Here is a 72,089-nt window from a genome sequence, read left to right as displayed (position 1 = left end):
GGTAATGATGATCCCCATGGAAACTTGTGTTTCTCGACCATCGATGGCGGCTGTCCGTGCCGGTAAACGATAGGTGGATGTACGAATCAAGGTCTTCGTACCGTGAATGGAACGGGTGATGGTTCCCGAGAGCAGATGGGTATGAACCGCATAGGAACTTTTGTTCCTAACCATCGATGGTGGTTGTATGTGCCGGTAAACGATAGGTGGATGTACGAACCAAGGTTTTCGTACCGTGAACTCATGGTTTCTCCGTGACTGTATTAATACGTGAATGAATGTGTTGAATCATTGATGAATTACTTGTTGACAATTACTTTGGTATTGTATACTCATGGTTTGTTGGTGACAATATTAATTTGTGAATCAAGTGTTAAAATGTAATTGGATAAATTATTGGAAATGTTGTTGGTATTACGAACTCAAGTGTTGAAATTTAATTGGATGAATTGTTGATATATTATTGGTGCTATGAAATCATGTGAAATCTAATTGGATGAATTGTTGAGAACATTATTGATGTTATGAACTCATGTGTTAAAACTTAAATGGATGAATTGTAGAAACATTATTGTTGTTGTGAATTGATGCGTTGAATCCTAAATGGATGATTTGTTGACAATAATATTAATATTTTGAATTCATGATTGAACAAATAAAATTAGATGATTTATTGAAAATAATACTTATGTAGTAATCTTGTTGATTACTTGAAATTGTGTTGCATGCTTATATTGTATGTCACTTAACTCATTGATATTGTTATGCTTGTTTTGAGATTGGGAATGCATTCTACTGAGCCGTCATATCACCCCAATTAACATCCTTGCATATTTCTTGGAAGTTGGAAGTGGAAACTAAGAAGATAGTTTAATTATTGTATCGTTTGAAATGTAATTTAAATTAATATATTTGTCAAATATATTGTTAAAGATGATTAGTGAATTCATATGTTTCATTTCATATTATATAAAAGTTAGATTCAATTATGTTTGGTATAAAACTAAAATTAGAAGAAAAAAAATATATACATAAGTCTCTTTCTGACCCGTAATGCTTCGAGTTCGGATCTCCATATGGGTTTGACCCTAGTCCGGAACTCAGAGTGTTACAAAAGTTGAGTTCTAAATCGGACTGTTCACCAACCCAGTTCACGAACGATGGTGATCTTAAGTGGTGAAATAACCAACGGTTCACAAACCGTAGACATTTGAGTTCAGGAACGGTAGGACAGTTCACAAAACCTAGTACCCTGAGTTCACGAGCTGGCTAGCGGTTCACCAATCGTTTCACCAACCATCCCAGTGAATATTAGCAGATATTGAAAGACAATTTTTATAAATTTGTTTCGCATTGCTATGACTCTCACAAACGCCTCTAAGGAATCATTATTCACTAAAACACGTTGTGTAGATGCATCATGATTAAAGTCTTAAGTACTTAATGAACACAATATCGCTTACTAGTTCGAAAGGCATATTTCCAAAAAACTATCATTATACACGATTCATGTACACAGACAATATCATATATTCTTTTATGTAATTTCAAGACAAACTTCTCAGATGCTTACTTAAAATCCTAAATATAGTTTCATCCAAGCAAAGAAAGTGTTTGCTTGAATGTCAAGTTATCTTATCTTGAATTCTAAGGAACCCTCTGTAATGACCCAAACTTCTACCGATATTGTCCCCACTAAACAGTAACGTGGGGTTTTCAACTGGTATCTCTTCGGTAATCCAGCAGCAACTTCCCGGGAGGCCATCCATCCCTAGATTACTTCCGCCCTAGCACGCATAACTACAGTGTTTTCTGTCAACTCTGGAGCCAATTGTGTTGAAAAGGAATCATTTTTAGGAAGGAAAAACAATTACTTATATTCCATTCAACCAACCACTGTCGAATATCGGGGTATTACAATACCACCACCTTAAATTGGAGCAGTCCTCGGCTCCGGAATATACACAATTCCAGATATCCGACGTTCCCTTCACCTCATGAGTCTAGTACCTGATTTATCCCATCCAACATACTCTTTCACCCTCGGTAGGTGAACAGTCGTCGACTCTGATACCATTTGTAATGACCATACCCTTCACAGATACAGTCCCCACTTAGTCTCTGTTGTTAGTGTAGGGTTTTCAAAGGGCATCGCGGCGGTAATCCAACAGAAACTTCCCGGGATATCACCCATTCCTGGATTACTCCTGCTCGAGCACGCTTAACTGTACAATTTTTTACCAACTCTGGAGCAAATTGTGCTGAAAAGGCCTCGGTGTTACTTATATTCCATTCGGCCAACCACTGAAGAATATCGGGGTATTACACCCTCAGTGTTGAACATCTATAAATAAAGACACCCATTCAACTGGTAAATTCAATCACTAACACTTCTATGTTCTAGTTGATTGCTAGAGTCGTCCTCTATTGACCTAGTTTTCCCCCTGAGATATATAAATAGGTCGCTGAAAGACTTCACTTAGGAATTCGTGAAGCCAGGTCTGACAATCTTTACCTTGGTAATTGGTGTATCTTGATTTTTCTGTTATTGAGGTTTTAGTATTCTCTTTTGGGAGCGACATAGATAGAAATCAAAAAGTTCTCTTCGTCTTAGATTTCGTGATTCCTGAAGATAAATATCAGAAAATTATTCTTAATTGATTAGTTCACGATTGTTCTTGAGCGGTGGTTAAGAATCCAAACTTCTCATCTAACTGATTATAAGTGTTACGGATTTTTGAAGGTTGTTACCTTTGTCTGTTACAAACATATTTCCAAGATTTGATCTTTGATTTAAAGGAAAATCAAATAGGCTTATCTGTTATAGGGAGATTCATATCAAAAGTCTTCACTTCGGCTGAAGCAACTCTTAGGCTGTAAAGGATGTCAATTAAGGAAATCAATTGCGTAAATCCTTACAAGATTCAAGAGACATAAGGATAACGACTGCAACCGAACTGGTTGGAGGGTGAATTCGGTCTCAACCACATTCCAGTGTGAAGTTTGATAGTAGGTTAGTGTCTGTAGCGGCTTAATACATTTCGGTGTTCAAATATGGACGAGGTATCGAGGTTTTTATATAATTGTGGTTTCTTCGTTAACAAGACTTCTGGTGTCTTGTGTTTTCCCTTTTCCGCATTATATTTTTTAACTTATTATCATACTTCTATGTCGCTACAGACACTAGCCTACTATTATACACAATCCCAGATCTCCGACGTTTCCTTACCCTCATGAGTCCAGTACCTGATTTATCCCTTCCAACATATTCTCTTTCCCTCGGCAGGTGAACCGTCGTCGGCTCTGATACCATTTGGGAAATTCAATCCCTGACACTTCTATGCCGCTACATACACTAGCTTACTACCATACTTCGCACTGGAAAGTAGTTGAGACCGAATTCAGCCTCCAAGAAATTAAGTTAAAGTCGCTCTCCTTTCGTTTGTTGAACCTCATAAAGCTCTAGCAATTCATTCCCTTAGTTGACGTCCTTTACAGCCTACAAGTTGCTTAAACCTAAATGAAGACTTTTGATATGAATCTTTCTCTAACAAATAAGTCTATTTGATTTCCGTATAGATTGTATAGGTTAAATCTTCGAAATCCGTTTGCAATAGACAAAGCTAGCAAACCTCACGAATCCGGAACACTCACACTCAGTTAGCTGAGAAATCTGGATAACTAACCACCTCTTAAGAACAACCTTAACGAATAAAAGATGAAGAGTTTCACATATCTATTTTGAGGATCAATAAGCAGAAGCACTGTAATTAAAGCAATAAAGTCAACATGGGCAAATGGAGTCGAATACCTAACCCTGATGGGTAATCGGAAAATGGTAAATGCAATCAATGAAAAGCTTTGTACAGTCAAGTAGACAACATACAATACAATCAAATACTATCTTAGTTTATTAAAAAGATTTAAACATTGGAAATGTTATTTGTACCTAGAGAGGCAAATAATGCGGCAGTCTCTATTCCTAAATATGTTTTATTCATATTGTTATTCATTCATGGCATTATTAGTGGATGAAAACTGATCCGAAAATGCTAAATAGGGGACATTCAAAGGAAAAAACCATGGACAAATACGGGACCGAGAGAAAGGGAGAGAGGAAATTAGCGGTATCCTTCCAAGCTTCACACTAAAAGCATCCATGTTAACCCACGACGGGGAAGGAAGGCAATAATGCTATGTATACCAGGAGTAAATCCCGAGGAAGATACCGAGTGAGATACATGGGGACCCACTTCTACCTTTTCATATCCAAATGGTAAGCACGCTTCCTTTCTCGGCCATTGGATCATCCTGCGGGATTTTACACGGTAATATTGGGTGTTAACGTAGCACTGCTCGATGGAAGGCACTTCCTTTTGCGTATCTGTAGTGTCCGGGTGCTTTTTGTCCCATGCCTAGTCGGATCTGCCTGATTCCCCTTGTTTGTAAGCTGAATTGGGCTGAGCACTCAGAAAAGCAGTAAAATTGGTGGGTCCCAAAATTGAAGTTGTTAACAAAGCCCAGTTATAAACCGGCAGAAGGACCGCCACCACTTCTATCCTCGTCTTCTTCTTCTTTTCTTCAAAAAAACCCAAATTTCTCTGGCAGATTGAAACCAAATTTATTACAATCCCCATGATCTGATTTAATCATCATCCAGAGAGAGGAGGTTCGAATATTTTTTTCTCATATATAACCCTAGAAAAATTTCTTCGAATACTCTGAATTTCAATTCGGTAAGTTCTCCGAATTGATTCAAAGTTGTCTAATTTCTTCCAACTCTTTTATTTTTTTTTGTCATGAACACTATCAGGAAACGATATTATGGCGGATTCTAATGTACCTGAACAATCATCCACTGAACCATCTAATGAACCAGTGTGTGGTTTCTTTCGAAGAGGACGAGAAAGAAGAAGATTCTAAAGGTTCTTCAGTGATCATTCAAAAACCCAAATTGGCTTCCAAACCTGATAATAAGTTACATTTTTCGACTGGGACATCGACAAAACAATTGGCTGGAAAAAATCAAGAATCTGCCGCTGAGTCTAGGAGATTTTATTTTGAGTCGTCGAAAGGAATTCAGGTGCAACACGATACAGCGACGTTAGAAACTGAAACTACAGTTTCTGGTAAGAAAGCTGGTGGAGCACATGGACCACTTGGGGGTTTTGCTCATATTAGGGCGTCTACAAGGTGGGATTATCAACCAGATATATGTAAGGATTATAAACAGACTGGGCATTGTGGGTTTGGGGATTCTTGTAAGTTTGTAAGCAGATGATCGAGGAGACTATAAGTCTGGATGGCAGATGGAGAGAAAGAATGGGAGGAAGCTGAGAAGATTCGAAAGACGAATTTAGCTTTATAAGCAGATGACGATGAGGAGATGGAGAAGGATTAGAGCGAAAGAGCAGATGTGAGTGACGAGGATGAAGATGATTGCCTTTTGCGTGTTCCGACAGTCTTTTGTGGATGCCTTCTTAACCAAATCCAAGTATTATTTCCGAAAGCACGTTAGCATCGTTGGAAAATTCGCATGCAACACTCCAACTCTTTGACTTTGTACTGGTATGAGTTTCCAATAACTCTTTTTTGTTAGTGTAGCATTGAAGGAAGAAAATCTGAAAATGTGCATCCTTTTGGCCCTTTTCAAAATCCTGACACCCTTGATACAGAAGCAAAGATTCTCAATGCATGTTGAAAAACTCAATATTTATTTTAGACATCTAAATTCTTAGTTTTGATTTTCGAGTATTGCTAATGCAATGAAATAATGGTTGCTACAAAGCTGCAACCAGCTAAGTTAAACATGCTACTCTTGCTTGTATTACAGTGAATTGTTATGGCACTTTTCCTAGGTTCATACTACCTAAACACTGATGTTTCTAGTTATTTTCCGTTCTATTAGATAGATTTCATTGAATACACCGATAACTTTATTACGGTTGATTGCCAAAAGATCCTTTACCAGCCTTCAAAAGTGTAGCATACAACAACTCGTTCCATGTATCAGGTACACCTGGTAAGCACCAATGACTGCAGTCCTGAGGAGCTTTAATTCTTTCCTGTACATTGTAATTCTTTCCATACACGGAAGGGTGTGCATCAGCTCGATAATACGTAAGCTTACTGACATTCAGATACAGTACATCAATCTTCATTTTTCCAAGAGTGTCTTCTAGTATTTTCAACTGTGTAGGGGATGCCTTTACATATGTTTACTCGGAATTGGCTCCGTCTCCAGGTTGCATCCTCCACCTGTGTTCCATTTCCCTCCTCTGCAGATCGAAACCAAGCGGGTTAAGATGAAATGATTAACTACCCTGGTAACTTGATGGTACGGAAAGAAACTACTTACGCAAAATGGTTAAGTGAAAATCCTCTGAAAACAACTTGGGTTTTGTTAGAATCGATGTTCTTGTCAATCCAATTACTCCAAGTAGTAAGGGCCTTCGTGTATGCTATATTTATATCCAGTTTTGGATACAAGTAATCGCCTTGTTGAAAAAAGTTAATTCTGCGATTCAAAACTAGTATTTTCTGAGGCAAATAGCTATAATTATAAAGTTATGCCATAAGGAAATGAGGTGAAATTTTTGATTCTCCATGGTACATACCCGTCATGAGTTTTCTGATAATTCCACCAATGCCATGCGTCAAAAACTATAATATCAGCGTCACGATATCCAGATGCTGATGGCTCATCAATCAAATCCAATCTCAGGGTCTCCTTTTCTGGTGTAAATACCCCGAGATGGTTTACCAGAAATGCAGTCCACGCAAATGCTATGGTACAATTGTAGTCCTGGATGAAAAGAACAAGCTTTTATAAACATGGGTACGCGTAAAAGGATTGTTCTACTACTACAAACAGGGAGAAGGACTTCCATTCCAAGTTCAATGCAAGCATATATAGATAATTAAGAAATTACACTAACTAAGAATAGTTGCCTTGTATGTAATAGTGAAATCTCCTCCGCTGCTTATAATTCTGCTCTTATCTGAAATTGCCTTGTACATGTTCCTATTCAAGGAATCCCCTGCAAAAACAAATTTCTTTCCTCTCAATCTCTCTAGGAAATCAGTTGCATTGAGGAAGCTGCAAAAGAAAGATAAATAACCCCAATTAAAATTACCACAAAGGTCAAAATGCACATCAGATGCCTTGTTCTTGCCCAAAATCAGCTTTTTTAGTAGCGCTTGCGCTTTTCTTACACCAAGTACTTATTCATATGTAAGATGTATAAATTACCTCGGTATATTCTTTCTGCACCCTGCATTTGTCGGGTGAGATTGCCACTGCCATTGCCATTTTAAGTACTCAACATCAGGTCTTCCATTACTATAACAATTGGTAGCTTGAGTTTGGATGTAAGGACAAGACCCCGGAAGATAATACGGTTTTCGATCATTGACCATTGAAAATATCACAATCATCACCACCACCACCACCAGGAGAATTTTCACTACTGTTTCCTAGTTTCTTCTGATCATATGGTTTAGTACTATTACTATCACTAGAAAAATTGTTACTTGATGAGGTTGGAGCTGAAGTGTTTTCTGTGACTACTAATGCTCCAGGAGTAACAACAATACTTGACGAGGTAGAATTTAAACTGATTTCCGTATGTTCATCAATTAGAGTATTATTACTAGTAGAAGTAATGTTACTAATACTTGTTCCGGCCGGAGAGTTCTGCCAACGGGGAAATGAAAACTTGATATAGTATATATCGAGATGGTTTTGAGGAAAAAAAGATGGACACATGAAGCTAATAATTGTAAGAACAAGTATCGAACCTCCCAGAACGAAACAAAAACCAAGAAACACTGATGCTAGTAATCCATTTCTCTTTGAACCATAATGAGACGACGGCGAGGATGTGCTGTTCCTAATAAGTGACTTAACGTATCCGAAATCCTAAGCTTCTTCATGACCTGCAGAGATTTTTCTGAATGGTCTATTTTTGCATATCCTTTCCTACACCCGGAACGTGATTAAAAAAAAAAAAAAGACTAGAGTTAATGCAGTAGATACCTTGATAGAAACAATAGTGGTTTAGATGGAAGATTTCCCCCTCCATCTTCTTGTATATGCCCGATGCATTGATTTTGCAATATAATAAGTTGTCCAAATTTTTACGTTATGGTTGCATAGGCAAGTAGATGCAAGGATGAGTCAATGATGCAATTTTTTTACTAGTCTTTGGGAATAAGCCGTTCTCAAGTCTCGCACGAATACCAAAATATCAAGGATGGTGTCTCATTTGCAAGCAGTATCCCTGCTTGCGCTTGGTGCGGGTTACGAATATATCTAAAGGTTCCTTTGACATTATTCTAAGTAGTGAATCTATGATTGGTTATTCCAAGTTTACTTGACATTCAATCATTAAGAGCAAATAAGATCCAATGATTTATTTTTTTTATTCAAAAGAAGAAATTTGTTAGGAAAATTACTGAATTGTCAGTCCTAGATCAACAGTATCAATATCCAGAGGAATGATTTACTTGTGTACAGAATCAGCCGCATAATTTCCAACTCAATTAACATGGTTACATGTCTAAAGGCCTTTCTTTCTTTTTTTTTTGTTTTTTTTTTGAAAGTAAGACTTATACTACTGAGCCACCGTTAATCTGCTAATTCAGACTCTTTTGAGACTAACACCTTGTTTGTTTGCAGCTGACTCATCTGAGTCGTCCAGATCTGAGTCATCTGGATCTGACTGGAATCACCTGACTCATCTGGATCTGACTCACTAAGGTCTGACTCAGAAAATGTGTTTGTTTTGCGAGTCAGACCTGACTCAGCTGACTCAATTTTTTTGGACATAAAATACCCTTGTATAGAAATGGGTTATCTGGTATCATTTTTTTACTCTCCATTCATTTTAACCTTGAACTAAAAAGGGAACATATACATTCATCTGCTTTCGTTCACCAATAATAGTATGTTCAGTAGCAACTGAACTGTAACTTGCACATATATAGATGGAAACTCTTTGCAGAAAAAAAGAAGAAGATCAAATTGTCCCGAGAAGTGAACTGTGAGTAACCAATAAGGCCCTCTTAGTACAACAGAGACATCAATGGGCAATAACGAGCAAGCAATATAACAACACCATGCATTCCTTGACTCCCAAACATCATTCAAGGGAGGATTCCCTGGAGCAGGAGTTTGGGTAACGTATGAACTACTTGGGAATGGTCCTTGAGATGGTGCAAAAGCATTTTGTTTGACGAAAGCTGAGGACCCATCTGTTCCATTAGGGGCCACAGAAGCAAGACCAGCTCGTGCTGGTGGAATTGCGTCCGCAAGAGCAATTAAGGCTCTGACAGTCAGCTTAACGCAGTCCAAAAGAGATGTCGATTCACCACCGTTGATAAAATCTTAAAGAACTGCAGAGAAAAAATATACTCACTTATCAAGTTTAAGGAGGTTGCTAGACAGGTATTTTGCATACTCATCCGAAAGATATCATATAAAAACCCGACAACAAGCATGCAAACTAGACAATTCACCAGCAATGCTATTACCAAAATAAAAGGGATTAAGTAGCATGTTGTAGCATTGATAACACCCAATTTATTAGTCCTAGTAATCAAATATCAAGCATGAAGCATTTAGAGAGAAAACATCATTAATTGTAGCACATACCACGTTGTGAGGCCAAAGTTGTTCGAGAGGTACATGTATCATATATCCATCCTGATTTCCACTCGACAACAAAACGAGCCACTACTCTAGTGCCCAAGTACTACTGGATTAGTGGAGAATAAGTGGGAAAATTCCATTTCTCTTTATCTGCTGCACTCCACCAAGTGCACCTACTGTTGAGAAAGAATTTTAAAAGAAAATGAATCAGTGAGAATCAAAGAAATTGACATCTGTTTAATTCAAATAGAGGAAAACTATTCATGGACACTCAAACCACCAACAGCTTACCAAAGTTATACGTCTACCTAAAAAAATTCCAAAATAATCTAGGGTCTCAAATTAGAAAACAAATAGTGTTCAGCACCAACAATTGTGATGTCTTGTTGATCTCCATATCAATTACGTGTTTATAGGATACATTATAGCTACGAAATTTGTGAATAAGATATACACAAAATAAGACAGAGAAAATAGGCTCAAGTGTCTCTAACAAAAATTCACATAAATACTCGGTCGATAAATCTAATTTTAAAATTTTCAATATGCCAAAAGCAATATTCTTTGGTGACCCATTCCCATCAAACGTAGATGCAAGCATCACCTACATCCCTATTATATAACCATACTGCATATGTTCCATATTCACACATAATCTAACTTTAGCATATACATACCATTAGCCAGGATTAGGTATAGGGCATGCTGGCAGTGTCAGTAAGTTATTTGTTCATGCATTACAAACACCGCACATGTATACAAGAATCACAATTATAAGTTAATAAGCAGTGTTGAACGCGAAGTACATAATCATAAATATTCGTTAGAAATAGTAAAACTATGCAATATTTTTATTTTAATGTGTTGAAAGAGAAGCTGCTTGTAGCTGAAGATGCAAGATGTCATTCAAAAACTTGATTTATTTCTCTCTTAGGCATTTCTACAAACAACTAGATGCTAACAAGCTTAGGGCATCAAATTAACTGACCCATAGAATAGAAACTGACATAATTTAATCTATGAAAACCGATTTCATAAGAAAACAATATATGAAATAAATTTGTACCTTCACACAACTTTTATCCTCTTCCTTCTCCCGGAAAGCCATTTAAGAACTCAATTAGAAGAAAACCCATATTCCGAAATAAGAAAAGCTCATGTTCCCAAATAAGAAAAACTCATGTTCCCAAATCTCATCCACTGAAGTTGATGTTTTTAAAAAAAGAAAATAATAATAATAACTCAGATGGGTTTAAAGAGATGGAAAAGATGAGTAAAATTGTTTAATGAGATGCAGAATATGAATTGAGAAAGATGAAGAAGATCAGCTGATAAAGATTAAGGTGATATAGGGTTTTTTCGTTCTCCCAATTTGTTTTTTTCCATCGAAGAACGAAAAAATGAGAAAGGAAAAGACATTTTAGTTTTAAAAGGCCGAGGATATTTTAGCCTTTTCGGTCGACTCAGATGTTAACTCTCATGACTCAGGGATATTACGATACCTGACTCCCGAGGGGTCGAGTCAGGGGTTGAACTTGACTCAGGCGCCCAGTCAGGGATTACCAAAATTGGAAACCAAACAGTCTGACTGCTGACTCGGCGCGAGTCAGGGGTTGACTCAGACCCAGACGCCGAGTCAGCTGCAAACAAACAAGGTGTAACTCATGTTGAGTTGCTCTTCCAATGACTGAATTTGTTGGATTAACAATGGCAGAACGAGATACAAAGATATTGTCATTAGAGTTACATAATTTATAAGCTTTGACAGTGTCAAAAGCTATTGCTGGAAATAAAAAGCTAGGAGCTTGATCAGACCAAAAAGCTGTATTATTAGATCTTCTCCCTTCCTTTGCTAACAAGTCTTCCACCTTGTTAGCTCTTCTATCTACATACTGGAAACCTTTGAAAGAGACTAGTTTAGCTGCTGCCACTTTAACTTCTTCTAAAACTGCTACGCATTGCCATTTCACTAAATTTGTCTTTCCTTGCAGATACAATATTGTAGCTTGATTATCTCCTTATATTATCAAGTTTTGAATATCGTGTCTATTGGCCCATTGCGTTTCCTTGAGCAGAGCTACTGTTTCTACCTCTTCGACTGAGAAGGTCCTGCACCATCCATGTTCTGCTGCTGTAAAGGTTCCTGTTGAGTTACAATTGACAAAACCAAAACCTGCATTAGTGATTTCAGAAATCCAGGATGCATCGCAGTTCAGTTTCAGAGTATTTGCATGTGGTAATTGCCAATAAATATTTCTGGGGTGCTTAGTGTTGTGCAATCTGTGATTAGTGTGTCTATTGTCTGGGTGTCAATAAACAAAGTGACTAGATATAGCAATTGCTAGTTGCTCAGCAGTTCTCAAAAACTCTCAAACAACGTTCTCCCCATATGAACCAGCACTTAGTTGCTGCTAAGGCCATAGAAATTGAATCTAAGTTTCTTAATTGCCATTCGTTATAGTGTTCCAAAAAAAAATTTAGCATTAGTAAAGTTTAGAGAAACTCCCCGAGAAGCCATTCGTTACAGTGTTCTAAAGGCTTTTGCTAAGTGATAAAAGATGTTTTATCTCAAAGATATATAATTGCTTGATTTCTCAAGAGATGGCTCATTCATGGACTTAGTAACATTTCGATAATCGGTCTCGAAAACAATTTTTAATAGTGCATTCTTCCAGCCAGACACTTTCCGACCAAGCAGTCGACTGTACCAGCAGGCCCACCAAGCCAGCCGCATTTGAGTCATTGGCCTAGCCGAGACGAGCCGTAGCTCCTGCCTTTTTCGGCCCTTTTCCATGGTTGCGTCCCTCGACAGCTTGGTTACTTTATGCCATTTTTTGGCCCTTACTTACCACAGCCTTATTCCGGCAGCTGAATTTTCCGGCCCATGACCGCTTGGTCCATTTCAACCTGTCCAACTCCGTTGATGTTCTCTGGAATGCTCTAAGTACCACTCTTCATCTAAACCGCCATGCATAGCAGAGATCCGCATAATCACTAATTATTTGTCCCCAAAATTTGACTGCACTGCTCCCTTCTATTACTTCCTATTAGACGTGCCAAACGAGCCTTATATTAATTGTTATAGTTGCAAATTTCATTGTGATACAGTGGTAAAGTCGTTGGGTGATGATATCAACGATATGAGTTCGAAACTCATCAGCATTAAGGTGGGGGATTTTTTTAACATCGGGATGGGGGATTTTTATTTTTTTTTTTCTAGCTATTTAGGGGCTTGCAGGTAGCAGTCTAGCAGACCTCTTTGAGGTTTAAACTTTAATACGGAGTATAACTTTTGGACTTTAAACCCAATTTTTAAAACATAAAAAATAATTGTTATAGCTCCGATCAAGAGGGATCTATCTTTGATCATACATTAGAAGACCGGATAGGATTACCAATTATCTCTAAATAAACTGGTAATTTTTAGTAGTTCATTTTATTAGATAAATTGTTAATTTAGCGACTCATTTTTCTAACGGAAAAAGGGTACTTTGTCCAAATATTTTTAAACCATGGTTTTAATGGACGAGTAAAAATTAGTATGGGTGAAATGGACACCAAAAAAATAGCAAGGATGAAACTGGATTCATCCTTAAACTTAAAAAATAGCGAGGATGAAACTGGATGCATCCTGATGTAAATTAAAAATAAGAAAAAGTATTTGAAAATGGGTATGACGAAACTGTTTACATCTTGGTTATTTTTATATTTTTGTCCATTTAAACAGTATCAAAATCTAGATGTCTTTTTCACTCGGGAATTATTGATTTTGGTCTTTTTAACCAATTTTGTGTTTTTCTAAAGGGGTAGGATCCGTTGACATGGTTATATTGACATAATCTTTACATTTTAACGCCATTTTCTCTACTGAGTCCAACCGACAATGAATTTGAAGCTAATTTTTTGGCGACATGTTCCTCATATAAAAACTCTACATTCCTACCAAAAATGAGAGTATTCCGAAATACGAAACTTCGCCATCCACAAATTTTTATTTCAACCGTTAATCTTCAATGGCTGATATTCAAAATCGTAGATGGTGGCTTTATACATCTCGGAATGTTCTCATTTTTGGTTAGAATGTATATACTTATAAGAAGAACATGTCACCAAAAAATTAGCTTCAAATTCATTGCCGGTTGGGCTCAGTAAAAAAAAAATGACGCTAAAATGTGAAGATTATATCAATATAACCATGTCAACGGATCCCAGAATGAGCTATTTTTTATGACAGCTTATATTTATAAGGTGAATTCTCTTTTATGAGGGTTCACTTGTTGGGTGACCTCTTTATTGCAATTCTGCTCTTTTTACGTTTTTGAACTCTTTTCAGTTGCAAGTCATATGTTCAAATGGACTTTTTTTTTTGTGTATGATGCGTTCAATTTCCAGGGTGAACTTTCTTTTATAGTAGATATCTTACTAGGATGAATTCTATCTTATATCTTTTAAAATTAATTAGTGTAAATTTCCCTACTTTTCCAAGACGGGCAGAAATGTACAACGAAAAGGTAACATCTTCCACATTACTATCATTATATTTTTCATTATTGCCACCTTTCATTCTCGAAACAAAAAAAAAGATGAGACGAGAAAAATACTTATAAAATTTTAAAAAAATATCCTAATGAAAAAACAAATTTAAGAAACAAATAGGGAAACAATAGTTATTTAACGAGACTAATTTTTCTAATTTGACGTTTGACCAATTGATTTGAGCCCGCTCATAAATGAGCAACATGAGTATTGTATCCTCTTACCTGTCATGGATGTATAAAAATTCAAATATATAATGCAGTAGAATAGAAATCACGCGTATTTCAATCAGCAATGATTAACCCACCGAAGATTAGCACCGGAATGTGCACTTCGGGGAATCCAATGGTCATGGGAGCATCTTGGAAGGCAGGAGTGGGGGCATGAGTGGGTTCCACTCCCCTCTCACAAATTACATCTCGGTACATCTTGCGGTACAGATTTTCGGTGCGTCAATCATTTTTGTATTTCAATATTTCCAGTAAAAACTCATATATAGTTCTACGTTCTTTGTTATTTTAGAAAAAAAATGAATCAAGTTTAGTATCTGAGAATAGCAGTAAGTTTGTTCTTAATTGAAAAAGTTTTCAATCAAATGTTACGGCCGATTGAAAAATATGAAAGAATATCTAAAAATTTATTCAACTCTTTAAGCCTATTTAAACTCATTGTAACAGTGAATCGAACAAACACAGGCAAACTAAGAAAAAGATCCCTTATTAGCAATTTAATTTCATCTGAGTACGTTTCAATATGCACGAGAAAGCAAGAAAAAATCATGTGCACACTAACATTTTAGCAAAAAAAGAATCCAGGAAAAAGTCTGTTGGATGAGTTGGTTGGCCGCTCTTGAAATTCTGTTGCAACGACAATCGAAAAAGAAAATAGAAACGTAGAAGCAGTTTTGGTACTAGAAGGATCAAATGTAATATTGAACTTCACTGAGGTTTGAATCTTGGTCAATAAAGGTGGAAAAGTTTTCAAGACGCTCATATATAATTAGGTAATTAAGTTCATATTTACATGAAATAAAGTGTGAATTTCTATAAGGGAAAATCTTATGGTAGAATCCAAGTTATTTCAAGATTGGAAAAAGTATGGAATGTAAAGTCTTTCTATGGCGTCATCCATATTTTTCCCAAGGCATGTTCTAAGGTTTTGTTAGAGTATTGTTCGGTCGAACTCGCAAGCGTTGCTATCTCAAGCTTGTTTGTTAAGTTTAGTTTCCAAAACTATAAGTCATGATTTCTAGTCTACTTATAGCTAAGTCTCAGATTAGCATAGTAAGTGTAGTTGAGCTTTAGACTCCACGGCGTTCATCATATGAAGACGAAGAACTACTCAGGGAACTTGTGGAACTTCATCAACAAAAGGTGTGTGGATACTTGAACTTATTTATCATTCAAAAGTCTATCCACTCTATCTCCTATTTGAGACAAAAGTCGTATTGCTATATAGATTTCGATTATACACATTTGCGATTTCGAGCCGAGTTTATATCGCTTGTCTATTTCTCGAAATATGTGTTGGTAAGCTTTCTCTTTGGCCAAGTTCATCTTACTTGTGACGAAAGTCATGTTGATTATTTCAATAACTTGAAAATCGCTTTGATGAAAATAGTTTGTGGATAACAACTATTATAACATCCTCTAAGAAATTTTCAATGATTGAAATGAGAGTTTAGAACAAGTAACCATGTTTGGATATAAACATAGTGTGTTCTCACATTTGTGTAAAAGTCCAAAACCAAGAACCTAAAGTACGCGTATCCGTACGCGTACCGGCGGTTGTTAGAAATCTGGGAAAGTATGCGTACCCGTACGCATACTGGCGGAAGTTTCACGTCCGTGAATTTATGTTGGAGTTTGAAAGTGTGAATTGGTATGCGCACCCGTACGCACACTGGTGTAACCAAACTCGGTCCGGCTACTTAGGTATGCGTACCCGTTTGCATACTTGAGTAGGTTACTTTCTAAAATCGATTTATTCATGAACTAAAACATTTATATAATAAGGAATGCAATCTTTGAAAATCGTGGCTATACTGTTCGTGAATTGATTCGAGTGAATCAAAATCGATTTTTCTTCGATTGTGTCTTGTATACTTCTATGAGATCTAAGTAATTGAACAACTTTCAAACTAGTTCATTTGAGTCATTTGAACTAATTATGGTGAAGATGAATAAGGTTGATATGAAAGTGCTCATATGGCTAACCATTGGTTAACTATTGTTGAACCGACTAAGTGTACACGTTTAGGTACGGTTACTCAAACCTAAATGAAGGTGCATTTCATTTGTGTATAATAAGCTAAGTTCGATCTAACGGTTGAAAGATATTAGCTTGAATCTAATCAGGTTTTCATCTAACGGTGAAAATTAAATGCTTTGTTACCAAGGTAACTTAGATTGCAAACCCTGATTTGAAATCTATATAAAGGAGAACTCTAGCAACTGGGAAACCTAATTCCCACAACTCCTGTGTGATACTAGTTGTATAAGCTGGAGTCGATTCTCCTTTAACCTTAGGTTTTTCAAGAAACCCTGTAGGTTAACGACTTAAAGACTTCATTGGGACTGTGAAGCCAGGCCAAACTATTTTCTTTGTAGTTGAGTGATCTGATCGTGCTGTTTTCTATTGTGTGTGAGTACAATCGTAAGATTGGCTTGAGATTTATATCTCCGATAGGCAAGATAGAAAAGTAGTCACAAACATCTTCGTCCCATCGTTTGTGATTCCACAATATCTTGTTTTGTTAATCGATTAAGATTATTGTAAGGTGATTGATATTTCTAGGCTGTTCTTCGAGAATATAAGTCTGGTATATCAATTGGTTCATGTTCACCTTTATTTATCAAAAAACGGAACAAAACTCGTAGGTATATCTGTGGGAGATAGATTTATCTATTCCTATAGACTTTAATGTGTGATATAGATTTGTTTATCAAGTCTTCGACATTGGGTCGTAGCAACTCTTAGTTGTGGGTGAGATCAGCTAAGGGAATCAAGTGTGTAGTATCCTGCTGGGATCAGAGACGTAAGGAACACGAATGTACCTTGATCAGTGTGAGATTTATTAGGGCTCAACTACATTCCAAACCGAAGTTATTTTGTAGTAGGATAGTGTCTGTAGCGGCTTAGTGTGGTGTTCAAATCTGGACTAGGTCCCAGGGTTTTTCTGCATTTGGGGTTTCCTCGAAACTTCTGGTGTATGTGTTAGTTCTTTTCCACATTATATTTTTTTATATAATTGAAATATCACAGGTTGTGCGTTGTATCGATCAAGTGGTAAATCCAACCTTTGGTTGTTGATTGGAATTGATTGATCCATGAACATTGGTCTTTGGTACCGTTCAAGTTATTTCTCTTATATTCAATCAGGCTCGCAAATTTTTATTTGTTTGATTGCGGATTGAATTGAGAAATTGAGATATAACTCTTTGATATACTTTGTTAAGATTGAGTGTGACTGTCTAGTTGATTCTCTTGAAAGTATATTGGATTTAGTCCATACAGATTGCTAAGCGAAATATTGGGTGAGGTTGTCAGACTCACGCTTTTTCAGGTTTCATGGTGAATACCTTAAATTCAAGAGAAAGTGGCATGTGATTCTGAATTCCGTCCAATCTTGTGCTAGTTTTTATTTCTAAACCGATTATCTTATTTTGGTCATCGATTTTGTAGATCAAGATTGAACGTGATTTGGAATGGCGTTGTTAAATGCGATCTGAAATCACGTTTTCGAATTTATTTTACCTTCCACCATTAAAATTGAACTTTCATGATCTATTCCAAGTTCATAGGTTTCATGGAATTTGAAAGATTTAATTCTTCCACCATAACACTTTCCCCAATAATTACTTTTTTTCTTCATAGGAAAAAAGAAATAGTACATATAGGAATAAAGTTGTCGTGTCAAATAAATAAAGGTTGATCAAATTTACCCGATAGTTTTATAAATCATAATTTCAAGATTATTTAATGAAAGGTACCACCACTATGATTGTGCTACCCTTAGTTAGAAATTCGGGATATGGAGAAAGTTCGGGATGGAAAACATACGAGTGTTATTCTTTTTTGCAGAATATAAATTTGGTCCACTATTTGGTAAATGATTCGTCACTTGGGAATAATTCAGAATGGAATTAGTTCGTGTATAATTCGTCTTAGAGATATGAATGCGTTTGTCAAATTTGAGTAAAACTCTTAAGTGTCTTTGCTTAAGCATCATGTAGTGATTTTATTTCAGCAACTTGATTGTATTGAAAATGAATCTTCACCAAGAATGCCCGAGTCTCAGAAGTGATGAGGGAAACACAAGAATTAGAGCACAATCCCGTTAGATAAGATGTTGAATATCTAATGAAGTGATGATTGGCGAAGCCATAACATGATTCTATAAAGGTATGTATGTTAACTTAATCAAGTTTGATGACTATATTGTTACATACATGCTTGAGATCTTGATCGATCATTACCAAAATCTTTTTACTTTTTTTTGCTTTAATGCTTCGCTAATTGATTTGGTGGGAATCCTAGTATCAACTTGATAATTATTTATACACTTACTTGATATGAAATACCAAATATTTATAAGATAATAATTCACCGTCTCGATTTTGTTGAGCCTTTTTGTTCTTAGGAGAAGTATCCTCTTTCAAATAGATTATGTAAAACATTTAAATCCCAATGTGATTGTCATTATTGAAATGTTCGCACATATTGAAAAAAATTCTAAATCCGACTCAAGGTGTCACCACAACGCTAATTGTGAATCCAAAATGTAAATGATCGGTGTGGATATCAGCACTTCTTATGCTCTTTGAAGAGTCTTCCGACCTATATAACTCCTAAGAAATATAAGAGGACAAGATCCATGGAAATTTTTACATAGCAAGCTCGGAAAATATTATGTGCTTAGATGAATCTATCCAATCATAATATTGATTTTTTAAACATAGCTTATGATTTCTTGGTAAAACTATCAAGACATGATGATCGTATAAATATTTTGGGGAATGTCGTTCACCTTCATTCAGCACGCGCACTTTTCACCTCATTATTTATCTCTAATATGTTTCATGAGATTAATGTAATAACATATCAAAGGTCAAGTGCTTATAATAAAAAATTCTGAGATTCACATGAATATGTACGAGAGTTTGTATCTTGTTCGGAATACTTTATATTCATGATTATTGTGTATTGTTTGGTTACTATGAGATAGTTCCAAATATTTTAGTACTTAAGTAGAATAATGATCTCATGAAAATTTGTAGTGATTGATTGTTAGCTCATATCTCCTTATGAGATTTCTATAATCTGATAAACTCTTTCTTTTTTTTGTAAAAGGTTTCTCATGTTATTATTTAATTATGAGAATGACATATAATAGAGGAGAGTTCAATTTTGAACTTGTGCGTCAATGATATATCTGTCTGTGGAGTTCGGCTTTGGAATTTTAGCAGAGAACGATGCCTATAGAATCTCTCCTAGGCAAAGGTGCTAAGTTGCAAACTTGGTGGAATCATCAAAAAGCTTGTATATATGTTAACTTTAGTCTTGATAATCTCTTATGACATAGTTCATTACGATCCATATTCAAAACCTTTGTCAATTTATGAGAAAAGGGGGAGAATCATTTAGTAGAAATCTACTAAGACATTTGGCTTTATTGAGTTTTTTCTAGGGGACAAATTAATACTAATGGGGAGAACATATCACCGTAGTATTGTTTAAAAATTTTAGTTAAATGGAATTTGAAGGAGGAAAAATACCACATGCTCTGACATAATAACCATTGAGTAGATTGATTATTCATTTTAAAGGATCTAATTTGAGTATTCACATAAGTTGTTACTAAGCTATGTATCTTTAACAACAAGGTGTTGAACGAACACATGCAAAACCATACACTAGTACAAAAATGCCTTTCAGCCACGTTAATTTACCGTGTCTAAATGTTTATGGTCACAGTAGTTCATTTTTTGGGAAAACCGTGGCCAAAGCCTGCGAGGCCAAAGGTCATGACATTTGGACACGGTGTATTTCCGTGGATATTTCGTGAAATCCACCGTGACCAGCCCTTCAATAGTCACGGATTTTTATAGCACACCGTGACGAATTTTCTTATTAGGTCACGAACTGATGTATACACCGTGACCAAACTCGTTTAATGGACACGAATTTCTATATTATACCGTGACCAATTTGCGTATTGGTCTCGAATTTTATTTATCCGTCGTGTCCAAACCATCAAACATACACGTAAGAAGATATTGGGCATAATTTCAAGCCTCGAAACATCTTTAATTTATGCCTTGCAAAAACAGAAAATAAGCAACACAGTAACAAAATATGAATGAAATTACCACTCATTAAGTCTGATAATATCATGCAAAATAGTTTACATCTATCTTGATATACGGATTCTACTAGTTGTGGACATATCAATATAACCAGTAATTATCAAAACAAGTAAACGCGCCCACATAAAAGAGTAGCAAGGGAGGCCTCCAAAGAAGTTTCGGAAGGCAGCGACACTTCCATCTCATACCTACTCCATGTCTTGTTTACTGATCATATGCCTCTGCAGGCTCATACTGCAAGAGCTCCTCCAAACCCTGCCACTAGGATGTAGTTTGACTATAAAAACATAGAAAAATGAACAAAGTGTATCCGTCAAATTACAGTATTTCTGGGGATTTATATATGTTCCTCCATATTTTAAGTTCCCCGACTTTCCCTTTCCAAAATGAAATTGGTAATCTTCTTGTAAACTCAATGACTTGGCGGAAAAATGTTTGACGATGGACATTGAAATAACAAAATATTCTGCCAGAAAATGAAGATCAGATTGCCAGTCAAGTGGAAAGGTCTAGAACACAAAACAAGACTAGATCAGAATTTCCTCATATATATCGACAAAAACAAGGAGAGAACTTGCTTTCGAAAGAAAACTTTTCTCATTATTCTTTTCTTACTAGTCATTAGGAAAAAAGTAGAATAGGTTTTATTTTTCTGGTTAAAATTGTAACTTTTAAGTGCCCTATAACTTACCTTACCTAGTTGCCCCACTTCTAGTTTTCCAGTTACAACTTACAAGTGCCTGCTACATCTTTGTTTATTACTGGATTATTGACAATAAGAAGCCTGATCCAAATCCCGAAACTCCTGAAATCCAAAATGAACTAAGAAAGGATGGGAGATAGACAAACATATAATAGTTACCCTGAGAGAGAGTATCCCTTGTTTTAACTGAAGGGCGTTTGGAGCGGGACACGGAGATATGGTAAGAAGTCTTCTCTCCCCAAGCTGGAATCTGTTAACTGGCATACTAATCACAAAATGCATAACAGCAAGGCTAAACAATGGAATACTAGTCTAAAATCAGAAAATTCAGCAGGGTTAAATAACCAAGGCTTCCCTTAACGTAGTGGGATAAGAAGCTAGGCGAGCGGTGAGATAAATGCATAACAGCAAGGCTAAACAATGGAATACTAGTCTAGAGTATATGTTGATGTAAGTTGATTTATACTTACAACTTCGACATTCATACAGAAAGCTATTGAAAATTGTTATTCGGGGAAGTTAAACTAATCATGAAAGAGAGCAATACTAATTATTGTGTATTATAGAACCACAGTAAGTCATCTATAACTAAAACATGGGGACCTGAGACCAAATTACATATTGCATTTCAGACGGATCTTCAACATGGACTACACTCAAAGGTAAGGAAGCATGTTGTAAATTGCTTTTTTATCTTTGCCAGCAGGCACCTGTGGTTGCGCATGAAATGGTCCCGAAGAAAGTTTAGATGCATAAAGATTTATATAATAAAAAAAAACAGAAAAATGATATTGATTAAATCACATACCCGTATGACTTGTATAGGCATTAACCGGTTTTCCATTTCGTTGAGCAGACAATATCTTATCATGGTATTGAGGATCTTTGGTGCTGAGGTGCCTGGGTCAAAGAGACCAATTCAGAACTAAGACTTACAAGGTATAAATCGAGGAAAAAGAAGGCTTACAAGTTACAAGAAAAATATCAGAATGAAATCAGTTTTCACCTCAATAAAATGCACCCATAAGAATTTTCCTCATCAACAAAGCCATAGTTTATCCCGCATCTATAGAAAATAACAACTTCACATATCAGATATAATACTTTCCACATTTGCTGAAACAAAACCAGCTACATTAAGGACAGAACTGACCGGTCATGTGAAGAAAGATAATATATCAGATTAAAATTGGATCCTCATCCTTGCATGGACTGTTAACTAAAAGCTGAGCAACACCTCCGACAACAGTAAACATCAATTGCCCTTGATTGGGTGTTGTACTTTCATGTCTTCGGATTATTCAGATAATCGAATGTGTGCTGAAAGGATTAAATACATGCAGTAAAGAAGAAATCAGACAACTTAAAAAATCAGCACAACATATCATACTGAAAGTACAAAAATATTGAATATCTTCACTGCGGAAACAAAAAGTTACCCCCAAATCAACCACATAAAACTGAACGATAACAAAATCATGTTTAATATACCCTAACCAGCTTTGATCAAGGTTAAATAGTTTACACCCACAGAGTAATATAACGATAATATAAAGGTACCAAATCATATTTGCAAACTGGATTTTTTTGTCTTTCAAGAAGGGAAATTCTACTTCTTCCTTCACTAACAAAGCACCATACAAGCCATTCTGATGTCACAACTGGATTACTTGTCATTCTGATCTTTGCACCATGGAAGCCAGTAAATCTTAAAAATAGGTATCAGCAAAAAACAAAAAAAAATGCAAGGAAGATACTAGCGTGCCTTTCAGATAATGAGAAAAAATATGGATCTCCGACACTAGCGATGTTTATTTAAGGGTACCTAATTTAAAAATTCAACCATAATAAAAATTGGAAAAATAATTCGTCACATTTTAGATAAGAAATTAAACCCCAAGATACAAATAATTCCCCTATTTCACAATCGCAAATTATTAGATCAATTAACCAAAACCGAGTTCAAGAACTTAATAACGATCTCAGAATCTTACCAGAAAAAAACCAAGTCGCTTGAACTTAATCGACATCAGTTTTGGCCATCAAATTGGTTTTCCTAAAATCCATAAGATAACAACAGAAAACCCCAAACCTTTGAACGAAATACTTGTTGTTTTCTGCATATTCATCTAGGTTTCATACAAAAAAATTGAACAATGTAATATAAAGAGATAATAACGAACTTCTGATTCAAACTCCACAGGAAAATGAAATCAGATTGACCAGGAAATGGAGAAAAATAATGAGTTTGAATGACAGAGAGAAGAAAGAGGGGAATGATTTCCCTAAAACATAAAGATGATGAGGGAAGATGAGTGGAAGTCCGGTGGGATGAGCGTGGGGTTGTAGATCGTGGGCGTATAGAAAGGTGGGTTGAGAAACCAAGGTAGTTTTATCCAGTTTAAAAGACGTGGACTGGTGTTTAGACACGGAACCATATTTTCCCGTGACATACTAAACTTTAGTCTCGTTTATAGGTAACATCGTGACTAGGTCAACCGTGACCAAAGACCATATTTGTACTAGTGATAGAACAACTTGAAAAACAAAGAATTCAAGAGTATTAAAGATTCAACAAATCAACAAGCATTATGAAGACTGATCAGGTGTTTTATCAACAAAATTGACAAATGGAAGATTATTAAAGCATCAGTCAGACAAACTCCTAAGTTTGAGTATGTCAAGTTATTATCAAATTCAGTTGATCAAAAGTATATCTTGATTCATAATCTGCCAAGGTCAGTCTCGGACTAGGTAGAGCATGATAATTGAGTATCAAAATTCACCAATGGGCCTTGAAGATTAAAGAATGAAGAAGAGCGGAGACATCTCGGGGAACTCCATTAACAAAGAAGGTATGTAAAGACTGACTATCATATTTACTGATCATATTATCTACCATTTTATCTACTTAGACAATGTAGTATAACTTTAATATTATGATGAATATTACAAAGAAAAAATCTCGAGTTCAAGCTAGTACTTGGTAAAAACTCGAAAAATAAAATCAAGCAATATAATAAGTTGGGAGCAATTTATTGCACAACATATCATAGTTCAGTAATTAAGTTTATTCGAGTTATCAAGTTAGTTTTATGTTCACGAATTGACTTGCTCAGTACACAAACTTGGAACTTATAAATAATAAGACTTTGTGAATTATTCTCTGATTAACTCGTGTGCACGAACTGATTTGGTCAATTCACGAACTAGTTGATTTTAAGACTTCTCTTGACACTCACTACACCAAATCAAGGATTTGCTCATAGGAAAAAAGTGTTACCAAAAAATAGAAGCTAATTTCCCTAACTAAAATAAAAGGTTACCTGTAGGCAGTTATACAATGTGTGAGAATTTTGGCTAACTCTTTGAATCCATTAGGGAAATTAAGTTGGATAACACTTTGATTTCATTACAATATTTATGCTAACTATATGAAATTTTACACTTCATATTTACTTTGTAATGAACATATTGTGTTATAACCATTGCTAACCCTTTCTATTATTATTAAGATGGCCACTAAACAGATGACATGTGTCTTTTGGTTCCAGAATTTTGCTAACACTATTTCTGTTAGAAAATTTGTTACCTCTGATATGTAACAAATGAAACTTTTCCGGTAGTCGGACCTGACATTTTCGATCACCGGATCTGCCATTTCCCGGCAGTCGGACCTGTCATTTCCGATCACCAGACCTGCCATTCCCGGTGTCACCAGGACTGACAGTTACCGTTCACCGGACCTGAAAGTTTCCGGTATTCAAAAAATTGCTCTTTAATCTACATATCATCCATAAAAAATTGAAATCACAAAAGTAAAAGGATTGAACCCAGGATATATACAATATACATTATGAAATCATATCCATTACATACTAGGAGCACAGACATACTTCATATAAAAGTAACTATGCAAAACATCACAAAAAGTATAAGTCAAGAAGTTTCCCAAAAAGTGTGCTCCTCAAAACAAAAAGGAGGATGTCTTCACTGCACAAAAAGTAGTAACTCAAGAAGTTTTCAATCACAACCAGACTCCATACGCCTCCACTGCACAAAAAGTAGTAACTCAAGAAGTTTTCATTCACAACCAGACTCCACAAACTCCATACGCGACAGATGCCAAACTACCCATTCTTTTACAACAAACTGTTTCAAAAAATAGCGATCATCACCTTGAGGAATGTCAGGTACAGGACAGTTACCATCCTCGATCATCTCAAGACATACCTTCCTCTCATCTGGATACAAGAAGACTCCATGACAGCACTCTCCTTCTGTGCCATACACAACATGACGCGTGGCAACAGTTTCCCTTTTTTTGTTGTAAAGAAGCACCAACTGATTTCCATTGGGATCTTCAATACCAACAGTACTTGTGTTTCTGTTGCGACCGGGAAATTCAATATTGTTGTGGCCAGCAGAATGTTGGTTTTGCTGCTGCTTTGCCATAACTTGTATCACAACCTAACAAACAAAACAATTAGTTGTTTTTGTGTCCATCTCCAACAGATAAGAGATAAGAAATTAATGTAAATAAAGTTGTAAGAGTAACTTTAGATGACTGGTATGAACATAAACAGGTATTGGATAATGAAAAATAGATAACTAAACAAGACTCATCATTATCAGGTACGAACATAAACATGTAATGGATAATGAAAAGCTACAAAAATGCATTGATAACAACTCAAAAAAGAAAAGCTCTTTACAAGGCAGTAAATCCCCTAAATAAGAAATCATCCCCTTTTAAAGTTTAAGTATGTGCAAAAGTATAAAAGACGACTCCAACTTACATATAGATTTTTTATAATGCTTCAAAATAAATCTAATTTTGGTGTCTTGGATCTATTAATCTAGCAGAAAGTCAAGCCCGCTTGGAAATAGAGGCCACAAAAAAAAACAAAAAAAAATTATGCTTGTCATTTGGGAATAATAACTACAGTTTAGTGTAAACATTCACTCTTGCATTTATATCAAAATGATATCCCAAGGAAAGAAAAAAAAAGGGACGTCACAGTGCTATATGTATCTTCAAAGGAATCCACGAGAATATAAATTTTGAAATGTGTAGTGTTTGATATGTACCAAGCAAAAGTTATCATGCGTAAAGATATAGTTCCAACTAACTAATGAACATATCCTAGTTGACTTATATATTATGGGCATTAAGATGTAAAAAATAAAAACATAACTTGTTAATGAAAGATCACATTAGTAATCAGTTCAGTATGCTTTTGCAGTAGGGCCTCTTCTATATGGTCGATCTTTGGTGCATTACTGGTTGGAGTTGTTTTTGCTTCCATGACTGCGGTTGTGATACTTGCGTATAAGGCTTGATTTTTCGATAGAAGAGGAGAATATCCCAGCAAACCAGTTCTTATGTTTTTCCTTAACACCAACTTTGCTTTCATTTTCAACAAAAATCCTCCAAAAATCAACGTCATAATTACTAGGACATGCATATAACTTCTCTTGCATAGTGACTTTTCCTAGGAGAGGACCAGTTCTTAAATCATATTTAAATGTCCTGAACTTTTGTGGAAGAGTCCGAAAAACACATGGTTTGGCCAAATGATTTGGCACATTGAATTCGAATTCTTGCTGAAATAAACAACTTTCAAATTATTAAATCAAGAGGATTCAAGAAGCTATCAATCATAAAAGTAACTCTAAATAACCAGAATAGAAGAAAAATTGTTTAGATTACATACCGTTAACTTAAGCCACACATCATCTTTGTAGTTATCTGGAACCTTCGTCCAACTCACGTATTTCACCGAACAATATGTTCGGACAAGTTTTCCAGCCCGAGTAGCTAATTTGTCTGCATTATCACCGACAAGTAGCCCATACTCATTTATGTTTACCATCAACTTTGGCTTAGCAATAACATTAGCTTGAGTAGTTGAAGAAGTATAAGCAGATTCACTACTTTGAGATGAAGAAACGTTTGTATCTGTAGACGCTTCAACGGTTTCCATCTTCATAGATACAAAATAAAACTATAACAACCACATACTTATTGACTGTAAGGTTGTTTCCTTTTGCAGAAAATATGTCAAATACTTGTATGTAATACTCAGAAACCCAAATAAAAACTGAGGCAAGTATTGTACATACGGACAATAGGGTAAAATTCAATTCTCAAACTCTATGCATCATACAATGGTTATCAGCGTATGAAAAATGAACTAAATCATATATATTCTACCTCTGTCCATTTAAGATGTATACAGTAGACAGAACCTTGATGTCAAAATACAGAACGCTAAAAAACACAAGTAAATGAAACTGAAGCAAATAACTTCAAGTTAACCATAGAAGGATAGACAATCACTCTAACCAAGGTCAGAAAGTATAAAACCCATTTTCAAAAAAAAAACAACAACCCCTAAACACATAATAAACCCATGGATCATTGGAGTTACCAAAAAAAATTTAGTTAGGAAACTCAGTGTTAGAAAAACCTGGATTTGGTGTAGTGCACCGCAGTCTTACCATGTTCATTACCTTCCCCTGTAACCAAATCTCGATTCTTATCTTGATTCCAGGCCTAAAAATCCAAACCCTAATTCTTTGATTCTTCATCTAAAAACATTTCACAACTAAAATTAAACAATACCCTTTTTTTCTTCATCAATTAATACTCGATTTACTTATCGATTTCATTCAATTCAAAAGTCAAATTCAAAACCCTAACTGCTTCTCTCTGTTCATCGCGAATCCATAACTATCCCTAGTAGTTCTCTTACATGGTTCACAACAGCACCATCACTTCAGCATGTACATACCCACATCAATTGATTCTCTCAAACCGAATCTCAATCTCATCTCTCAAACCCTTGAAAGTCATCACATCAGACAGAGAATGGAGTAGAAAAGTGGAGGAAATGGAAGAAATGAATTTCTTCATCTCTTTATGTCTTCCTTCTTTATATCCAATTTCTTAGAATCTGATAGATTTATTGGAGTTCTGAAATCCGATAGATTTAATGGAGTTCTTTTCATATGAGAGATAGGTTTTCTTCTGTTTTAGAGACGGAAGATAAGAGATGAAAGGAAAGCGAGTGAAGGGAAGTGAGAGAAAAAAACTTTCATTTATGTAAAATAATTTGGACGGTGAAAGATCTGATTTAAGAGTGATATACGGATTGTGAAAACATCTTGACGGCTGAAATTGTATTTAATATGCTCATGCGGATTGAGAAGCATGTGTGTTTCTCTTTGTGCTAATACGAACTCATGTATTCGGTTTCATTAGCAACCTTAGAGATGAAATAAATTCCAAAAAAAATATTAATAAATTTAGGACATTGTTATCGACATTCTGATACAAAAAAATCCAAAAAATATATAAGAATGAATCGGGAAAATGAAAAATGAATTCGATAATTGGTGTGTTTCTTTGTGCTTTCTCTTTGTTCTTCCGGTTTGAATTTCGATTAGTCACATAGGTCATGAAGTGATTTCGACCAGTCATACATGTCATGAAGTAGCTTTAGCTAACATGATACATCATCGAAAATGAAAAATATGAAGCTCAGTGTCGACTCCAACTTCAAATGTGGTATAACGGCAAAAAAAAATGAATCATGAAGCTGTGGGTGGGTTTTGACATCAAACTTAGCATGATACATCATCGAAATCGATAAATATGGATCTCAGTATCAATTCGAACTTCAAATGTAGTATAACGACAATCAATCTATGAACCACGAAGTTCTGGGAGGGTTCTGACTTCAAACTTAGCATGATAGATCATCAAAATAGATAAATATGAATCTCAGTGTCGATCCGAACTCCAAAACAACAATCAAACTATTAACCAAGAAGCTTCGGAGGGTTCTCACTTCAAACTTAGCATGATACATCGTCAAACTCGATAAATATGAAGCTCTATGTCGATTCGAACTCCAAATGTGGTATAACGACGTTCAAACTATGAACCAAGAAGCTCCGAGAGGGTTCTGACTTCAAACTTAGCAGGATACATTATCAAAATCGATAAATATGAAGCTCAGTGTCGATTCGAACTTCAAATGTGGTATAGTGGCATATAAACTATGAACCAAGAATCTCCGGGAGGGTTCATACTTCAAACTTAGCATGATACATCATCCAAATATTTTCCGAAATCTTAAACAAACCCTTTTCTGGCGACTTTGAGAAAGAAAGTGGCTTTAATATTGAAACCGCGTCGGGAGTGGACTACTATAAGTCTGAAACTTCGTAAGAATGATGATTCCAACCCTTTACAGGTAAGATTCCATCGGAATATTCTCTGACATTAGATTGAACACTCGTATGAAGATAGTAATTTTGACTTACAACGAATCGAAGATTATATTGATAAATAATAAAGGCTAGATTGTTCAACATTATGAGTTTCGTGAATGAACTGATCGAGATTTCGAGTTTTGAAAATGAACTGATCGAGATTATGACATTGGAGATAGAAGATTCGACAGAGGATATACTTTGACCTCACATCGAACTAATTAATTTACTACAAACGAGACCCGACATTAAATCAAAATTGACGAAGATCATGAGGAAGGTCTTAATTAAGAGTACGGCGTTCCTCATCAGTTTCTGGGACACGAATCTGATTTTCTTATAAGCTTTGGATATTTCGTTGGATAATAATACAATTTTGTTGCTCCAACATGACCTTGTGCCAATCTCCACAAAACTGAATCTGTTTTTTTTCTCTTTCACTAGCTATACAAAATGAAAATAACAAGTCAACCAAACTTTAGATAAAAACCAAGGCTTCCATCGGAGATTCACTAAATAACAAATATGATAAATCAACCAAATGAGACAAGTCAACCAAACTTTAGCTATACAAAATAACATTACACCCATTACCGTCACTTATAATTTGGCAGATTCACTAAAATAAAAACCCAAAACGAATTAATGACAGCATGTTCTTTTATACACCCACGTTTGTAGTTAAGTGAAGGACTCTGTTTTTCTGATGTTTCTAAAAATTCCTGACCTGGCAATAGAATAGAGAGCTCCTCTGTTTTCTCTACAATATACAGGCTGGTTGTTTCCATCCAACCTCTCTTTTCTTCTTCTACTCTAATCTAATTCTTATCTCTCAATCATTAATCCATCTATAACAACAGTCAATGAATTGATATATGAGACCCCTATTTCAATTTCCCATATAAGGTTTCCATAAAAACATAATCTAAAAAAAATGCACAGCAGCCGTACCTTTTCAAATGCTACTGCATTTCCTCAATACTGAGATGACCCCCATTTAAACATCTAGAACATGGGCAAGGACAAAGGGTTTTCCAAAGACCATATGTAGATGCATATTGAATGAAAAATTTCACCCAATCTCTGTATACTTTACCAAATCTTTTATTTTCAAACATCCAAGACTTATCCAATTCTCTCGACATTCTGAAAAATTAAAATTAACCACATTAGCATCTCATCTGGTGTGAAAGAAAGCAGTAAAGTATACGATAGCTAATGACATCTTTAGATCTATAGATTTATATAGGGAATGTTTCTACATATCTAAGCATAAGATGCTAACGAGTATTGAATTTCTAAGGCTGGTTTTAAAAGTTTGAACATATAAATCCAGCCCTTGAAAAGAATCAACAGCTAAGAAAAGTGCAAGTAGTAATAGGCTACACATTATCACGTACAGTTCCATGAACCAGAAAAACATTGTTCATCAGAAAGTCCGCGAGTTCTTCCCCTGTTATTCTAAGAACACAAACATTTGAAGAAAGTATAGTAAGACTGACATGAGATAACAATTTTTCCATGATTTGGATACACCCTTGAAGACAGTATACATCCACAAACTTGGCCTGCGAATTTCTTACGGGTAGTCGACACAAGATCTCAATCACTGAATGCAAATGGCCTGCGAATTTCTTGCTCACATTTAAAAGCTTCTCACACAAACTTGTTTGTGAACGCAAATGAGCCGAAGCCTCAACGGATCGCATCAATTTGATTTTAAATTTTGTTAACTGTGGTTGGGAAAGAAATACCTTCGCAATAGTGGTGGCTTGTGGTTGCAATAATTCTTCTTTCGCAAGAGAAGTATACCCCTGCTCCGTTTCAAGCAAAGCTCGAGTTTTCAAAGATGTCACACCATGAGCTTCTTCCAAAATTTCTGTGAGGATATCGAAGGTAGATAAAAAGAACAGTTAAAGATAGAAAAGTTGAACTGCAATAACAAAAAGAAGTGAAAAAAAGGCGCTCAAAATAGTGCTGAAGTAATAACGTAAACGTTACCAAGCCATTACTTACATGTAAACAACCTGAATTCTTAAGTTCCAAAAATGGGTGAGGGAATGTATGACCACTGTTTAGTAACACAAAACACTCGACTCAATCCTACTGAGAGCCACCACCGCTGACTGCAAAAGCACAAGTATTCTCGTAAATCAAACAACACAATTGAATAAGAAATAGATACTTTCAATAAACACTGTAACAAACAAACAATAAATCTTGCCTTACAACTGTGAAGACAAGACTGTAAAGAGAAAAAAAAATTCTAAAAGATGTCCAAACTCTCTGAGAAAAAGAGTGAACTTGCAATCTGTAAGAACCAAAAAAATATGCGATTTTTGTAAGACAAATTTTACCAATAGATAAATTGATTTATTACAGTTTCTTTCTTTTAATTCATCAAAAGGCCTCATTTATAATGGTGATATGTATGTACCACAGGCTCACAAGAGCATACCCAAAAATGTTTTGCTTCAATCTTTTTACCTAGAGAAACTGATGAGGAAAAAAATAGATGCTCAATAATGTTGTTCCCTAATTTACTGATGAGGTAAATTTGAAACTCAATGCCTCTGAATATATCCCGTAGACCGAATATGTTGTCAGGAAACTTGGGTTGGTAAATTTAAAATACAAGTGAATTGCAGTATTCCTCTGGATGGATAGTCATATGAAGGCATACAAGCACACTTGTAGGAGTAAGCACACCCATCAATAAGTCATACAATGGTGAATGGTTAGGATATAAACTTCAGGTGAGTAACAAAAACACTGAAGTATTCTACACTGAAACTTCAGGTGAGTAACAAAAGCTTCAGTAAGTCATACAATGGTAAACTCAAAAGAAGTCTACACTTGGAAAGCTACATCACAAATAACCAACCACAGGGATAAAACTGCTAAAACTATGAAACAAAATTAATCCTCAAGGGCTACTGCTAAAACTATGAAACAAAATTAACCCTCAATTAATCAATTTAACGGATAAAATCATAAACCCCCAATTTAAACCCAATTTTAAAAATCTCGTTTAAGCCCTAGGTTCATAATTGAAAAAATGTAATAAGATTAATCGAAGTAGAAGAAGAGAATCATACCAGAAACAATGTGAATGATTTGAAGAAGAAGAAGAAGAGAATCATTATAAATTTTGTAGATGAAACTCTATCTTTGAGTTATTTCTCTTCAAGTTCCTCTGAAATCAATGAAATTGAAGAAACAAAGAGAAATCAATCATACGATGACGATGGGTATTTAATCAATCAGAACGACGATGGATTTGGGTTCTTTGAGTTCAGCTTCAATTGAAAAGAGAGAATTTTATTCTCAGGTTTTTGTTAATGGAAGAGAGATAGAAAATGAAGAATTTTCTTTGCCAGCTGGACCTTATGGGAAGAAGTTGGGAATCTGGCTAAGTTAGACTTCGGTTCTTCTATCTTTTGGTTCCAGGTCTAGGTTATTCCAAGGTTCTACAACTTAAAAATTGGTTCCAAACAAAAAATTTATAAAATCTTGAAAATCTATTTTTCATTTTCTAAATTTGAAAATAAATTACTGTATTAGCTATGTCAAAGTGTGTTACAAACAAAAATGATAAAGTGTTATAAACATGGGGTTCATTTTAGTATACACATAATTTTGGGTAGAAATAGTGGTAATAGTGATTTAGTTTAAAGTGTGTTATATATGAATAACACAATTTGAATAGTTATTTAGTTTATATAAATTAATTCCTAATTATGGTAACTATTACCTAATTTGCTGACTCTTTAAATGGGTTACTAGAATCATAATGAATTTCTTGAATTAGCAAAATAAAATTAGTTAGGAAACCTATTGTTAGGAAAACCTAGATATGGTGTAGTGACTTTAAACACTAGTACACAAACTGATTTAGTCAGTACGTGAACTAGTTGATTTTAAAATGTTTCCGTGGCTTTTTATAACATAAGTACGCAAAGTGATTTGGACACAGTTTGAGAACTTATGGATATGAAAATTTTTAAAACTCCAAGACGACAATTTGCTCACGAATTTTTTTGGATGGTTTACAAATAGATTTAGTCATTCAGATTTATTGAACTCCATTACTGCTTGAAGGTTTACGAACAACATATCCATTATTCTTGGGATAACCACTTGTTGCACAACGATATTTTGACAAATGCACGGTTGTACATTCTTCTTTGTAATTCAATGAAAACTTCTCATATGATCGCATGCAATCTCTATGGAGAAGTTAAGTTTCCTTGGTATCAAAGTAATTCGTAAACATGGAAAATGATTCATGAACTTCGTTTTGATTGTAAGCTACCTATCCTTATTCATCATTATAAACAGAGGACACTCTACAAACTAGAATCTCAATCTGAACACTTTCGTGTCATTCTAAGCTAGAGTCGTTCTTTAGAACCTATGTTACCTTGTAAAAATGTATTAGGTTATAATAATTTGATGACCTCATTTAGGAGTTCGTTAAACCCGGTGTGACTATCTTTTACTTCATAATTTTTGCTTTTGGATCTTGTTTTTATTGATTATTGTAGTTCAAGGCCTATAAATCAAGAACATGATCGACGGAAATCACAAAGTTCTCTTCATTTGAGACTTGATGATTCCACGGGATAGAGTAGAATAAAATAACAATTAAACAAAAATATTACATAATAAGAAAAAATAAAGATACTTCCCTCTCGGCTTTGCCTTGCAAAAGAAAAAAGGCTTAGGGTCCGTTTGGCATGGGCGTAATTGAAGGAGGTAGTGCAGTCAACTGTGTGGTCAAGGGCTGCATTCAATATAAAGATGTTTGGAAGTGAATCGAATGCATGACATAGTAGTTACCCGCAATCCATACTACCTCCAAAGGGCGGAGTTGAATACCGACCTCTCAAGGGCTGCATTCAATGTTGCCCTCTATTACACAATCTTACTACCCCTTTGGCAAAATTTGACCATTAAAAATCATTCGTTTTTCCTATCCTTCTTCTTGCTTGCTCTCGCTCTTTTCTTCTGTGAGAGTGGGTGTTCTTCCCTTCATATATTCTTCAGTAACTCAGATCAGCGATGATGAACAATTGTTTTACAGTCTACATAAAATATAATCATTGATAAGAAAAACACAATCAAAGTACCAAATAAAATGAAGATGCAGAATATTGAGAAGATTCAACAAAACCAACACAATATACCGATAGTACGATCACCATTAAGAATCCACTTGATCTTCGTTTTGTTGATCAAAAAAGAAAAAATTCCCCTTGATCTGTTTTCTCTTGTTTTTTCTATCTTTGATTGGATATTTGGATTATTGGTATATCAGATCTATTTTTGTTTAGGGCATCAAACCTGTTTTTTATTTTTTTTAATCACAGATCAAATCTGTTTTTACATGATCTAATATTTGCCTTGACTAATCTTCTTTCCAAAAATAAATGAAATATGATTAATGTTTTTCTGCCGTTAATGGAAAAAATATTCTCTCTTTGTTCATAGTAACACATGGATTCCAGATGTCTACATTGCAACGGATTGAATCAAATTGATTGAAAGAAAGATAATAGTTACAGAGAGTCCCAGAGAGTATATGTACTCGACTCTACAGACACGATGCCTTTCCTACACTTCTCACGTGCCACACACACTCACAATTATATTGATCACACACTTTCACCCACACAGACACATACATGAAACATTTATGTTATTACCTCCCCTCAATCTCAAGGAGGCTTAGCCAACTAGAGATTGCACACTTTCACTCACACATATTGAGACATTCACGAATATAAGTTATTGAAGCAAGGCATAGCAGGATCTGTCGCTGCAGTGAACTTTTGTAGCATTGGAAGGAGGTGATGCATAGTATGATCAATCAACCAAATAACAACTGTTGGAGATGTAGTCAAAGTATTTGATGCTGACTGTAGCTGTACTAGACAATTGGTAAGTTGAAAAACTGTCATTCTGAAGAGATAACCAAGCTGAAAAGCGTCAACTAAGTTGTACAACAATTAAATATAAAAACAAGCAGCACTAGAAATTTAAATCCACTCCAGATGTTGCAGAATTTATTGATGATGCAAGATAGAATCTGAAGTGAAACATGCTGGAAGTTGATGTTGTAGTAGTAGTCGGAGCATGTATAAGTATCAACAGCGGTATTGCCAAAAGTATAATATTGTGAGTAGGATAAGATCCCGCAGCAACCGTTGAGGTAGAACAAACAAGTTCCAACGAAAAACACAATTGAAAACCTAAATCGCTAAGAGCTCAAGTGATTTAAACCAAATTCCAGATCTAAGAATCCTGCTTAATTCTGTTTGAAGACGTAGCAGGTATCAAAACAAAACCCTAATTTCTACCGAAACCTCCAATAACAAACTTCATACCAGGAACTCCATGATTCTTCAGAAATAAAATCAGCAGCAGCAGAAAATGAGATTAATGGTGGTGGTGGTGATGAAATTGCAGGAATCGCCAAGGATCGACGCTGTTAAGCTTCCCCATCGATGATACCACATGTTGCACATTGAACACATATGCAAGCTGAAAACTAGGTTGCATACTGAGTGTATACAAACTCAACAAAAGAACTCTAATCTGTACTTAATGTAACTCACCAACGCAAATCCCATTACATCATCTTCAGTTTCATCATTAAACTTGCAAGCAACTCACTCATAAAAAGAGGATTATACCAAAGCCAGTACCAATAGGATGAACTGATAATAAGCTAATTAAGCACATATAGTGCTGCAAACTTTCATTCCATACACACATCTGTAATTTAAGAGGAGATTTTCCTCACTTTCAAGTGGAACAACTTTAAGCTTCTGTCAAGGTGTAGAGGAGATAGGCATGCTCAGACTTAAAAGCTCCAGGTATCAGCACAAGTACGACTTAATGAAAAAACCAGGTGCCACAAACTAGTTATGATGAAAAAGCTTTTGAAGAAAGAATCTTCTATTGTTGAGCTAGTGATGTAGAAATTGAACATATGAGATCAAATCTAAAGTAATATATAGATGAAATTGGAGATTACCAGCAGAGACTCAAATTTTAGTTGATGAGGTAAGAGATTTCAATCCAAACACCAACCAGGAAATTGAAATAACCAAGAGCTCAAACCCTAAAACTGAGTTTTAGACCTAATTTTGTTCCACCGGTAGTGGAGAGAATTTCTCCTTAAATTCAGTAGGACATTGATGTTGACAACCTCGCTCTGATACCATAGTAACATAGGAATTCCTGATGTTTATATTGCAACGGTTTGAATCAAATTGATTGAAAGAAATATAATAGTTACAGAGAGTCCCGGAGAGTATATGTACTCGACTCTACAGACACGATGCCTCCCCTACACTTTTCACGTGCCACGCACACTCACAATTATATTGCTCACACACTTTCACCCATACAAACACATACATGACACATTTATGTTATTAGTTCATGCTCAAAATAAAGATCCAAAGTACTTCAAATTGAAAATTCCCTAAAATGCCACTTAGAATGAGAGTAATTGTAGGATTAATTTCTGTAACGTGCCAAACACCATCACTTCTAATACGTCTAATTGAATGCAGTGTAATAGGACTACCTGTGATTGAATGCAGATACAAGAAAAAATGTGTGCCAAACGGAATGTTAGTGATTCCACGAGATAGGATATAATAAAATAACAATTAAACAAAAAAATCACCTAATAAAAATCCCTCTGTCCTTGCCTTGAAAAAGAAAATAAAAATAAAAGAGAAACTTTATACTCTCCCACCTGAGTACCGGAGTCTGGAGCTACAAATGAATTATTTTTCCCAACCCCTTATCAACTGTGAATGCGGTAGACATCATTTACTCAAAAGTAGCCGTTTTAATACTCTCAAAAACCTAATTTCTCTCTTTTGGTTCCAGAAATTCAGGGGCCGAACAACTCAGACGCCAGAAAGAAGTGAAGCCCCTAAACCCAGCCTCAATTCTTCACTCTCTCAATCTCTGAAAGCTCCAATCCAGGGTTGATTCTGGTTTCTTGTGCTTCAGTTCCTCGAGGTAAATTCTTTCTCATTGTTATCTCTGTAGTTTCTGATTAACTGAGTGTTTTTCAGAGATAAAATTGATTTTTGAGAAATGGGCTCAGCTTGAATTTGATGAATAAAATCAGCTTTGTGGGTTTTTCTGGAACTTTTTCTTCATATGTGCCATTGGGGTTAGTTTAATATAGATGATTGATCTAGGGATTTTTTTTAGAAAAATCCCGGTTAGTTAATTCCGACTCCTACATCCAATTCCGGTAAGTTTATTTTACAAATAGTTCAATTGATATGAACTGTCAAATTTATCGAATGTTTAGGAAATAAACTAAGCCTAAAAGCTCCATAAACATTTCGTATTTGGTATTAAATAGTTTATCAATTCACTGTCATATATGTCCAATTATCATATGTATTGCTGCAATTTTTAATTCACTGATGGTATATGTTGGTGTGGTCTTGTGCAATTGGAGTAGGTGAGTGGCCATGGCTGCTGCAGGGAAGGCGGTGGGAGAGTTCTTGCAGGTAAGTTGAATAATGTTGTTCCGATTTTGGTTTTGGGGTGTGGCAATTGATGATTTATGATTGTCAGCTGAAGGCAAGGGATTTTCTTTTGCAGGGTTCGCAGAGACAAAGCCTGTTTCTGCAAAGAAATTATCATAAGAAGCAGAGATGCAGGCTACTTTGGGGTTCTCTGCAAAGACAAAGCCTTTCATTAAGAATGGCAAACGGAGGACATGGTCTTACGTCGATATCGAGGACTGTGTATCCTGTGAAACCTAAAGCAGCTGTGGTTTTAGGAGATGTGAGTAGTTGTTCTGGTGAGGATTCTGTACATATTGATAGTGATAATGAGAAAGTTCTACATTTTTTTCGGATTCCGTTGATTCAAGAAAGCGCAAATGCCGAACTCCTTAAGAAAGTTCAGACAAAGGTTTCTAGGGAGATTGTATGTTTGAAGACTGAGCAGTGTTTCAATATCGGGATCAATTCGGAACTCTCGGATGAAAAGCTTGAAGTGCTCAAATGGCTTCTGGGAGAGACATATGAGCCTGACAATTTGGGGACTGAGAGTTTTCTTGAGACTGAGAATCAGAGAGGTGTTTCTTCTGTTATTGAGGTTGGACCACGTCTTTCTTTTACAACAGCATGGAGTGCTAATGCTGTATCTATTTGTAAAGCATGTGGGTTAACAGAGATTACCCGCTTGGAGAGGTCAAGACGGTATATTCTGATTCTTGGTTCAGGAAGTAAGGGGTTAGAGGAATACCAAGTTAATGAGTTTGCTGCAATGGTTCATGATCGCATGACTGAGTGTGTTTATCCTCAGAAGCTGTTGTCATTCAGGACAAGTGCAGTTCCAGAGGAAGTTGAACACATTGATGTCATGGGGAGAGGGAGGAAATCATTGGAGGAGATCAATGAGAAAATGGGTTTAGCATTTGATGAGCAAGATTTACAGTATTACACTAGGCTTTTCAGAGAAGACATCGGACGAAATCCAACAACTGTTGAACTCTTTGATATAGCGCAATCTAATAGTGAGCATAGTAGACATTGGTTTTTCAATGGAAAGCTTGTTATAGATGGGAAACCTATGAGTAGTACACTCTTTCAGATTGTGAAGAGCACTTTGAAAGCAAACCCCAACAACTCTGTAATCGGGTTCAAGGACAACTCCAGCGCAATTAGGGGTTTTTTGGTGAACCAGCTGTGGCCGTCTCAACCTGGTTTGACATCTCCTTTGGCTCCAAGTCCTCGTGACCTTGATATCTTGTTTACTGCGGAGACACACAATTTCCCATGTGCTGTAGCACCTTTTCTGGGGCTGAGACAGGGGCCGGAGGTAGGATAAGGGATACCCATGCAACAGGAAGGGGTTCGTATGTTGTGGCTTCCACTGCTGGTTGCTGTGTCGGTATCCTTCAGATTGATGGTTCATGTTCTCCATGGGAGAATCCAGCATTCACGTACCCAGCAAACTTGGCGTCTCCTCTGCAGATTCTCGTTGAGGCAAGCAATGGTGCATCAGATTACGGCAACAAATTCGGTGAGCCTTTGATTCAAGGATACACGAGAACTTTTGGGATGAGACTTCCAAATGGAGAAAGGAGGGAATGGTTGAAGCCAATCATATTTAGTGCGGGTATTGGACAGATCGATCACAACCACATAACCAAAGGAGAAGCTGACATTGGAATGCTTGTTGTAAAGATTGGAGGGCCAGCTTATCGGATTGGAATGGGTGGTGGTGCAGCTTCTAGCATGGTTAGTGGGCAAAATGATGCAAACCTGGATTTTAATGCTGTACAGCGAGGGGATGCGGAAATGGCACAGAAATTGTATCGTGTTGTTCGGGCCTGCATTGAGATGGGGGAAGGTAACCCAATCATAAGTATACATGACCAGGGTGCTGGGGGAAACTGCAATGTTGTTAAAGAAATTATCTATCCAAAGGGTGCTGAAATTGATATCCGGGCAATTGTAGTTGGTGATCATACAATGTCAGTGTTAGAGATATGGGGTGCTGAGTATCAAGAACAAGATGCAATACTGGTGAAGCCTGAAAGCCGGGATCTGCTACAGTCAGTTTGTGAGAGGGAAAGGGTATCTATGGCTGTTCTTGGAACCATTAGTGGTGAAGGACGAGTAACATTAGTAGACAGCTTGGCTACAGAGAATTGCCGATCACGTGGACTTCCTCCTCCCCCTCCTTCAGTGGATCTCGAGTTAGAGAAGGTTCTTGGGGACATGCCTCAGAAATGCTTCGAGTTCACTAACGTTGTTCCTGCAGCAGAGCCACTTAAGATTCCACCAGGGACGACACTGATGGATTCCCTGGAGAGGGTATTGCGGCTACCTTCCGTATGTTCGAAGCGTTTCTTGACCACAAAGGTTGATAGGTGTGTAACAGGTCTGGTAGCGCAGCAGCAGACAGTGGGGCCTCTGCAGCTCACTCTTGCTGATGTTGCAGTCATCGCTCAGTCCTATACTGAGCATACTGGTGGTGCGTGTGCTATCGGGGAGCAACCAATAAAAGGTTTGCTAGATCCAACTGCTATGGCTAGGTTAGCAGTTGGGGAAGCACTTACAAACCTTGTTTGGGCCAAGATTACTTCTCTTTCTGATGTAAAGGCCAGTGGGAATTGGATGTATGCTGCCAAGCTTGATGGGGAAGGAGCGGCAATGTACGATGCTGCTAATGCTCTGTCAGAAGCAATGATTGAGCTTGGTATAGCAATTGACGGGGGTAAGGACAGTCTGTCCATGACTGCACATGCTTCTGACGAGGTCGTGAAGGCTCCTGGAAACCTTGTCATCAGTGTATATGCCACTTGCCCAGACATAACATTGACAGTGACCCCAGATTTGAAACTTGGAGATGACGGTGTCCTGCTACTCATTGATTTAGGAAAAGGGAAGCGACGGTTAGGTGGGTCCGCTTTTGCGCAGGTATACAATCAGGTTGGAGATGACTGCCCTGATATTGATGATGTCTCTTACCTTAAAAGAGTCTTTGAGACTGTACAGGAGCTGCTTACAGACAGGTTGATATCTTCAGGTCATGATATTAGCGATGGTGGTCTCCTTGTGTGCATTCTTGAGATGGCATTCGCTGGAAATTGTGGGTTGTGTATGGACTTGATCTCACGGGGAAAGAGCCTCTTCGAAACCCTCTTTGCGGAATAGCTTGGTCTTGTCCTTGAGGTTAGCAAGGAAGACTTGGATACAGTTAAGAGCAGGCTTCAAGGAGCGCATATTTCTGCTGAAATCCTTGGGCAAGTAACTTCATTACCCACGATACGTTTATCGGTTGATGGGGTACCTCAACTAGAGCAGGAAACATCTCATCTAAGAGATATGTGGGAGGAAACTAGTTTTCAGCTTGAGGGATTCCAAAGGTTGGCATCATGTGTACAGATGGAAAAAAGTGGATTGAAAAGCAGGCAGGAGCCTTCTTGGTCTTTATCTTTCACTCCAACATTTACAAAAAAAGAATTGTTGGCACCGACTTGTAAACCAAAGGTAGCTGTTATCAGAGAGGAGGGGAGCAATGGGGATAGAGAAATGTCTGCAGCATTGTATGCTTCTGGCTTTGAACCGTGGGATATCACTATGTCGGACCTTCTAAGGGGAGCCATCTCTCTTGATGGGTTCCGAGGAATTGTGTTTGTGGGAGGTTTTAGTTATGCAGATGTGTTGGACTCGGCGAAGGGTTGGTCAGCATCCATACGGTTTAATGAGCCTCTCCTAGCCCAATTCCAAGAGTTCTACAACAGGTTCGACACCTTCAGCCTCGGAGTGTGCAATGGATGCCAACTCATGGCACTGTTGGGATGGATACAAGGAGCCCAAGTTGGCGGAGTCCTTGGTGTTGGTGGGGATCCATCACAGCCTAGGTTCATCCACAATGAGTCAGGACGATTTGAATGTCGTTTCACAAATGTTACAATTGGGGATTCACCTTCAATAATGTTCAAAGGGATGGAGGGTAGTACGTTGGGCGTGTGGGCTGCACATGGTGAGGGAAGAGCTTATTTCCCTGACACTGGAATTCAGGATCACATCCTTAACTCCAATTTGGCGCCGCTAAGATATTGTGATGATAGTGGGGGGATAACTGAGGTGTACCCTTTCAATCCCAATGGGTCTCCACTAGGAGTGGCAGCAATATGTTCTAAAGATGGAAGACATTTGGCCATGATGCCTCATCCTGAGCGTTGTTTCCTGATGTGGCAGTTTCCATGGTATCCAAAGCACTGGAATCTAGACAAGAAAGACCCTAGTCCATGACTGCGGATGTTTCAAAATGCAAGGGAGTGGTGCTCGTAAGGAAGGTTAGTGATTATGTAGAAAAACATAATATTTATTTAACGTTTTACTTAAGATAAACTGTTCTAGTTTTACATTGAAGATAGTAATTCTTATCGAAACATGTCAAAACATATTCACTAATGCTGTTTAGCTAGCAAGTAGAGGAGTTGCATCAATTTGTACATGTTTTAGTGGGAACCAGTTTTCCCAGTTTGTGTTTTACATAACTCAGGTGCAAATCCTTGACCACTAGTGCTATAATCATTTCACTTCCTATCGGACGTATGATTTGGAAGTGATGCACAACTGGACCAGAAGCTGCCAGATCCAGCTTCTATACGTTGCACTTGAGAGTTAAACACAGAAGAATCGGAACTGAATTTATGAGAAACACACTGGCACTGGAATCTGTTTTCGGAACTGAATTTATGTGAAATCTGACGGATGGTTTGGAACTACATACAATTTAAGGATGTACACATTGCTGGTTATATTTATCTGGTTTATTGGCACATTGATTTCCTCAAATCAGTTTAAGCCTTTAGTTTAGGGGACTCATTATGAATTTTGTTGGCAATCTAAAGCACCCGTGTCTATCTAATTTAACTTTCAATTGTGTTGATGCAGGAACATCATGGCCTCATATGTGACCTCATATGTGACCTCTGCACCCGTGTCTGTTTGTGACCTCTGCAACCGCTGCTATGCCCTACATCATGGCCTCATATTATAAACGAGTAGGAAATGTGTGATCTATAAGCAGGATAAGGTCATTTTGCAACAAATTATTATTGGGTTATAGGTCTCTGCTCTTATCTCTGAGGCCAATTTTTGCGAGTGAGAGGTACTATTATTATTAGAGTTATAGCAAACCTTTTTTTTTCATTTTTGCTGAAAAAAAAACTTTTCAGGACAAAACCTATTTATTAAATCTATGTATTCTATCTTGCAGGAATGTAATAACCGAAGTAACTCAGGCGAGAGTGACAGGAAGGGATTGCTTTTGTTCCCGGACCATATAGTTATCTGGCAGAATAGCTTTCAAGCCATGAACCTAAGGGTGCAGGAAGCTTTTTTTTTTCCTTTTTCCTTGATGTTTTTACATTCTATGACCTTGAGTTCATGTGACATTTCAGTGGGGGGCAAAACCATTGTATGTGGCCCACTAGATTATAATGATTATTGTTATATAAATAGCTTAGCACAATGCCTTCTATTTTGGTACCCTTCTTTTACTTTTCGATATATAGTGTCGATGCCGAAGCTCGGACTCAACTGTGTCTAATATATTTGCTTTCGGTACCCTTCTTTTGCTTTTAGAATCATCATGGTAATGTGCAAAGCTCGGACTCAACTGTGTCTGGTGACAGTTACTGCTAAATCTGGTGAAACTGTGCTCAGTTTTGTTCAACTTTTTACTGTTTTTAATGTAGTTTTGAGTCTTTTTTTCTGGTGCAACTAAAAGGATCTTTGCAGTCAAAATATTTGAGGAGGCTGACATTTGTTTGATTGTATTTGCTTTACAGTTTCAAAATCTAGGATTCATATATTAGCTAACAAATTTGTGATGATACTCTGAGCTTTTGCTTATAAGAGAGAAGCTAGCATGAAAAAGTTGAGAAATTTTGGTATCTATTGCAACTCTTGCTTTGCATAGGGTTTCAGTCCCTTATAAGGTACACACGGATGATTGCTCGTTCCAGGCTTCCAGCATATATACATCTTTTTCTCTAAAGTTGTAGGATCACATTTATAGCAAATGTTTCAGCTTTGAATCCCCAGTTTTCACACATGCCTTTGGATCTGAGTTTTTGAAGTTCTCAGAAACCTGGCAGTGATGTAGGAGAGGAGAAAAGATTGAGCACAAATAGGATTTTCATCTAATATATTTACCGAGTTTCATGGTGTTGTGCCTATTACGAGGTTCTGCAGTAAAATACTTTGTAATAAGATGTTAATACCTAAGGCAACTAATGACTTGCTTGGAGGAAATTTTCTATTTGAATTGTAGAACTCAGTGTTCCACAATTGTATCGTAATCATGTATACATTATTCCGTGGGCAAACATGTTCAATACAATAGATGGCGATTAAGAAAGCATCGCACAATCCAAAATTTCTTCAGCTCAGATCCGATAATGAGCAGTTTGGCAGGCTTCCCTAAATGAGCCCTCCCATCTGAGTGAAGTATCACCAACACATTGCCAGGAAGCGTCCCAACAAAAACAAGCTTGCTCATGAAACAGTTCGGCCGTAACAAACAGATGCCAGGTACAAATTCTTCGCCCATTTCTCCTGTAAAAGTCAACAAGAACCAAATTTAGCTAATGGCCACAACTAAAGTTGAAATAACAGTGAGGGATAGTGGAAAACAGAAAGAAATTCACACCTTAACATGTGTGCTAGGGAAAGACGACGTTCTGAGTGTCTCCTGAGTTTCATCTGGAAGCTTCTTTCTTGGCACACTAAGAACAAAAGCAGCCTGATCACAAGTAGCTGCAGTCGATGTGATTCGGTAACCATTATCCCACCTACGATGAATGCCTTCACTTGGATATAGAAAATCAAGTTCAACCACCTGAAATTACGAAATAGATATTGTCATTAGTTATCAAATGTACTGCACCCCTCAAACACGAACAATATGACTTAGCAAGTGCGGTCAAACCTGGTCAGAAAATCCTGCATTACGTGACATAACAACAGCCCATCTACTTCCAGCAGTGGCCATGGATGTAACATAAAATCCCTCCTTCCACTTTTTGTTTATCCACTTGAAAGGAAATGCATCACTAACCTTGTAAGACTGCTGTGTATACTGTGTACCTGGATCCAAACAAGCTCACGAAAGTTAAAAAGGCCCGGGACATAAGAATCTTAAAAATCATATAATTAGCATGCGTTTACCTTTAGACATTACAACTAACGAGCTACCATTACTTGCCCCTGCTATAGCACTGATGTAATAGGTCAGATCCCACTGTTCCATTATCCATTCCTTAAGAAGACCCAGAGAAAGGGTTAGAATGTCGCCTTCGACACTAAAAAGGAGAAATTTACCTAAGCTCTGAAATATGGAATAGAAAGAACTCACTTTGTGAAGAAAATGGGGAGAGAGCTCGTATACTTGGGAACTGAAACCAGTACCAGCGTCCATAATCAATGCCCAAAGGTTTGAAGAAGAAGCTACAGAACTGATATACAGTCCATCTTCATTTCCTTTGTCAATGTGCTGAGAAAGCCTCACATCAGCGACATTATAGTGATACCTAAAAGAAGAAAATACAAGATGATCATTTCATTTCATGTCATGTGAAGAATTGGAATAACAGCGTAGAGTATGTGTGAATCTATCCTGTGTAGTATACCTTTGCTTCATAGGTCGGCGAGCATTGTAGACACTCATCCATTGATTTGCAGGCATCCCCAGCCGTACCTTCTTCTTTGGTTGCTCGTCATCCTCTTCTTCCATAGTGAATCGGCCTCTCTTATGACCAACCTGGAATATCAGCTTTACAGAAAATAATTACACATTAGACAATATCATGATACCCAAATTGGAATCCATAATAGTCGACATAGAAAGCAAGAAAAGAAAAGGAAAACGACTGGAGTGAAAGCAATAGAGCAGTAGTATCAAATGACTACCTTTTGTGCCCCATCCGTGTTAATTGGCCTGATATCTGGATTCGGCCCAACAATCCCATCAAAGAGGGAAATATATTTTGGATAGTTAGGTTCCTCATCGAATTTCAGGTTGACAACATATTCAACAAACTGTCGAAATGGCTGTGGACAGAAGCAACAAAGTGAATCTGGAGATGTAGCCATCTTTTTCTTGCAGACGAGAAATCCTTTATTATCTCCCTGCAACAGACGCTTCTAGATGAGTGAAAAGATACAAACGGGAAATTACATGAGTATAGAAAAATATGGAAATGCCTTGCCTGGTATCCTTGCCAAGGAAGACGACCACGTAGAAGAAAAACAAGTGTATAAGCAAGAGACTCTAAGTCGTCTCTTCTGCTTCCAGTTCTTCCTAAATGAGCATGAGCACTAGCATAACGTACTGTTCCCCTGTATCAACAAAAAAATTAGCATGCCATAACAGGAGAAGTTTTCAGAAGAAATCTGATTGGCCATATCAAAATACGTCACAAATTGAACTTTGAAAAGTTCCAGTTCAAAGTTCCAAGATGCAACATAAGCTCAAAATGAGCATTATCAGGCAAAAGAAACAAATAAGCTTTATATGGCCATGCACCTGAATATATCCGGTCGCTGATCATACTCCACATGCTGACCAGTTGAAGTATCTCGCCACCTAGTAGCTGATAGCAGTAAAATTTGAGAGAGTCAGATACTAAAGGTCCTAGATATTGTTGCAAATTGAGACAGATATAGAGAATCCAATGTACCTAATCCAAGATCAACTAGGAACAGTTTCTTTTCTTCATGCGTCCCTGGGGTTCCAAGCAAAAAGTTCTCTGGCTTTACATCCCCATGCACGTACCTGCATAGTTGTAAAAATCATAATTATTCTGCAGAGGGATACACAACTTCATCGCTGGCTAAACTGAAACTACTACAGATTCCCAAAAATACAAATAAAACTTTAAGGAAATGGCCTGACCCTCTTGAGTGCATCTTCTCCAGTATAGAGATTGCTTCGATGGCAATACATGCAACCATTTCAATGGACATTCTGTGAACAGTGGCACCAACAAAATTGGATATAAGAATCTCATGTCAAACGACTAACTACTAAGCAAACCTCACAAACATATTTACAATTTATTTCTAAGAGAAACTTACGTATGGGAGTTGTTATTCCAGACATCCCACAAACTTGGACCTAACATATCCATAACCTGTAAAAAAAAGGGAGTGTTGTCACATAATCATGTACAAAATGCACGCATGTATATACACTGAAGTGCTGAAACAGCCTCCCTTGTTAGCACAAACCAACCAGAACATACCATGATATAAAAATCCCCTTGCTTTCCCTTGTAATGAACTCTCGGCACCCCATGACTACCACCAAGTGTGCTGCGCAAAACAAACAAAAAAAATTGTAAACACACAATTCTACATGTTCATCCATCAATAAGCTACATTCACAAAATTCAAATCAAGGGAACACGAAACTCACTTGTAGACCTGCCACTCATACGGAGGTCCATAGTTACATCCCTTACTAGTTCTATGCTCAAACTTTAAAGCCACCTGCAACACAAATTCAAGCCAAATGAATTCAGAACAACAAAATCAACACAATATAACACTGATCATCATCAAATCAAAACCAACAATGTCTATACATACCTCTACAGCAGTTGGACCAGAAGTCCCACTTCCACCTGAAACCCTTCTACCAACATATACCTGACCAAATCCTCCTTTACCTAGCTTTTTCTCAATTTTATACATTGGTGAACCTCCCACTGTAACCTACACCAACAAATTAACAAACCAACAAGTAATCAACAACAAATTTTCAATAATTGTCACTGAACAATGTAATCCACAGCTACAAAAACTCCAAAAAATATCCAAAAATTAAAAATCAAAACCCTAACCTTTTCAGGAATGGGAGGTGTACTTCCTTCATCATCAACACCTTTATCAGCACTTTTACTCTTACAAGCATCACCACTATCCATCTTCTCTTCTTCTTCTTGTTTCTCAACCTTCAAATCCTCTTCTTCTTCTACAAATTTCAACTCTTCTTCTGCTGCTGCTGCTGCTGCTGCTGTTTCTTGTTTCTGAACAATCAATCTCTTACTCTTGTTATCATCAACATTATCATTACCATCAATTACAACTTGTTTATTCTTCTTATCAGTCGCTGTAGCTGTAATAACTGCTGTTGCTCTTCTACTTCTTCTTCTAGGCTCAACAATCACTTTTTCTTCTTCTACTTCTTGTTTGATTTTAGGTTTTACTGGTCTACCTCTACGAGCTCCACTCCTTAACTCTGGCATTGTTCTTCTTCATCCATTAAATCTCATCTCTTGTTCAAAAAAAATTACAGAAAAAATATCCAATTTTATTTCCTCCTCTTGCTAAGTCAAATTCTTCACTCAGAAGAATCGAATTTGAGGAAACGAAATCTAGGTTTTTGGATTTCTCGATCGGGAGGAAATGTGAGGAAAAAGAGAAATTAGGGTTTTGAATAGAAGTGAATTTGGGGATCTGTTGGAAAAAAAGGAAATGTGTTTTCTCTTCCACTACGTATCAACGTGGAGCTCCTCTTGTTTCTGATGTATCAACTCACATCGAACTTTTGATAGTCAACTTTATTTTCACCGTTGAGATTAGCATCTTTGTTTACTTGGATCTGACTCGAACTTTTGATGTTTAACAGATCTGACTCAAAAATATGAGGCATTGGTTTGTTCCCATGAGACAGGAGTATTTTATTGGCTGACTTAAGTGGGTCTGAATCAGGGGTTAGGTCTGACTTAGATCACTGAGTTTGATCTGATTCAAAACAAACGGACTGATATCTGACTCGTGCCGAGTCAGATCCAGACACCGAGTCAGCAAAAAAAAAACATGTTGTTAGAGATCGGATTATATTTGTTTTTTCATGTTTCTGGCGTCCGATTCGGCTTATACAACTGACTTAGATGTGTCATTGTAGTCTATTTGGGGTCTTGTTCTTGCTTTGACCGGGACCGAGATACTGAGACAAATTCAACTTGGAAAGATTCTTGGTGAAATTTTGGAATTTTTAGTTTCATATTTTATACCTATAATATACATAAATATCAAGTAGTTTGCATACTTTACATATGCTATCTAAGCTTGTATATAGATATAAAGAAACAATTCCGACTTTTAAAAAGTTAAGGGAAAAAGCAACAAACAAACAAATTTTTCAGTTGGATTTGAATTTTGTTACTAAAGTTTTATATGTTAAGCTTGTCTTTGCTAATCTCAATCGCATCTCAGAGGAATCTCGACCGTTACGGCGAGTTTATCGGACAAATCTCGTCTCCTCGAAATTATGAGACTCGTCTCGGCCATGGATCGAGATCGAGAATCCCGACGAGATTTCGGCCGAGACGGCTGAGATTGACTACATTGGTTTGAATAAGTTACAATCATGTGTCTAAGTAGTTGGGTGCATAACTAGATTCCTATTGTTTAATAATTTTTATGTCAGATGTAATAAGTTAGATTTAGAAGAATTAGTTGAGTTGGAAAAAAATAATGATACTGAATAACCTGTGTGAAAGATCACTCCAAAACACGCCCTCCCCAAAATACCCAAAATTGGATGGTAAACCTTTTTGGGGAGTGCGAGTCCTTCACTGGATGTCATGAAATACACCATTTAGTTGTATGTGAGAGCTGGTTGCGGTATAGTGTATTTGGACGGTTCATTAATACTTTATGTATAAAAACCATACAAATTGTAGGGTTTTTTTTGTTGTTGTTTTTGAAAGAATGTGGGTCTCACTTGTTTGCGTGTTTAGTTGTGTTGTATATTGTTATATGGAAAAAACTAAATTGTAGAAAAAACATGTTGTGTAGTGATGAGAGATGACAAATGAGTTTGTTGGAATATTGTTGTGTAGTAAAGTTGAGATCAAGTGAGAGATGTGAAACATTTTACTCGGGGAAAATACAAATATCTTGGAATTTTTGCGGTAATCAAAAGTTAAATTAAGTGATCTTCAGACTTTTGATTTTTCTATTTATAGGGATTTTGCTGTTTGAAAATTCATTTCTTTCATTTTCAATGTTCACTTTAGATATTATGGTTATAGGATTTCCTCCCGAGCTACACGTGCATACGTGAGCTGGCGTTTTGAACTGTGCAGGGTCTTGTATTCTCTACTTGCGTACAGAGTCAAGAAACTATTAGGTATCCACTAATTTCTACTAGATTTAGATTGAATCACAAATCAATTTGGTGTGCATCCAAACAACCAATCATTCAAGCATAAACATTCACAATAATAAAAACAATCGGTAGTCACGTGGAAAAGTTCAAGGTATAATTGAACTTAAATCATGTCAAGAACTAGGAATTCATCCTCAATCAAAAATAAATTTAGCTACTGATGCTAATGGGGTTCACACAATAATATAAAATAAAAAGAAGTAAAAAAACTTATAGAATTTTGGATTTTATCTCCTTTCTCTGATCATTGTACTCTTAAACCCCTCCTCAAAGTCAGAAGCTACTGATGGACCCATGAGAGGGCTAATATGGACTTAAGTTCGGAAGAACCCCTCGAGTCCACTACCTAGATTATACATTTGGAAAAAAGAAATAACATGACTTGTTGTGTTAGCCCTGGTCTTAAGCTCTGCAGGAATCACCTTTTGTACCGAAACCGTCTGGCTCTGAGATGCGAGATAACAATAGCTACAGGCGTCGGTAATGGTATAAATGCCAAGGTCACCATCTTTGATGGGAAACGTAGCGATTCGCTGTTGCAAAGGACCGAAACCTGCCCCATCACCAGTGAAAAGAAGTCTCAAATACTGAAACAAATGATCATCGAACAATTCAGTGGCTTGTTGTAAAGCTGCAGGGTTGGTGATACGCATAGCAAAATATAATCTAGACACACCAGTGCAGTTGCGAAGTAATAACATCTCCCTCTGAGGGTCTTTGAGTTTTTTGATGGAGGACATTAGCTGGATGGTCTTGTGAACCATACTCAGCACCATGCCACTAATAAAATTCAAATCCAAACTCGCAGGTCCCCAAAAAGTTTAACACCATTAGTTGGTCTGCCAATATCTCGAGGAAAAACATCTTCATCACAACTTCTAGGATCAACAGTAGGCTGAAAGATCTCCGTTTTTTTTATATTAAGATGTAAACCTCTACCCAGGCCATCAAATTCTATGATGCTCAGAGCTTTGGCCACCTCGAAAGTGTCACCAATAATTGTCCCATCATCAAGGTACCAAGCATGTAAATCAAGTTTGCATTGAGAAGCAATGGTTTTCACAAGAGGATGAAGTGTCAAGGAAAACTGTTAGAGCACTGCTCGGTCGAACTCGCAAGCGTTGTTATCTCAAGCTTGTTTGTCAAGTTTAGGTGATCAAGACTATAAGTCTTGATTTCTAGTTTACTTATAGCTACTTCTCGGATTAGGATAGAATGTGTAGTTGAGATTTAGACTTCACGACATTCATCAATTGAAGACGAAGATCTTCCGAGGAGAGCTTGGAGGAACTTCATCAACAAAAGATATGTGGAGACTAAAACTTATATATCACTCAGAAGTCTATTTTATTTTATCTCCTAATGAGACTAAATCGTATAGCTATATAGACTTTTATATTATACACATTTGATATTTCGAGCCGAGTTTATCTCGCTTATCTATCTCTCGAAATATGTGTTGGAAGCTTTTTTCTTTAACTACGTTCATCATTATTCTTGACGAGTTTAATTAGTTGGAAACAATTTATTTGTTGGAAACTAAATAATAAGTCAAAAGATGATCATGTTAAAATTGCCTTGAAACATCTTACATGATTTGTGTCAGACAGTCATTTGGTGTTGACTCGGAATGTTTCGAATTGATCATTCGATCACTTGAAAATTACTGATAATCTAATAGTTTGTCTAAGACAGTTATTGTCGTCTTCTAGGGATGTTTCAATGATTGAAATGAGAGTTTAAAACAATTAACCTTTGTCTGGATATAACACAGTATGCATACCAATATGCAAACTGTTTTAACTGTTAAAGTCCGGGAACCAAGTTTGCATACCAATATGCGAACGGTTCTACCTGAGTTACGGTCCGGGACAACAGTACACATACCCGTTTGCAAACGGCTGGACAAGACCAAAAGTCCGGAACTTAAGTTTGCGTGCCCATTTGCAAACTTAGTCGTTCTAAAATCGGTTAAGTATGATCTCATACTCATGAACAAATACATTTATAAATTAAGGAATGTTGTAGCATACTGGTGAATTTTTCCTTCGAACGGGCTGGATTTCAACCCGTCCGGCAAGGACAAACCCTCGTTACGTGACTTGAAAATCTAAAATGGTATGTAAATGCGAAAATATTTATACAAAATAAAATAATTAAAGAGCCCACAATGGTAGAAAATGTGTACATCCTTACCCATAAAAATGTTGGGAAATCAGTGTAGCAGACGTTAACTACGCGTAATAGTTCACTGCATAAATCCAAACTTAAATTAAATTAAACCAGTTCCAAAATCCAAAATGAAACATATGGTAGTGAGTATACAGTACACTTAAATAATGTTTCGTAACAAGGTTGAACACACAGTAGTAAAATAAAATCAATTACTGTCCATGCCAGCCTTGTAGATATCATTTGAAAACTTATTAGTATTACACAGTACACACAGTAGGAAGCTCTATGTGACACGATTCCTAATGATACAATTAGATTCAGCAACAAAGAGATTTTAGAATGCAATACTGCATACATTTAAAAGTCAAACCATAGTTTAGATATACACAAAGCAAAACATTATTCAGTTCCCACAAGAAGATACCCCAAAACAGCCCATGATATATATATTTCCACCTTAGATATGTCTTCCACTTGTCTACCACTTATACGTTGTTGTAATTATAGATAGGATTCTCAAAAAAGAAAATCTTATCTCTTTTGTTTCTTGCAAACTTTCTCCTATATAAATACCCGTTAAGGGAAAAGGAAAGAGCAAGTTTTTAGTTTTCAAGAGTCGTTGTTTATAAGTTTGAGAGTGAAAGTTTCTGAGTGTTTCCTATTTTGAGAGTGATAGTTTGTGAGTGTTTTCATGTTCTTAGTGTGAATCTGAAGTTGTTTGGTGTGTTATCTAAAAGGAATAAAAGACTACTTTGTAAGTATCTCTACTCGTTATCTATGTTTTAAGTTTATTTTAATTATGAAGATTTCATTTCTTTTTTAAGTTTATTTTAATTATGAAGATATTATGAAGATTTCATTTCTTTAAATTTTGTATTAGTCATTTCTTAAATTATCTTTCTTATATAATATAAAACCTGGGAATGTTTTGGTATCAGAGCCATTTAAAAGGGGAGATAAAGTGCTAAATATTAGTCGCAGTGAGCTCGTAAAATAAAACCTCTTTAAAAAATTAGAGCATTGATTCTTGTTGACCGTTTACAGCTTTATAAACCCTAATTATGGCTAGCTTTGTCAGATCGTTTTCAAAGAAAAATAGTTTGAAAAATAAAATAACCCTTAATTCAGAAGAGGTCATAATGCATGACATTGAAAAACAATTACAAAATTGGAATATTCCTAAAGTTCCAGTTAATGAAGTATATAAGAAAGGATCTTTTCAATTCAGAAGTGATTACGCAATTAAAACTGTAGAAAAGACCATATCTATAATTACAACAACCTATAAGTGGTAGACAAGTGGAAGACATATATAAGGTGGAAATCTTAGATAAGATTTACCTTTTTTCTCTTTTTTGGAAAATATTAAACCTTTTCACTTTTACTATTTTGAAGCAAATACGTGTCATTGATGAATAGTGGAGTCGATCCTGCTTCCTGTTGATGAAAAGTTGACCAACTTTTTGCCGGAAAATAATTAGAATTTTTCTATCTTCTTCGAACCATTTAAACCCTAAATCATTCCAAAGCAATCATCACCATTTGCATTTAGGTCTTCTGTATTTTCCGATTTTATCTCTTCTTCCTCAAAGGTTTTTGACGAGGACGGTTGAGAACCCAAATCTTCGTTATCAAGTGTCTCCAAAATCTGCTTCTTAAATTCTTCCTTTGACAAGTCCCCATGCCTATGCTTTAGTGCGAGTATGTGGGTTGAGAATTCCATCGGCATTGAGGTGGTTGATGCCGATACCATAAACTGAGCTGCAACAAACTGCATGTTAAATGTAGATGGTTGTAGATGTGCTGCATTACATCTTTCCCACCATTTGATATATAATTGCCTTTCTAAATAAGGGATATAATCCCAATCAGGATCATTATCTTGTGGAATCGAATAATTCCATCTTAGAATCCATGGGATTTCATACAGTATAAAGAACCACTGCATTAATCTTCTTATATCATAAGATTGGCTATTAGCCTTGATAAACTTATTTAACATATCTACAATATATGCAGGTAAAATCTCCGGGCATGGCCCCCAGATACTTAGCCATGCTCTGAACCAATTTCGTAGCTCTTTGATTGTATTGAGTTTAAAACCAATATACCAGGAATGAGAGAATCTCTGAGTTTGATAGCAAAAAATATGTGTCCATGCTTTAATATAATCAGTATAAGAATATGATCTCGGTTTGATATGGGGGTGATCATTGAATTTTTTTTAACCCATGAGGGTTCATTCCCCAATCTCGGTATGATAATACCTTAAGAATAACAAGCTTGGAGAACGCAGGAGGACCATTACCATTACTGTTGGCCGTGTTATGTGTTAAAAGGATAGATCATGTCTCTATGAGTATTGTTTCATAAAACTCTCTAGTTTTACCATAATGTGGTAAAATATGCTCTTTTAAGTACATTCTTGCAACTTCTGCAGGATCTCTGTTAGCATGTTCTGTTTCTACCGCTAAAAGCGGTATTGATGTGGACATTATAAATGCCGACTTTTCTTCTGAAGAAGAATATTGTTTTCCCTTATTTGGGTTTCCTTTAATCATAATAGGATTACTTTTGTTCCTTTTATTAGGAGATGGGTAAGAAAATTGAGGAGCCTTTCCCCTAGTTATCTGGCAGTCCATGCTTCCCCTGCTAAAATTCACGAGTCAAGAAATCAGGTAGAGAATTAGTTTCACCTTTTATATATTTAATTTTGAAATCAAACGCTGATAAAATGGCTTGCCATCTTGCAAAAAATTGCCGAGAGGCTAAATTTTTAACATCCTTTACCAATACTTCCTTAGCTGCCTGACAATCCACTCTAATAAGAAATTCCTGGTTTAACAAATCACTTTCAAATTTAGTAACACAGTGAATTATTGCCAATATTTCTTTTTTAATGGTTGAGTAATTTTGTTGTGCCGATTTCCATACACCTGAGGTATATCTTACTAATTGTTTTTTATTATGAATCCTTTGTTTAACGATTCCTCCATATCCGACATTTGAAGCATCAGTCTCAACTATTTTGTAGGCTGTTGGATTCGCTATAGTTAGGCATGGCAATTCTTTAGCTTTAGCTTTGATTTTTATAACAGCAGTTGTATGTTCACTGCTCCAATTAGCAGGGTTTTTCCGTAATCTTGCATGTAGAGGTTTGCTATCCTTAGCTAAATCCTTATAAAAATCTGCTATATAATTTAAGCTTCCTAAGAATCTTTGTAATTGTTTTTTATCCTTGATTTCATCAGGAAATTTATCAGCAAAGGATATAGCCCGTTCTATAGGTATTATAGTACCTTTATTAATATTGTGACCAAGGAATCTAACCTGGGTTTGAAATATTTTCATCTTTTTTGCAGATACCACTAATCCGGCCTGTTTTACTATTTTGAGGAATATTTATAAGTGTTTAAAATGTTGATCAATTGATTCAGAATATATTAATACATCAACAATGTATACAATTGTAAAAGTTGAATAAGAATTAAATATGTTATTTATAATATGTTGAAATTCTGATGGAGCATTTTTTAAACCAACATTCCATTCATAATGTCCAAAGGGAACCGTAAATGCAGTTTTATACTTGTCTTTTTCTGCGATTTGAATTTGCCAATATCCTGACTTTAAGTCAAATTTTGAAAATTTGGTTTTAGATAGATTACATAATGCTGTCATATTTTCAAAATTTGACTTAAAGTCAGGATATTGGCAAATTCAAATCGTAGAAAAAGACAAGTATAAAACTGCATTTACCGTTCCCTTTGGACATTATGAATGGAATGTTATGCCATTTGGTTTAAAAAATGCTCCATCAGAATTTCAACATATTATGAATAACATATTTAATTCTTATTCAACTTTTACAATTGTATACATTGATGATGTATTAATATATTCTGAATCAATTGAGCAACATTTTAAACACTTATCAATATTCCTCAAAATAGTAAAACAGGCCGGATTAGTGGTATCTGCAAAAAAAGATGAAAATATTTCAAACCCAGGTTAGATTCCTTGGTCACAATATTAATAAAGGTACTATAATACCTATAGAACGGGCTATATCCTTTGCTGATAAATTTCCTGATGAAATCAAGGATAAAAAACAATTACAAAGATTCTTAGGAAGCTTAAATTATATAGCAGATTTTTATAAGGATTTAGCTAAGAATAGCAAACCTCTACATGCAAGATTACGGGAAAACCCTGCTAATTGGAGCAGTGAGCATACAACTGCTGTTATAAAAATCAAAGCTAAAGCTAAAGAATTGCCATGCCTAACTATAGCGAATCCAACAGCCTACAAAATAGTTGAGACTGATGCTTCAGATGTCGGATATGGAGGAATCGTTAAACAAAGGATTCATAATAAAAAACAATTAGTAAGATATACCTCAGGTGTATGGAAATCGGCACAACAAAATTACTCAACCATTAAAAAAGAAATATTGGCAATAATTCATTGTGTTACTAAATTTGAAAGTGATTTGTTAAACCAAGAATTTCTTATTAGAGTGGATTGTCAGGCAGCTAAGGAAGTATTGGTAAAGGATGTTAAAAATTTAGCCTCTCGGCAAATTTTTGCAAGATGGCAAGCCATTTTATCAGCGTTTGATTTCAAAATTGAATATATAAAAGGTGAAACTAATTCTCTACCTGATTTCTTGACTCGTGAATTTTTGCAGGGGAAGCATGGACTGCCAGATAACTAGGGGAAAGGCTCCTCAATTTTCTTACCCATCTCCTAATAAAAGGAACAAAAGTAATCCTATTATGATTAAAGGAAACCCAAATAAGGGAAAACAATATTCTTCTTCAGAAGAAAAGTCGGCATTTATAATGTCCACATCAATACCGCTTTTAGCGGTAGAAACAGAACATGCTAACAGAGATCCTGCAGAAGTTGCAAGAATGTACTTAAAAGAGCATATTTTACCACATTATGGTAAAACTAGAGAGTTTTATGAAACAATACTCATAGAGACATGATCTATCCTTTTAACACATAACACGGCCAACAGTAATGGTAATGGTCCTCCTGCGTTCTCCAAGCTTGTTATTCTTAAGGTATTATCATACCGAGATTGGGGAATGAACCCTCATGGGTTAAAAAAAATTCAATGATAACCCCATATCAAACCGAGATCATATTCTTATACTGATTATATTAAAGCATGGACACATATTTTTTGCTATCAAACTCAGAGATTCTCTCATTCCTGGTATATTGGATTTAAACTCAATACAATCAAAGAGGTACCAAATTGGTTTAGAGCATGGCTAAGTATCTGGGGGCCATGCCCGGAGATTTTACCTGCATATATTGTAGATATGTTAAATAAGTTTATCAAGGCTAATAGCCAATCTTATGACATAAGAAGATTAATGCAGTGGTTCTTTATACTGTATGAAATCCCATGGATTCTAAGATGGAATTGTTCGATTCCACAAGATAATGATCCTGATTGGGATTATATCCCTTATTTAGAAAGGCAATTATATATCAAATGGTGGGAAAGATATAATGCAGCACACCTACAACCATCTACATTTAACATGCAGTTTGTTGCAGATGTGCTGCATTATATCGGCATCAACCACCTCAATGCCGATGGAATTCTCAACCCACATACTCGCACTAAAGCATAGGCACGGGAACTTGTCAAAGGAAGAATTTAAGAAGCAGATTTTGGAGGCACTTGATAACGAAGATTTGGGTTCCCAACCGTCCTCGTCAAAAACCTTTGAGGAAGAAGAGATAAAATCGGAAAATACAGACCTAAATGCAAATGGTGATGATTGCTTTGGAATGATTTAGGGTTTAAATGGTTCGAAGAAGATAGGAAAATTATAATTATTTTCCGGCAAAAAAAAAAAAAAAAAAAGTTGGTCAACTTTTCATCAACAGGAAGCAGGATCGACTCCACTATTCATCAAGGAAAATAATAAAAGTGAAAAGGTTTAATATTTTCCAAAAAAGAAAAAAGGTAAATCTTATCTAAGATTTCCACCTTAGATATGTCTTCCACTTGTCTACCACTTATAGGTTGTTGTAATTATAGATAAGATTCTCAAAAAAGAAAATCTTATCTCTTTTGTTTCTTACAAACTTTCCCCTATATAAATACCCGTTAAGGGAAAGGGCAAGTTTTTAGTTCTCAAGAGTCATTGTCTATAAGTTTGAGAGTGAAAGTTTCTGAGTGTTTCCTGCTTTGAGAGTGATAGTTTGTGAGTGTTTTCATGTTCTAAGTGTGAGTTTGAAGTTGTTTGGTGTGCTATCTATTAAGGAATAAAAGACTACTTTGTAAGTATCTCTACCCGTTATCTATGTTTTTAAATTTCTTTTAATTATGAAGATTCCTTTTAATTTTCTATTAATCATTTTCTAAATTATCTTTCAATCACTATTTCTATTTATTAGTTTCGACTAATATATTCTGTTTTGAAGTTTTATAAATATATTCTGTTTCAATATAAAGATTAATGGTAATATATATATATAAGGACAACAATATATATACCACATTACCACATTGTGTCCATAGCTCCACGCCGTAAGCTTTTCTCAGCCTATCACATCGAGCTAGCTCCAAACTCTGTGGAAAAACAAAACAAAACGGGGTGAGCCACAACCCAGTAGGGGTTACAATGGTAATCGAATGCCAAGAGATATACAAATAAAATGCCAACATCTAAAAACATCAAACTAGAATGTAAAATTCGTAATTAAATGTAAAGCATTTGATCGTAAACATTTGTAAGTTTCCATTCAATTAAATTCAGATAGAATTACTCTACTATTTACAAGGCCAGCGCCAACTAGTCCGGTACCAGCCGCCATTATCAAATAAACGGGTCTTTTGGGTTTCCATCCGTAGATGGGGTGCCAATTAAGGCCCGACGATCCTATAGTAGAGTTCTCTAGTTTCCAAATCCAGTTGTCACAATGGAAACATCACAAACCAAGTTCTGAAGAACCTCGTAAATCCATAATTGAAAACTTACTCATATATAAGAGTCGGCAGCATTTTCAAAACCCTTACCAAAACCCATTTTCGAGAGCGTAATATAAGCTTGTAAATCCGAGAAGTGGGAAAATCCTCTTGCAATGTAGCAAACTCAAATTATTGGAAATCAATAGCTCGATTATAATTAGCCATAGGTAGCAAACCCACACTCACCAAGATTCCAGAACCACAAACATGTGATTAAGTTTGAAGTACAGTTCAAAGAACAAGATTGAGAACTATTATTTGTAAATGGTGTAATAAATCTCTAGTCAAAGTGTATGGTGATACAAGCCGAAACCATGCAAGTAAATAGTATTTTCATATCGTGGAAATATTGCAAGACTTTGAAATAGCAAGAGCGCTCAACGTGGATCGTAAAATCCAGAAATTTCAGTTTTGACTACTCGTAATCAAAAATTCGTACAATATTCATTACACAACCGAATTCAGTAAACTTGGTCTCGTTCGAAAGATGAAAACATCCTCTTTAAAGTAAAAATAATAGGGAAAGGTAATAAGGTATATATCTTTATCAAAATGTATCGACAAAACAGGACAGAAGTTACACTTTCAGAAAATGCAGTTTTGATAGTCTATAATCAAAAATTCGCACATAATTCGTTACACAACGGAAATCAGCAAAACAGGTCCCAGTGGAAAGCTGAAAGAGTCTTCTTTAATATAAAAATGATAAGCAGAAGTAAAGAGGTACATATCTGTGCATAAAGTTCTCGACAAAATAGGACAATACCACCATGTTCAGAAAATTTCAGTTTCACAAGTCTCTAATAGGAAATTCGTTTAAAATTCATTTGACGTTGGATTTCGGAAAATTTGGTTTTGTTGGAAAGATGAGTAAATAATCTTTAACATAAAAATGGTATCACAAAGAAATAAGCTTTATATCTATGTCAAAACCGTCTCGACAAACAGGGCAGGAACATGTTTCAGAAAAATTCCAGTTTCGGCAAGCTCCGATCAAAAATTCGTACGAAAATCATTAGGTAATGGAATTTGACAAATTTGGTTTTGTTGGAAAGATAAGAAAACCCATTTCAACACACAAATGATAGGAGAAAGTGTAATGGTTCATATCTGTGTCAACGAGTTCTTAAAAACAGGACAAAACATTTTCAGAAATATTTCAGTTTCGAAAGTCTCTATTAGAAAATTCGTAGAAAAATCATTAGGAGTTGGAATTCAGCAAATTTGGTATCTTTACAAATCTGAGGAGTCCCTCCTTAGCATAAAAATGATAAGCAATGATAAAGAGTTTGATAGATATGTCAAAAGTCAATATCAAACAGGACCTAAATTACGTTTTTCAGAAATTTCAGGTTAATTTCACAAACATGTGATGGGCTATCTTTGAAACTCGATTTGGGAATTGAGTTTTGGCAAAAATCAATACTTAAATAAGTTCAAACCATCTTTAGTCTCCAAGTATGAAGTAAGTATTTGATTGTATTGTAAATCTTACAAACCCATTCAAAAAAAAAAAACTACATCAAATCATGAATTTTAAACCAAGTTAAAGAAAAGTATCAACCATACCACTTTGAATAGTTTCCCTCAAAGAATCAAGTGAAAGGTGAATCAACCGAAACCCATTTCTTACTTTGCAACAAACATGCTTTGTAAAGGAAATTAAGGATTAGAAATCAAGTTGCACAAACTAAATTTTAAATCCATTTGGGTGAGAAAACCCCCTACCTTGACGCAATTAAACCAGAGAGAATCCAAGAACCACGTTTTGGATAGCTAAATGAAGGTTTCTGGACATTGAATCAAACCATGCTAAAATCAGTTACAAGTAATATTGTTTTGTGAAGAAAGAAATGGAAGAAAATCCTACCTCGAACGAGATTCAATAGAAACAACAATCCATTAAGTTAGTATTTCAAATTTGGGGAAAGAACAGCGATTTCTTCTTTGTTTCTCATCAATACAGGGAATGAAGATTTCTTCTTTGTTTCTCATCAATACAGGGAATGAAGAGTGAAGAACAAGAGGGAGACGGATTGGACGAGGAGCATAAAATTTTATCTTTTTGTTTTTAGACAGAATCCAGGATGACGAAAATGCCCATGTCCACTTCTTCTTGTGACACATAAACACCTAGTTGTCAAGCAGTCAACTCTAGTCCCAGCCACTCCATAGAAAAAACTAATTAAACTCTTTCCTTACTAAGGGATGGACAAGTGATTAATAACACCCTACATGGGATTCAAGGCAACCACCTCGTATTCCAAATGTGAGGAACAATAATACTAAGATCCGTGCACCCACATTGCACAATCCGACCACAACACAAGTAGGTTGGGCTCAAGCCCACAACCCAAGTTAAGTTTCTACGAACGTTACAATGCAATCTTTGCAAACCGTGGGTTAATGTTCATGAATTGATTCTTGTACTATCATGAATCAAATCCGATTATTTTTTAATTGTGTCTTGTATACTTCTACGAGACATAACAATTGAACAACTCTATGAGTAACACAATTAGATTCATTTGATTATCTTTCATGTTTGATTGATCATCATATTTGATCTAGAAGTGTTAGATGAATGTGGTTAATACAAAAGTGTTCATATGGCTAACTTCGGTTAACTGTTATTGAGCAAACTCAATATACACGTTTAGGTACGGTTACCCATATCTAATAAAGGTATATTTCACTTGGGTGTAACAAGCTAAGACCATCTAACGGTGGAGAGATATTGCTTTGGTTTTAAGAAAACTTAGCTTGAATCGTAAATATGATTTTCATCTAATGGTGAATATTGATTGCTTTGTTTCAAAGCTATCAAACCCTGATTTGAAAACTATATAAGGGAGAACTCTAGCAACTGGAAAACCTAATCCTGACAATTTCATGTATCCTAGTTTCAACTAGAATCGATTCTCCTTTAAACTAGGTTTTTCCAAAACCATTATAGGTTAACGACTGAATAATTAATTTGGAATTCATGAATCCAGACCCAACTATTTTCTATGAGGTAGTTGCATGTTCTCATCTTACTTGTTCTATCGTATTGAGTATTGTCTTCTCTAAGTTTTGCTCGAGATTTATCTTTGATAGGTAAGATATAAAAAGTAATCACAAAGTTTTTCATCTCATTCTTTGTGATTCCACAATAACTTCTTCTACTACCATATAGTTAAGTTATTGTGAGGTGATTGATATTTCTAGGCTGTTCTTCGGGAATATAAGACCGGATTATCAATTGGTTCTTGTTCACCTTGATTTACCAAAAGACGGAACAAAAACTTCGTAGGTATTCTGTGGGAGACAGATTTATCTATAAGAATATAACTTTTTGTGGGAGACATATTTGTTTATAAAGTCTTCGACTTTGGGTCGTAGCAACTCTTAGTTTTGGGTAAGATCATCTAAGGGAATCAAGTGCGTAGAGTCCTGCCGGGATTCAGAGACGTAAGGAACGCGACTGTACCTTAATCGGTGTGAGACTTGGTTAGGGATAAACTACATTTCAGTCTGAAGTTAACTTGTAGTAGGCTAGTATCTGTAACGGCCTTATACAGTGTGGTGTTCAAAACTTGACTAGGTCCCGGGGTTTTTCTGCATTTGTGGTTTCCTCGTTAACAAAACTTCTGGTGTTTGTGTTATTTATTTTCCGCATTATATTTGTTTATATAATTGAAATATCACAGGTTGTGCGTAGTTCAATCAATTGGTAAATCCAACCTTTGGTTGTTGATACAAATTGATTGACACTTGAACATTGGTCTTTGGTACCGTTCAAGTTATTCTCATACCAATCAGTTCACGGATTCATTCTTGTTGATTTGATTTGAGAAGAGATATAACTCTTGGATATCTTTTCTTGGTTGAGTCTGACTGTTGTCTAATTGATTCTCTTGGAATTATATTGGAGTTAGTACAGACAGATTGCCAAACGAAATATTGGGTGTGGTTGTTAGACCCCCGTTTCTTCAATTGTTATCAGAGCAGGCAAACACGTTAAACCTGATAAGTTTGTGTTTGTTTGATCCTAAAGTTTGTCCTCATGGGAAACCACTTTGGGAAATTTATTCTGTGCATCTGTAACGTACACCAGAAATCCTCAAAGATTGTTCAGAGTTTATTTTCTTCAAGACCTCTATTCTCACGAGGTAATCTCGAGTTATCTAAAGTATTAAAAATCTTAGATGATGGAAAGCAATCTAAAGGAAAAAATAAAGGTTCATTTAATAAGGTTCGTTGCAGGAAACGTGTGAACAAAAGCTCAAGGATATGGAACCTCATAAGACTGCTTCTCAATCTATTTGAGGAATACTACCATGATGAATTAATTGACAAATATCTATTTAAATCTTTTGAAAACGTTTTTAAATCGCTGGAACCACTAATTTAAATTAAGGAAAAGGTTTATACTGATAAAAATTCTGATTCTGTCAATTCATGTATTCATGACGTACAGTTGGGTTTTGTTAACAACTCAGGTAAAATCGATAAAAGGGTTTCTGCTGATTTTGTTGCAAGTTCCAGATGTCGGAAAAATCCATTCCTTTATCGTAAGAAAAAGGAGTCAAAATTTTTAATTAACCCTGAGTATCATCATTACTATGATTATACTTCTGGAACATTTCACAAATATCAACCGGAGAAGGTGTGCGGTATCCTCTGCACTTCTAGCCTCTTTGTAACAAGATTGGATCCACCCTATTTGTATATAACTTGAAATGGGGCAAGTAACAATTTGATTAGTATTGTGTTTTTGTACTTCGGGTTAGTTTGTTTTAAATATTTTTTTTCTCCTTCAAGAAAGGCTCCCTTGACAATATTTTTCTGTCTACCTGAGGATAAATAATGAGATGTAGTTTTCTACTATTTTATTTATCGTACTGTGATGTGATTCTCACAGTATGTGAACCTCGTGGTTTGGGTTGATTCTTGTTTCTTTTGAATCACCTAGGAATCCTGCTTTCCTTTTATGGATCACGGTTCATGGACGGGTCCAAGCCCATTACTGGGTATATAAGGGTTACAGTACGTGTACCCTTGTTCTTCATCTCTTTGTCCGCTTACCTGAACGAAAGTGTTTTTAGGGTTCACGTATCAACTCCATTAATAAATTTTTTTGGAGATCTAAAAGAGGCAAAGGCTTGTCATCATCTACAAGGAGCATATCAAGTAAGATTTTCCTTCTCTTTCTCTCAATTTTTAGGTTTCATGGGGAAAATCAATAATGATGATAAGAATTCAAAGAAGATGTCAAAATATCATATTTCTTCTTCTTTTATGAATATGAACATACCAAGTGACCAAGATTCTATTAGAATTAGATTCATTGATGATTCTAGTAGTACGACCTTTGAAAAGATTTCTTCTAGTGGCTTCATTCTAGAAAAGAAATTGGTAGAGGAAAGTGGCCAAAAAAAAATATTTAGTGTGTTTTGTAGAATACAATATTGGTAACATCTTTAATGGTCTTGGTGAAGGTTTTGACACTCTCATAAGAATATTTTATGCTAAAATCCATGATATTAATCTTGATGACTTAGAATTCAAGACTATGATAAATAGGAAAAGGATTCTAGTTGATAGATTTCAAAGATTACCAAAATTCCTTTGGGTAACCTTCGCTTTCCTAGACCAAGAGGAGAAACACCATCATGTGAAACCATTTCTAATGGTCTTTATCGCAAGAATGATGATTGGTTTCAAGGGAAATTTCCTACCTACGATCTTAGTCTTGCTTTGATGATTTTCGGAAAACTTGGAATTTCTAATCTTTGTCCCTCCACAATTGAGAACTCTCAGTGGAGTCGTGAATTTGAGGAGTTAGTCTATTTCCTTGAATTGGATGCTCAAGGTCTTGATATTTGTGGATTTATCGTTCTTCAAATGATCACGATAACGTCATCCAACAAGAAGTTAGGTTTTCCATGTTTAAAAAAAGGAAAATATGTCGTGCACATTCCATTGCACCCATTGGCAACTCTGTTGGAACTCCAAAACTTGCTTGTCCTTGTACCTTCAAACGTATGAAGATGAATGCTTGCAAGAGACAAATATGTGATTCCCTTGACGGTTCTTGTGATCCTACCAACTTGGGTATTCTTCATCAAATTCGCAAGGGTATTCGAAAGATCAATTCCAAGGTAAAATGTGTGCAGGAACAATTATGTGTGATTACTATCAAGTTTCCCGAAATCAAGGAAGAAATGTAAAAAGTTCAAGACTCTTGGATGGATTCCGATGATGAAGATGATAATTGATTTCTCTTACTCTTATCTTTCATTAATGTCTAGGAAACTTCTTATGATAATTTATTCTTGTGTTTTGAGAAGGATAACTAGGGTTTGGAATAGCAAATATTGTGATTACATATAGCTATTTTCCAACGATTTCATCTTGCAATGTTTTTAGATTTATTTATTTAAACTCAAAGTTATTTGGAAGATGATTTTGCAGTATTAATCTTTATTGGTTTTATATATTGCAAAAATATATTATGGAATATGTGTGTTTACGTCCGTGAACTATGATTATCTCATATATGTTAAAAGTTAAGTCTATTGTGTCATTATGCAAATATTGATAAAAAATAGAATGTACTTTTGAATATTCTGCAGTATTGATCTTTCCCTGGTCCACTTCTATGTGAAAGTACTGTATGGCTCCGTAAGTTTTCTTATGTTGATCATTTCCGATTAAATTAATCAATAAGGTCTTGTTGTGGTTAATTTATTCGAGTTTTCTGGATACAAATTCATGTTTCATGTACTTTGTTAATTCCCAAAGAAATTCGTAAAAGTAAGGGCGCTCTTGTTGTTCTTTCGGGAATGACATTTTATGGGGGAGAGTTCTTAATTGAACTTGTGCTTAATTTCCAAATCTTTATGGAGAGCGCGGCTGTAGAATATTTTAGGAGTTATCTTGTATCTTTATAAACCCCTTGATGAATACACTAAGTTTCGACTATGTGAAATCATCGAAACCGAGTTGATATATTCTCTTTTAGTCACGAATAATCTCTTTGAGAATTTCATTATGATCCCATTAGTTTTCGTACCTTTGCCAATTTTTATTGATAAAAATTGGAGAATTATTTTGTAGCTCACACTACATACATATGGTTTACGGATCATTATGTAAGGGGGAGTGGTTTTCATTGTGAGATGAAGTATTGACAAAGGGGGAGTGATACATATCACCATAGTATTATTGTCAAAGTTGTGATACAATTGAACTTTGATATTGTGTAATAATACAATGACATTGTATAACAATAAGAAAACATTTTGTTGATTATTGTTATGGCTATGGATCTTCAACAACAATGAATAGACAATATTTCGTTCGGCAAACTGAATAGACAAACTCCAATATACTTTCAAGAGAATCAACTAGAAAGTCAGACTCAATCTAGAGAAAAGTATATCAAAGAGTTTTATATCTCTATCTCTCAATTCAATATGCAATCAGCAAATAGGAATTTGCGAGCCCGATTGAATATAAGAGAAATAACTTGAACGATACCAAAGACTAATGCTCAAGGATCAATCCATTTTAATCAACAACCAAAGGTTGGATTTACCAATTGATCGATTCAACGTACAACCTGTGATATTTCTATTATATAACAAAATATAATGCGGAAAAGAAATAACACAGACACCATAATTTTGTTAACGAGGAAAACCCAGCAGTCTCAGACTGATCTAGGTACAGTTGTGCTCCTTACGTCCCAGCAGGATTCTACGCACTTGATTCCCTTAGCTGATCTCACCCACAACCAAGAGTTGGTACGACCCAAAGTCGAAGACTTGATAAACAAATCTGTCTCACACAGAAAAGTCTATTGAAATAGATAAATCTATCTCGCACAGAAATACCTGCGAGTTTTGTTCCGTCTTTTGATAAATCAAGGTGCACAGGAAGCAATTGATAAATCGGACTTATATTCCCGAAGAACATCCTAGTATTTTCAATCACCTCACAATAATCTTAATCGTATGGTAGCGAAACAAGATATTGTGGAATCACGAACGATGAGATGAAGATGTTTGTAAATAATTTTTATCTTTCCTATCGTAGAATCAATCTCGAGCAAATCTTAGAGAAGATAATACTCAATACGATAGAACAGGGAAAGATCGGAACACGCAACTACAGAGAAAATAGTTGGGTCTGGCTTCACAATCCCAATGAAGTCTTCAAGTCGTTAACCTATAGGGTTTCGTGAAAAACCTAAGGTTAAAGAAGAATCGACTCTAGTCGCAACTAGTATCACACATGAGGTGTAGGGATTAGGTTCTCCTTTATATAGTTTTCAAATCAGGGTTTGCAATCTAAGTTACCTTGGTAACAAAGCATTCAATATTCACCGTCTGATTAGATTCAAGCTAATATCTTTCAACCTTTAGATCGAACTTAGCTTGTTATACACAAATGAAATGTACCCTCATTTAGGTTTAAGTAACTGTAGCTAAAAGTGTACACCATGTTGGCTCAACAGTAGTTACCTGTACGCATACTGGCGGAAGTTTTCGAACCGAAAATTTCTGCTGAGTTTGGAAACTAAACAAACTCAAATCCAGTTGCTTAAGTATGCATACGCGTACGCATACATAAGATGGTTACTTTGTCAAATCGGTCAGTTCATGGACTTAAACACTTAAATCATAAGGAATACAATCTTTTCAAACCGTGGCTATAATGTTCATGATTGATTCAAGTCAGTCAAACCGATTTCGTTTCAATTTGTTTTCTGTAGCAATTGTAAAACTCTTTAACTAGTTTCATTTGAGTCATTTGAACTAGTTATGGTTGAGATGAATAAGGTTGATATGAGAGTAATCATGTGGCTAACCTCGGTTAACTATTTGTGAACCAACATGGTGTACACGTTTAGGTACGGTTACATAAACCTAAATGAGGGTACATTTAATTTGTGTGTAACAAGCTAAGTTCGATCTAATGGTTGAAAGATATTAGCTTGCTTGAATCAGGTTTTTCATCTAACGGTAATATTGAATGATTTTTTACCAAGGTAACTTGGATTGCAAACCTTGATTTGAAAATTATATAAAGGAGAACTTTACTAACTAGGAAACCTAATCCCCACACCTCCTGTGTGTTACTAGTTGCATAACTAGAGTCGATTCTCCTTTAACCTTAGGTTTCTTCTCGATACCCTGTAGGTTAAAGACTTGAAGACTTAATTGGGATTGTGAAGCCAGACCCAACTATTAATATCTTTGTAGTTGCATGATCTGATCTTGTTGTTTCTATCGTTTTGAGTACAATTGAAATAATTGGCTCGAGATTTTATATCTCCGATAGGCAAGATAGAAAAGTAATCACAAACACCTTCGTCTCATCGTTTGTGATTCCACAATAACTTGTTTCGCTAGTCGATTAAGTTTATTGTGAGGTGATTGATAATTCTAGGCTGTTCTTCAGGAATATAAGTCCGGGTTATCAATTGGTTCATGTTCATCTTGATTTACCAAAAGACGGAACAAAAACTCTTGGGTATTTCTGTGGGAGACGGATTTATTCAATCCTATAGACTTTTCTGTGTGAGACAGATTTGTCTATCAAGTCTTCGACTTTGGATTGTAGCAACTCTTGGTTATGGGTGAGAGCAACTAAAGGAATCAAGTGCGTAGTATCCTGCTGGGATCAGATACGTAAGGAGCGCCTGTACCTTGAATCAGTGTGAGATTGATTAAGGTTCAACTACAATCTTGTCCTAAGTTAATTGGTAGTAGGATAGTGTTTGTAGAGGCTTAATACAGTGTGGTGTTCAATCTGGACTAGGTCCCGGGGTTTTTCTGCATTTGCGGTTTCCTCGTTAACAAAATTCTGGTGTCTGTGTTATTTCTTTTCCGCATTATATTTTGTTATATAGATGAAATATCACAGGTAGTGCGCTAAGATCAATCAATTAGAATATCCAACCTTGGGTTGTTGATTTACATTGATTGACACTTGAACATTGGCCTTTGGTACCGTTCAAGATACTCCTCTTATTCAATCGGGATCGCAGATTTCTATTTGCTGATTGTGGATTGAATTAAGAGTAAGAGATATTAAACTCTTTGATATACTTTACTCTAAATTGAGTCTAACTGTCTAGTTGATTCTATAGAAAGTGTATTGGAGTAGGTCCTCTCAGATTTCCAAACGAATTGTTGGGTGTGGTTGTTAGTCCCCGCATTTTCAATTGGTATCATAGCAGGCAAACACATTAAAGACCTTATAAATCTGTGTTTATAGCGATCTGATATGGACAAAAGTGTTATCTCAATAAATGCACCACCAGATCCATGGATTAAGGAGTTCTCTTCCATGACTGATTTAATAAAATCTGTAGAAGAAATTCTATCTAAACCTCCACCAGGTTTAAAATCTCTTGAAGTGTTTTCATGGATTGAAAAGAAAATTGAAAGCTTATCTCTTGATGTTGAGTTATACCTCCAAAAAGAACAATAATCTCTTGACAAGCTAAATCAAGTTATGATGAATAATACTCATGTCGAGGTTGATATTGATTTACTAATTAGTGAGAGAAATGCTCCACCTCTGTGTAATCCGCTTGGTTGTAGTAAACTAAACGCATTAGAAGAGGAGTTTAAATCTCAGTCATATGACGGTATCACCTCAAATCATGAATCAGTTCATCGGTCAATTCCTGATACACTGTGTCATGATAATTGTTTTGTTTACTATTGTAAACATGTCAAGATGTCTCCTTACACCAAAAGAGTTTCCCTGCGCAGTATTAAACATTATCTGCAGACACAGTTTTTATTAAGTTTTAAAATGAGACATCAGGGAATCAAATTTTTGTGTATCTCTCTAAAGTCTTTTGCAAAACTTGTAAAAAGAGATTCTTGGATGTTTCTCAACTTTGTTGAATGCAAAAGTTGTTGGAAAGAAACTCTTTCTTGGTACCATGGTGAGCAAGACATTGTTCACCTCAACACAACTTGATTGTGTTGTAAGTGCATCCTCACCAATGAATGCCCTTCTATGTTTACGGTGAGGGAAACACAAGAATTGGGGCACACAAATTATGTTCGGTAAGGCTGTATAATTCGATTGGATTCTTCTAAAAAGGTATGTCTATAAACTTGAGAAATATTTGTGTTTTTATTTGCTTAGAATACTTATAATGATTCACGTACCTTGCTTATCTTTTATTTCTACCTAACTTGATCGGTATTTAAGGTTCTTAAATGTTTAGGATTGAAAATAGGAGTTAGGGATGTTTGGACTTCATGGTACACATACCAAGTATGCATACCATCATTTAAAATCAAAATCTAGGGATTTTAGTACACATACTCGTTTTCATACTACCCCAGGTCATGAAAATTCGTTTGCAAACCCGTATGCATACTTGCATGTAGACGTCGATTTTCGGTAAACTTGTTTTGGCCGTAAATTCTTCGTCCTAACTTGGATTGACCTCATTCTTTTTGCAATCTCTTCCTATTTGAATTCTCTTCAAAATGGAGATGAGAAACCTTGAATTTGGATGAGTTAAGATTGGTGTTTGTCCTGTCTCTTGTTTTTAAGTGTTTTGCTCTGTTTCGTCGCACTTGTTCTACTCCTCTTGGACTTGGGAACTTGGATTCTTGGAGGTATACTCTTCTAAGCTAATTTGTATCTTTTAAAAGAATATTTTTGGTGAATCAAAAAGAAGGAAATTCAAGAATGGGCAGTAGTACGCATTGTTATGGGATTCTTGAATGTTCACAATCATCCTTTGTGAGCTATGGTGCATGGTCGTTATTGACTTTGTATATTCTTCCTTGTTAAAAAAATCTGTTTATACGCCTTTGGTAGCTATTATTTTTGTAAATCCGTGCGAAAAACATTGATTCTACCTGTAAGGACAAATCATCTTATATGTGCACTACGAGTTTGTGATTTTGTCTAGGAAACTTCTTATGAGAATTTTTATTCTTGTTTTTGTTTAGAAGGATTACTAGGGTTTTGGAATAGCCATTATTATGATTACACATAGCTAGTTCCAAACGTTTTTTCATCTTCATGTTTTTAGATTTATTTATTTAAATTCTAAGCTGTTTGGAAGATGATGTTTGCAATTTTAATCTTTGTGGTTTTATATATTGCAAATTGTAATGGGATATGTTGTTTACGTCCGTGAACCTTGACTGTCCCATACTTGTTCAAAAGTTAACTCCATTATGTCAGTATGAAAGTATTTATAGAAGATAGAATGAACTTTTGACATTACAAAAGTTAAAGCCTTTTCTGTCATTTTTTGATTGAAGAAAGGATAAAACTTTTGTTTACAAGGATTAAGTCTATTCTATGTCATTGTGCAAATAGTGAAGGAAAATAGAATGAATTCTTGTCTATTCCGCAGTATTGGTCAATCTCCGATCCACATATTTGTGCATATACTGTGTTGCTCTGTAAGGTTCCTTATGTTTGAGCATGACCAACTAAATTGATCATTCTCTTTTGGTTATTTTAGTTGTTTCTCCGTAAGTTCTTTTATGTCAAGCATGACCAATTGAATTGATCACGTTATGGTTAATTTGGTTGTATATTCCAATTAAATTAATCATGGGTTTTCTTGT

General features: G+C 35.9%; 3 protein-coding genes, 1 long non-coding RNA gene and 2 pseudogenes across 7 annotated transcripts; 2 read left to right on the top strand and 4 right to left on the bottom strand.

Moving 5' to 3' along the window:
- The first annotated feature begins 4,577 nt into the window (after positions 1-4,577).
- On the top strand, positions 4,578-6,646 carry LOC113341461 (annotated as a pseudogene).
- LOC113341364 (protein trichome birefringence-like 2) lies at positions 5,940-7,516 on the bottom strand. Its single transcript, XM_026586270.1, has 5 exons — positions 7,253-7,516; positions 6,952-7,099; positions 6,618-6,805; positions 6,213-6,278; positions 5,940-6,129 (listed from the first exon to the last, which is right to left on the bottom strand). The coding sequence occupies exons 1-5, from the start codon at positions 7,435-7,437 to the stop codon at positions 5,940-5,942; spliced, it is 777 nt and encodes a 258-aa protein (XP_026442055.1). The 5' UTR covers positions 7,438-7,516.
- Positions 7,517-26,414: 18,898 nt separating this feature from the next.
- LOC113341298 lies at positions 26,415-27,246 on the bottom strand. Its single transcript, XM_026586225.1, has 2 exons — positions 26,977-27,246; positions 26,415-26,866 (listed from the first exon to the last, which is right to left on the bottom strand). The coding sequence occupies exons 1-2, from the start codon at positions 27,244-27,246 to the stop codon at positions 26,540-26,542; spliced, it is 597 nt and encodes a 198-aa protein (XP_026442010.1). The 3' UTR covers positions 26,415-26,539.
- Positions 27,247-37,288: 10,042 nt separating this feature from the next.
- LOC113341287 lies at positions 37,289-42,402 on the top strand (annotated as a pseudogene).
- Positions 42,403-44,322: 1,920 nt separating this feature from the next.
- LOC113341402 (casein kinase 1-like protein HD16) lies at positions 44,323-48,601 on the bottom strand. 2 transcript variants are annotated; one of them, XM_026586292.1, is made up of 16 exons: positions 47,967-48,601; positions 47,713-47,838; positions 47,540-47,613; positions 47,367-47,436; positions 47,200-47,255; positions 47,018-47,089; positions 46,803-46,897; positions 46,649-46,715; positions 46,332-46,461; positions 46,033-46,251; positions 45,753-45,895; positions 45,479-45,653; positions 45,292-45,382; positions 45,053-45,210; positions 44,774-44,962; positions 44,323-44,679 (listed from the first exon to the last, which is right to left on the bottom strand). In XM_026586292.1, exons 1-16 carry the CDS (start codon positions 48,369-48,371, stop codon positions 44,620-44,622), a joined length of 2,130 nt encoding a protein of 709 aa, XP_026442077.1. In that variant the 5' UTR covers positions 48,372-48,601; the 3' UTR covers positions 44,323-44,619. The 2 variants fall into 2 exon arrangements, with proteins under 2 accessions (XP_026442077.1, XP_026442078.1); XM_026586293.1 differs by having other exon boundaries at positions 45,753-45,883.
- A 1,783-nt stretch (positions 48,602-50,384) lies between these two features.
- On the bottom strand, positions 50,385-61,501 carry LOC113341315. 3 transcript variants are annotated; one of them, XR_003355881.1, is made up of 5 exons: positions 61,349-61,501; positions 61,207-61,268; positions 59,013-59,079; positions 52,499-52,553; positions 50,385-50,889 (listed from the first exon to the last, which is right to left on the bottom strand). It is a non-coding gene; the product is annotated as an uncharacterized LOC113341315 (long non-coding RNA). The 3 variants fall into 3 exon arrangements; XR_003355880.1 differs by having other exon boundaries at positions 50,385-50,855; XR_003355879.1 differs by lacking the exon at positions 50,385-50,889 and having other exon boundaries at positions 52,325-52,553.
- Positions 61,502-72,089: the final 10,588 nt, after the last annotated feature.

Source organism: Papaver somniferum, unplaced genomic scaffold (assembly GCF_003573695.1).
Source record: "Papaver somniferum cultivar HN1 unplaced genomic scaffold, ASM357369v1 unplaced-scaffold_29, whole genome shotgun sequence".
NCBI classification, from domain to species: Eukaryota; Viridiplantae; Streptophyta; class Magnoliopsida; order Ranunculales; family Papaveraceae; genus Papaver; species Papaver somniferum.
The sequence above is the reverse complement of the archived record's forward strand: the minus strand, read 5'-3'. Positions and strand labels throughout refer to the sequence as shown.

Bases quoted from the DNA above. Each gene is read 5' to 3' on its own strand.
- LOC113341298 (XM_026586225.1), bottom strand. From the start codon at position 27,246: ATGGAAACCGTTGAAGCGTCTACAGATACAAACGTTTCTTCATCTCAA. The intron at 26,867-26,976 runs GTATGTAATCTA...TGTTTATTTCAG, and splicing joins ATGTGTGGCTTAAGTTAACG to CAAGAATTCGAATTCAATGT.
- LOC113341402 (XM_026586292.1), bottom strand. From the start codon at position 48,371: ATGCCAGAGTTAAGGAGTGGAGCTCGTAGAGGTAGACCAGTAAAACCT. The intron at 46,252-46,331 runs GCAAGGCATTTC...CGTCTGTTGCAG, and splicing joins TTCCTTGGCAAGGATACCAG to GGAGATAATAAAGGATTTCT. The intron at 45,896-46,032 runs GTAGTCATTTGA...TTTTCTGTAAAG, and splicing joins ACACGGATGGGGCACAAAAG to CTGATATTCCAGGTTGGTCA.
- LOC113341364 (XM_026586270.1), bottom strand. From the start codon at position 7,437: ATGATTGTGATATTTTCAATGGTCAATGATCGAAAACCGTATTATCTT. The intron at 7,100-7,252 runs GTAATTTATACA...TTTCTTTTGCAG, and splicing joins TGCAGAAAGAATATACCGAG to CTTCCTCAATGCAACTGATT. The intron at 6,806-6,951 runs GCAACTATTCTT...CTTTTCATCCAG, and splicing joins ATTTCACTATTACATACAAG to GACTACAATTGTACCATAGC.